General features: G+C 36.8%; 3 protein-coding genes across 10 annotated transcripts in view; all 3 read right to left on the bottom strand.

The window, feature by feature from the left end:
- Positions 1 to 2,855, bottom strand: part of LOC107797293 (cell number regulator 2-like) — a 3,302-nt gene extending 447 nt beyond the window's left edge. Inside the window, exons 1-4 of one of the 2 annotated variants that reach the window (XR_012704658.1) lie at positions 2,707 to 2,855; positions 1,863 to 1,934; positions 633 to 842; positions 442 to 517 (exon numbers count right to left, since the gene is read on the bottom strand). Coding sequence is in view for 1 of the 2 variants with exons in the window: in XM_016620163.2 (XP_016475649.1) it covers positions 633 to 842; positions 1,863 to 1,934; positions 2,707 to 2,782 (358 nt within the window). In the remaining variant the exon portion in view is untranslated. The remainder of the gene's footprint in view (positions 1 to 441; positions 518 to 632; positions 843 to 1,862; positions 1,935 to 2,706) is intronic. The other variant, XM_016620163.2, reaches the window with a different exon arrangement.
- Positions 2,856 to 17,159: 14,304 nt separating this feature from the next.
- LOC107797292 (quillaic acid 3-O-glycosyltransferase CSL1-like) lies at positions 17,160 to 26,046 on the bottom strand. Its single transcript, XM_075242467.1, has 8 exons — positions 25,399 to 26,046; positions 24,111 to 24,215; positions 23,621 to 23,740; positions 21,023 to 21,235; positions 20,374 to 20,473; positions 19,500 to 19,681; positions 18,397 to 18,747; positions 17,160 to 17,775 (listed from the first exon to the last, which is right to left on the bottom strand). Exons 1-8 carry the CDS (start codon positions 25,981 to 25,983, stop codon positions 17,230 to 17,232), a joined length of 2,202 nt encoding a protein of 733 aa, XP_075098568.1. The 5' UTR covers positions 25,984 to 26,046; the 3' UTR covers positions 17,160 to 17,229.
- Positions 26,047 to 30,820: 4,774 nt separating this feature from the next.
- Positions 30,821 to 43,739, bottom strand: LOC107760664 (uncharacterized). 7 transcript variants are annotated; one of them, XM_075241644.1, is made up of 8 exons: positions 43,310 to 43,739; positions 42,540 to 42,631; positions 39,135 to 39,235; positions 36,630 to 36,699; positions 35,975 to 36,228; positions 33,962 to 34,078; positions 33,379 to 33,430; positions 30,821 to 32,276 (listed from the first exon to the last, which is right to left on the bottom strand). In XM_075241644.1, the coding sequence occupies exons 3-8, from the start codon at positions 39,228 to 39,230 to the stop codon at positions 31,699 to 31,701; spliced, it is 1,167 nt and encodes a 388-aa protein (XP_075097745.1). In that variant the 5' UTR covers positions 39,231 to 39,235; positions 42,540 to 42,631; positions 43,310 to 43,739; the 3' UTR covers positions 30,821 to 31,698. The 7 variants fall into 7 exon arrangements, with proteins under 7 accessions (XP_075097745.1, XP_016434341.1, XP_075097747.1 ...); XM_016578855.2 differs by having other exon boundaries at positions 43,450 to 43,739; XM_075241646.1 differs by lacking the exon at positions 39,135 to 39,235.
- Positions 43,740 to 72,089: the final 28,350 nt, after the last annotated feature.

Here is a 72,089-nt window from a genome sequence, read left to right as displayed (position 1 = left end):
ATTATCGTCCTCAAATCCTACTTGTGAGGTTACACAAGGTTTGATATTATTGTTGTTCTTGTTCTTTCTATTATTGTTGTCTTAAAGATAACATACATACTTAAGATAAAATTATCGTCAATTTACACTTAAATGACATTATATTTAGAGAAAAGAGTTAAATTTACTCCTCTACCTATAAATATTGTCTATATTTATCCTCTATTATATTATTCGATCAAATTTATCTTTATCATTATATTATCCGGCCAAATTTACCCTTTCTTTCTTACCTTCTTTCTTTCTTTCTATTGTTGTTGTGTTAATACTTAACATAACACACAGAGAATGTTGACGGTTTAATCCTTATTTGGTTTCTTTTCTTCTTTTTTTTCATTATGTACTACGGCAGTCCGGTGCACTAAGCTTCCGCCATGTGCGAGGTCCGGGGAAGAGTCGTACCACAAGGGTCTATTGTACGCAGCGTTACCCTACATTTCTGCAAGAGACTGTTTCTACGGCTCGAACTCGTGACCTCCTGATCACATGGCAACAACTTTATCAGTTACGCCAAAGCTCACCTTCATTAAATTTTATGTACTGACGGTATAAAAATATTTACACAGTCAAGTCATTCGTAAGGTAATTATTACCAATGGCAGGATCAGCTCCATGGAGTTTGAGTTCTCTATGTTCTTGACAAAGTGCACAAAAACAGCAGCAGGTATGTACAATGTTATCTTTACATGTTTCCTTTGGCAAACCTAACAGTTTTCGTAGTCTCGATCTGTATAGAAATCCATAACCAGGTTGACACCCTATTGAGCACAGCAAATAGTAGATTGTGGTTGCTGCTATACAAGCTGAAAAAATAAAAGAAGAATTAATCAAAATAGACGATCATTCTATCGCTTAAACTAAAAATGCCGATGGATGTATAATAAATATATAATTTATGTACAATATGATATACTTAGATATAATAATGTATAATTTATATATATTAACTAGAAAATAAATTAAACAGTGAATCCAACCGATTCTTTACTGAAAGATCCCAAAAAGAATGACATAATAAAATAGGGAGAAATTCAAAAATAGTCAGATTTACAAGTGGTCATTCAACAATAGTCACAGTTTCAAAAGTTATCGAAATTTAGCCACCTTTCAGGTAAAGATAAATCTGAAAGAAAACATTGTTCAAAATCCGGAAAATACTCCAGCATAATACTGGAATTACAGCATAATATACTGAAGTTTGAAGTTCCATTATACTTTGTTGGAACTCCAGTATAATATACTGGAGCCAGCAAAGTATATCGGTCCAGCATAATATGTTGGAAGTTCATACACAGGTGCACCGAATTCCAGTATATTATGCTGGATCGGTCTCTGTTGCAGCAAAATAGTAGCTATTTTTTAATGACTTGGCAAACGCTGACTATTTTTGAATAACCAGTCCGAAAACTGGCCAGCCCGTACTGTTTTAACAATAAAATAAAGAGATTAACATGATTCCGAGAGGATAAAATAAAAGAGAAACACTTGCATGTCACGTTATGTTTACCCTATTTCTACTTCAAAATTTGAGGATATTTAAATTATGATCAGTGTAATCTTTTTTATACTATCATGTCTTCTTTTTATGTTGTTAATAACTTATTTTATTTTCAAACAAGTCTCACATTGTAAGAAGACTTACCTATATATATTTTTTGAATGACCTGATAATGTTTTTTATTTTATTTTACAGTGACGATGTATATATGCACCACAACATTGCTCTCAACTTTATGGTAAGTTTCCATGGATTAAAAACATCAAAATCACTAACAAAAAAAAAAAGTTTAACAAAGAAATTAAGGAAGATATTATAAGCTTACATGTTTGTCCTTTTGATATAATCTCAGCATTCTCCCCCATAGTGATGCAAGGGAAAAAACAAGTAGCCACACCTTCAAAGAATCAAGAAAATTATCAAGATTTTAGCAAATACTATTGTTTTATTAAAACGAAATTAAGGAATTAACCTAAATAACTGCTCATCCAATTACTTATAATAAATAAATACATAATCAGTAAATGTATAACAACAACAACAATAACAATAGCAAACTCAGTATAATCCCACAAAGTAGGGTCTGGAAGTCGGGTAAAGTATGCACAGACCTTATTCCTACCTTGTGAAGGTAGAGAGGTTATTTCCGATAGACCCCCGACTCAAGATAAACGTAAAAGAAGCAGACATAACGCGTAGTAACATCAATAAGATAAGGTGGTAGGGAGACATGACAACAACAACAACAACAACAACAACAACAACAACAACAACAACAACAACAACAACAACAACAACCCAGTATAATCCCACTTAGTGGGGTCTGGGGAGGGTAGTGTGTACGCAGATCTTACCCCTACCCTAGGGTAGAGAGACTGTTTCCAAATAGACCCCCGACATCCTTCCCTCCAAGAACTTCCCACCTTGCTCTTAGGAAGACTCGAACTCACAACCTCTCGGTTGGAAGTGGGGGTTGCTTACCATCAGAGCAACCCCTCTTGGTAGGGAGACATGATGATAGAATAATCAGAGCAAAAGCATCAACATGTGTATAATCGATATATAATCAATTATACCGATTAGAAAAAAAATAGTGAATTCAACTGGCTATTTGTGTAAAGATCGCTAATGAATTTGCAATAATGAAGCACAAAATGTAAAAACTATACAGTTGATGGGATCATCTAAGCAATCACAAAGTCCACTTGACCATTGATCCTCTGTTGAATTTGCTGTTGATGGCATTTTGTAGAACAAATAAAATGAAGGAATTGAAAGGATATTAAGAGGTTAATTTCAAATTATTATTTAGAAATGTTAGATTTTTTTGGTTGGTATATATCTTGTTTTTATATTAAGATAAAGAAAGTTTAGGTCAAGATTTAATGGCCTAGATCTATGCTACATTTCTTCCCATCTACTCGTATAGCTTAACCAAACCATGGACTCTACTAGTAACTAATTATTTAAATGAAATCAAAGCGTGTTAGACAATATACTTGTCTCTAGTAAGGACTTCAAATTTTTTTATATTCAGAAATAATTTAGTTTTAAATTTTTTTTCATTAATGAAATAATTTGGAATCACCAAATTATCTAAAATTTGTTTTAGACTATATATTTCAAAAATTATTCTTATTTTTAAACTTTGTACCAAATAAAACAACATCACATAAGTTGGATTGAAGGAAATACTTCGTTCTTAAGCATTAGTGTTTTAAAAGGCGTGAGCATAAGGTGAAATATTTTACATATGCCTCAGCGAGACGTAAGCCCCATGAGTATTTAATTTTTTTTAATATTTCATAAAATAATATAATTACAGAAAATATTTTTAAATAGGTAAAATTACAGAAAATGCTACTTCAGCCCCGTATGCTGAAGTTACGCAAAAAAGAAAGTATTCTTGCAATTTTTTTTTTGCAAAGCGGGCACAAGTTAAAATGTGATCCAAAAAGCGAGTATAGATGCAAATGCCCCTACAAAAACTCGTCTCAACGCTCGGGCGTACACTCCAAATTGCTAGGCGCACGCCTCTTGAGACTTCCCCACCACCACCACCATCGCTTCAGGGTATTTTTGGTGCGCATAACCTCAGGGCTCGCCCGAAAACACCTTTTAAAATACCGTTGAGCATTCACTTCTCCTCGACTTAAACACATCATTAAGTCCAATCAAATAATATCACATAAATTCGGACGAAAGAAAAGTACTCCATTCATTCAATGATGCCGCCAAGTAGGCATAGGTGCATTAGATGTTGCGATAGCTCTAGAGAAGTAAAGGGTGGGGAAAATTACTAGGGCTAGAAAAAGTAGGGTAGGGTTATACGTTTTGATAATTTTAACTTATTTGTAGGAAACACAACTAAAATTATTTTCAATCTACTCTTAATGAATGAAATGGGAATTATCTAGCTTACCTTATTGATGATTTGTCTTATTTTGGTTGAATAATATTCATTGATTAATTTATATACTTTTATTGTTAGTTTCAAATTAATTTCAAATTAAAAAATAGTCTTTGAATCACTACACTATGATATAGGTAGTCTAAACTTGTTTAAGCTACGAGTTAAGATGGAACTATCCCCTTCCTTCCCTCCAACTCTTAAAACATTTGCATCCTCCGAACAGAGGCGGAACTAAGATTTTAACTTTAATATTTATATATATTTAATAAATTTTTAATACAAAAATACTGTTTGAGCGCGCAAATCACTTCTTATGTTTTCATGTATCCATTTTCACTTCAAATCACTCACAAAAATTTAAAAACAGCTCCAAATTGTATTTATGTCTAACACAATTCTAATTATCAAATACCATTTTCATTTGAATTTTTTTTTATTTTTTATTTTTATTTTTTGAAATTTTACCGTTCTTATGTCCAAATGCCCACTAAAAAGTGACCTGTTGGAATTTAAAAATACCTGTGTTAGAGGTGGTAATCCTAACTCAGGTATTTGAGCAATCTAACTCTGAATTTTGAGCCATTGAGATATCTGGCTTGGCAAGAACATCAACCTTATATGTCCTATAGATATTATATTACTAATAATGTAAAACATTTTTTTCCACTATATTGTTTTTCTTTTGGTAACTAAATTTTTGTATAAATCACCTTTGAAACTGTACAAAGCCATAGCTAATCAAGCACAGTTAGCTATCTCAAATCTACTTATCAGTAAACTCTGATTTATACATGTCATCAGTACATAAATCATCTCGCGTTTTCGTACGTTAAAAGTTTCGTCTACAGTTAATTGACGCAGACTGAGGGGGTAAGATTATCTTGAGGTTAATGTATTTATGCTAATTATAACAAGCGAGAAATAAGTGTCATGAAGGAAAAAGGGTACACGAATTAAAGAAAACAAGTTTCGTTGAAAGTGGCCAATTTGGGATAAAATATGGGTCGAGAAATAATACCCGATAATTATGGACTAGTACCACACAAGGTACCATATGGCCATGATAATATGATGTATAAAGTATATTAAAAATGAATAGTATTTTTAGATAATTTGAGATAATTCTTAATTATACGGGTAATTAGTTAATTACCGGGTAACGTGACATTACCCAGTTAATTAATAAGTGGATAAAAATTAATAAATTGCATGCCTAAAACGTGAAAAAAAGCCACAAATCTAGAAATGACTAAGTAGTCACATAGTCCTAGGTGGCTATCTAGGAGTTATTGGAATTGAATAAAAACAATGGTCTTGTTCCATTCATTTGGACAAAAATAGAACAAAAAACGTGAAAATCCAAACCAAGAGATATACTCCTCCAGTTTTTCCTAGTCCAAAGTTTTCAAGGATAAGAAACTTAATTTGTTCCAAAAAGCTTCAAAGAAGCATAAGCTAATTTCGTTCAAAAATTTCAAAAAACAAAAGCTTAATCAGTTCAAGACTTCAAGAACAGAAACAAAATTCAACCAAATTTTTGGGGTTCTAAGTTCAATTCACGAAGGTTTCCAACGAAATATTATACGGAGTTTTCCCTACTCGAGGTATGTTAAGGTCATCCCTTCTTTCCTTTTTGGCATGGTCCAAGTTATACAGAAGAAACGAGCGAACGCACATTTTTTATAAATGACTCTATTCATAGAAATACTAGGGGTGTCTTTGTTCTTGATTCCCCATGTGACATATTGTTATATCTTTTGTTCATGGGTCTCAAAATAATACGCAGTTGATAAAGTTTATTCGAACAGAATATTGAGATATTTTAACATATTTTCATGCATGTACATTGACCCATGACCAGACGACGTTATATACGCGTATTTATATGTATATGAGATATGGAAAAAAGGTTACAGCGTTATATACACACCACCACCTGATCAGTTGGGTTGCACACAGTGGCCGAAACGATATGATGGGATGCCCTCAGTGGCTTGATAATATTATGTACACTCATATCTATGCATGGCACGATATTTATATGCACGTGCATAACATTATAAATGTTTCAGAATTCACAAAGTTATTCAAATTTACAAATGGATTTCCTTATTCCATGTTTCATCTATGTCTTCTACGTACTGATTTTCATACCTTACATACTCAGTACATTTTTTGTATTGACCCCCTATTTCACAGGGGCTGTGTTTCATGCCCGCAGGTGCAGGTAGGCAAGCTGACGGTTCCCCTTCTTAGGATCCTTGATCAGCGAGAGTTGGCATGCTCCACTTGATCCGGAGTTGCTTTTGATTTGGTACGATATGTTTGTGTATATATATATGGGTATGGCGTGGCTCAGTCCCGTCTTTGTACAATTATATTTCTATTAGAGGTTTGTAGACAGTATGTCTAGTTGGGTTGTATGTGTCGTTGTCGGCTTCCAGTTTGAGGTATATAGTTGTCTATAGTAGCCTTGTCGGCTCGCCCTACGTATGTTGCACGTATATGTATGTATGCATTTTTGGGCAGGTTTCCTTCATGTATATTATTATCGTAATTAATCAGATGTTATTCAGGTTTATATCTTAGACGCATGCTTGGGGTGTTTGACAGGTAGGACTCGGGCACCCGTCGTAGTCCATTGGTTTAGATCGTGACAAAAGTAGTATCAGAGCAGTTCTGTCCTAGGGTTGTCTACAGACCGTGTCTAGTAGAGTCTTGTTTATGGGTGTGTTGTACACCACACTTATAGACAGGAGGCTACATGACATATAGGATGTTATCCTCTCTTCTTATCTTAGATCGTGTAATATAAGGATTCATGTTCCTAACGACATGTTATATTTTCAGCGATGCCTCCAAAGACTACAGTCGCCCATAAGGGAAAGTCTGTGGCTGGTGAGACTACTAATCGAGCGCCACGAGTTAACAGGGCTCAGGGAGAGTCTCATAGTGAGGTTCCATCTCAGACTTCACATACCCCGCCCTTTCCAGAAGAGCTCCGAGGAGCACCAGCTCCAGCACCCGCCCCTATACATTCAGCACCTCAGCTTGATACACTGGGTCAGGAGATGAGAGATGATATTCAAATATTAACCCGATTAGTAGCCACGCAGGCTCGGCGTCAAGAAATAGGTATTGGTCATGCAGATAGGTCCGTCAGTGCGAGGGTTCGTGACTTCATTAATTTAGACCTCCAGTATTCACTGGGGCAGATCCAAACGAGGACCCACGGGTATTTATTGATAGAGTGTAGAGGACGTTACGGATAATGAAGGACACTACAACTGAGTCAGTTGAGCTAACTTCCTATAAACTCCGAGATGCTGCAGTTAATTGGTACAAGTCTTGGGAATTGTCCAAAGGTGAGGATGCCCCTCCAGCGGTATGGCAGGAGTTTATAGAGGCTTTTCTTTGTCATTATCTGCCACCAGAGCTTAGACAGGCCAGAGTTGATAGGTTCTTGACCCTTCGGCGGGGTAATATGAGTGTTTGGGAGTATAGCCTTCAGTTTGATTCGTTGGCTAGGTATGCTCCGACTATTGTATCTAAGACGGAGGATCGGGTGCACCGGTTCGTGATGGGATTAGAGCCTCACTTGCTTAATGATTGTATGTCGGTCTCACTTCAGCCAGAAACAGAGGGCCGATCATGATCATGATAGGGCCCAAAATAAGAGAGCGAGGTCTTCAGGTCCTTCTGGTGTGTTTTAAGGTGGTTAGAGGCAGCAGTACCCGAGGTATCCATCCCAGCCATCGGCTAGTGCGCCCCCTCAGTTTGGCGATAAGAGATTTGATCGTTCCACATATTCAGGGTCTGCTCAGAATTTCAGGGCCTCAGGTTCTTAGTATAGGGGTGAGTCAAATCAGATGAGACCGCCCTTGCCACGATGTGCTCAATGTGGTAAGTAGCATATCAGGCAATGCCGTATGGTATTAGGTATTTGTTATACTTGTGGTTATCCGGGCAACGTTATGAGGGATTGTCCAATGATAGGTGATGTAAGCATAGCTCAACCAGCGAGATCTGTAGTTGGTTCGTCATCATCAGTACACTCCCCTGGGCAAGGTCCACAAGCACCAACGAGTCATGGTAGAGGAAGAGGCAGAGCATCTACCTTGAGAAGTCCTCAGAACCGTATTTATGCGTTGGCAGGACGACAGGACCAGGAGTCATCGTCTGATATTATTACAGGTATATTATCAGTCTCCTCATATGATGTATATGCACTGATTGATCCAAGTTCCACCTTATCATACGTTACTCCGTTGGTTGCTTGTAAGTTTGAAATAAAACCTGAATTGATTAAACCTTTTGAGGTGTCTACACCTGTTGGGGACTCGGTGATAGCTAAGCAAGTATATAGGGGTTGTATAATAGTAGTTCATGGTCGATCTACCGTAGCAGACCTAATCGAGTTAGATATGGTAGAATTTGATGTTATAATGGGTATGGATTGGTTGACTTCTTGTCATGCCAACATTGATTGTAGATCAAAGATAGTCCGATTTTAATTTTCAATGGAGCCTATTTCAGAATGGAAAGGTAATATGGCATCACCGAGAGGAAGATTCATTTCCTATCTCAAGGCAAGGAAGATGATCAGAAAGGGAGGTATTTATCACTTAGTTCGGGTTCAGAATGTGGAAGTGGAGTCACCAACCATTCAGTCCATCCCTGTGGTTAATGAGTTTCCCGATGTTTTCCCGATAAAATTTCGGGCCTTCTGCCAGAGCGAGAAATTGAATTTGCTATTGACCTACTACTAGATACTCCCTCAATATCTATTCCTCCCTATAGAATGGCCCTCGCAGAGCTGAAAGAGTTGAAAGAGCAACTAAAGGACTTGCTTGAAAAAGGCTTTATCAGACCTAGTACATCCCCGTGGGGAGCCCCTGTATTATTTGTGAGGAAGAAAAATGGTTCCTTATGGATGTGTATTGATTATACACAGTTGAATAAGGTGACGATCAAGAATAGTACATGCTCCCAAGGATTGAAGATATATTTGATCAGTTGCAAGGTGCCAAGTATTTTTTAAAAATAGACTTGAGGTCCGGGTACCATCTAGTAAGGGTTAAGGATGAATATATTCTAAAAACAGCATTCAGGACCAGATATAGGCACTTTGAGTTTCGTGTTATGTCGTTCGGTTTGACCAATGCCCCAGCAGTGTTCATAGATTTGATGAACCGTGTGTTCAGGCCCTTTTTAGATCTGTTCGTAATTGTATTTATCGACGATATATTGGTGTATTCTCGTTCAAAGGCTGAGCATGCAGATCATCTGCGTACTATGCTCAGAGTTCTACAAAAAGGGAAGTTGTATGCAAAATTCTCTAAATGTGAATTCTGGTTGAATTATGTAGCTTTCCTTGGGCATATCATTTCGAGTGAAGGCATCCGGGTGGATACACAAAAGATTAAGGTAGTAAAGACTTGGCCTAGACCCACAACACCGACGGAGGTTCGTAGTTGTCTCAGTTTGGCAGGTTATTACAGGAGATTTGTAAAGGGATTTTCTTCCCTTTCAGCACCTTTGACAAAATTGACTCAGAACGGAGCAAAGTTTCAATGGACTGATGCTTGCGAATAGAGTTTCCAGGCATTAAAGGACAGATTAACTTCAGCACAGGTTCTAACACTCCCAAAAGGGACCAATGGTTATTTTATCTATTGTGACGCTTCAGGCGTTGGATTAGGTTGTGTGTTGATGCAGCATGGTAAGGTTGGTTGTGGCTTATGCTTCTATACAACTAAGAAAGCACGAGAAGAACTACCCAACCCACGATTTAGAGTTAGTCGCGATGATTCATGCACTAAAGATGTGGAGGCACTACTTGTATGGCATTCATGTTGATATCTATACAGATCATAAGAGCCTCCAGTACATCTTCAAGCAAAAGGAATTGAATCTACATCAAAGGAGATGGTTGGAGCTACTTAACGACTATGACATTGATATTTTATACCATCCGGGGAAGGCGAACGTAGTAGCCGACTCCCTCAGTCGTAGATCTGTGGGTAGCCTGTCGTATTACAGCCAGAAAAGAGGGGAATAGCCCATGAGGTTCATCAGCTAGCTAGTCTTAGAGTTCGGTTACTGGACTCAGGTGATATCGGAATTACTATTCAGGATACGACAACATCCTCTTTAGTAACTAAAGTAAAGGAATGCCAGTACGAGGATCATGTGTTAGTTCATTATAGGGATACCACCCTTCATAAGGAGAAGACACCATTTGAAATTGCAGAATATGGGGTCCTCATATATCGAGGGCGATTGTGTATGCCTAATGTTGCAGGGCTGCATCGGCAGGTTATGGGAGAAACTCACTATTCTCGTTATTCTATCCATCCAAGAGCAACAAAGATGTATCATGATATCAGGAAAGTATATTGGTGGGACGGAATAAAAAATGATATAGTAGAGTTTGTTGCTCAGTGTCCTAACTGTCAACAGGTTAAGATTGAGCATAAAAAACCCGGTGGATCATTGCAAGCTATGGATGTTCCGACTTGGAAATGGGAAGTAATCAATATGGATTCCATCGTAGGCTTACCTCGTACCTAGCGTAAGTTCGATTCGATATGGGTGATTATTGATAGGCTTACAAAGTCAACCTATTTTCTGCCCGTTAGAACAATATATTCCTTAGAGGATTATGCAAGGCTTTATATTAAGGAGATAGTACGACTGCATCGTGTCCCTATATCTATTATCTCGGATAGAGGAGCTCAATTTACAGCTAATTCTGGAGGTCCTTCCAAAAGGGATTGGGGACTCAAGTAAGTCTTAGTACATCATTTCATCCCCAGAAAGACGGACAGACTGAGCATACTATTCAGACACTGGAGGATATGTTACGAGCTTGTGTAATAGACTTCAAAGGTGGATGGGATGATCATCTGTCGCTTATTGAGTTCGCATATAATAATAGCTGTCATTCTAGTATTCAGATGGCTCCATACGAAGCTCTTTACGGGCAGAAGTGTAGGTCGCTTATAGGGTGGTTCGATGTTGAAAAATCTGGATTACATGGGCCAGACCTGGTTCAGCAAGCCATAGAAAAAGTAAAGCTGATTCGAGATCGACTATTGATAGCTCAGAGTCATCAGAAGTCATATTCGGACGTGCGGCGACGAGATTTAGAGTTCGGGGTTGATGACTGGGTATTCTTAAAGGTGTCACCTATGAAGGGTGTGATGAGGTTTGGCAAGAAAGGCAGACTTAACCCACGATATATTGGGCCTTATAGGATCATTCGGAGAGTGGGCCAAGTAGCTTATGAGTTAGAATTACCCTCGGAATTGGAGTTTGTCCATCCGATTTTTCACGTATCTATGTTACGGAAGTGCATTGGTGATCCTGCCCGACTGGTGCCCACGGATGATGTACAGATTACAAAGGACTTGTCATACGAGAAAATTTCGGTTGCCATCCTAGAACGACAAATTCGCAAGCTATGGAATAAGGAGGTAGCCTCCGTGAAAGTACTTTGGAGGAACAAAAATGTGGAAGAAATGACTTAAGAGGCCGAGGAAGACATGAAGTTTAGATATCCCTACTTATTTCCTCCTCCGGAGAAGGGTCCGACTGAGATGTCATAACCTCAAGGTACGTATACGAATTCTTGTGTTAGCTATTGTTATTGGTCGTGTGAGGCCATCGTCATTATTAATAATTGTGGTCCTGTATGGCATTGGATTATTAAACTTCTACATGGAGAGTTGGTAGTAGTATTGTTACAAAGGCGACTCTGCCAAGGTTATACAGATACCGGAGAGTTAAATATTCGAGGACGAATGTTTCTAAGGGGAGAAGGATGTTACATCTCGCGCTTTCGTACGCTAAAAGTTTCATCTTCAGTTAATTGATGCAGACTGGGGGTGAGATTATCTTGAGGTTAATGTATTTATGCTAATTATAACAAGCTAGAAATAAGTGTCATGAAGGATAAAGGGTACACGAATTAAAGAAATCAAGTTTCGTTGAAAGTGGCCAATTTGGGATAAAATACGGGTCGAGCAATAATACTCGATAATTATGGACTAGTACTATACAAGGTACCATATGGCCGTGATAATATGATGTCTAAAGTATATTAAAAATGAGTAGAATTTTTAGGTAATTTGAGATATTTTTAATTTACGGGTAATTGGTTAACTACCGGGTAACGGGACATTACCTAGTTAACTAATAAGTGGATAAAAATTAATAAATTATATACCTAAAACGTGGCAAGAAGCCACAAATCTAGAAATGACTAAGTAGTCATGTAGTCCTAGGTGGCTATCTAGGTTTTATTGGAATTGAATAAGAACAATGGTCTTGTTCCATTCATTTTGGACAAAAATAGAACCAAAAACGTGAAAATCCAAACCAAGAGACATACTACCCCATTTTTCCTAGTCCAATGTCTTCAAGGATAAGAAACTTAATTTGTTCCAAAAACCTTCAAAGAAGCAGAAGCTAATTTCGTTCAAAATTTCAAAAAGCATAAGCTAATTTTGTTCAAAAATTTAAAAAAGCAGAAGCTTAATCCGTTCAAGACTTCAAGAACCGAAATAAAATTCAATCCGATTTTTGGGGTTCTTAGTTCAATCCACGAAGGTTTCCAATGGAATATTATACGGAGTTTTCCCTACTCCAGGTATGTTAAGGTCATCCCTTCTTTCCTTTTGGCATGGTCCAAGTTATACAGAAGAAATGAGCAAACGCACAGTTTTTATAAACGACTCTATTCATAGAAATACCTGAGGTCTCTTTATTCTTGATTCCCCATGTGACATATTGTTATATCTTCTATTCATGGGTCTCAAAATAATATGCAGTTGATAAAGTTTATTCGAAAAGAATATTGAGATATTTTAACATATTTTCATGCATGCATGTACATTGACCCGTGACTAGACAGTGTTATATACGCATATTTATATGTATATATTTATGTATACGGAATATGGAAAAAAGGTTACGGTGTTATGTACGCATCACCACCTGATCAGTTGGTATATGTTGATGATGTTGCCTACAGTGGCCGAGACAATATGATGGAATTCCCTCAGTGGCTTGATGATATTTGTACACTCATACCTATGCATGGCACGATATTTATACGCACCTGCATGACATTATAAATGTTTCAGAATTCACAAAGTTATTCAGATTTACAGATGGATTTCTTTATTCTATATTTCATCTATGTCTTTTACGTACTGATTTTCATACCTTACATACTCAGTACATTTTTCGTACTAACTTCCTATTTCACGGGGGCTGCATTTCATACCCGCAGGTGCAGGTAGGCAAGTTGACGGTCCCTCTTCTTAGGATCCTTGATCAGCGAGAGTTGGCGTGCTCCACTGTTGCTTTTAATTTTGGTACGATATGTTTGTGTGTGTGTGTGTGTGTATGTATATATATATGGGTATGGCATGGCTCAGTCCCGTCTTTGTACAGTTATATTTCTATTAGAGGTCTGTAGACAATATGTCTAGTTGGGTTGTATGTGGCTTTGCCGGCTTCTAGTTTGAGGTATATAGTTGTCTATAGCAGTCTTGTCGGCTCGCCCTACATATGTTGCACGTATATGTATGTATGCCTTTTTGGGCAGATTTCCTTCATGTATATTATTCTCGTAATTTAGCAGATGTTATTCAGGTTTATATCTTAGACGCATGCTTAGGGGTGTTTGACAGGTAGGACTCGGGTATATGTTTGACAGGGGAAAATATGTAGACTCCTCCTGATGACGGATCCTGTAGACAATTTTTTTGAGGGAAGTTAGTCTAGAGAAAACACCAAAAAGATTTTTTTTTTTTTTTTCTTAGATAGTGTAGCAATTCCCCCTTGGTTTTTCTTTAGGCCATGGTTCTTTTCCAAGGGTTTAACTTGAACCGGGTATAGGTAGTTTTCTTTTTATTTTGTAGATTAGGTTAATGGGCTACGAGCTAGAGAATCAAAAGATAACCCATAGCGTTGACACGCCTGAACACAATAGACCCTAGAGTCTAACGCTTAGTCTTATTTTTTGAATCTCACTAAAGTGCCTTAATTTATATGTTTGTTGTTGAATTGAATGCTCATAATGGAGCGTCTTGATGAGCTAATCTGGAATGAGTCTTATGCCATGTGTGGTGAGGTTTTTGTGTAGTCCATGTATTGTACTTGTGTCTAGAACTTGCCCGGTATGTGAGTTGAAGCGGAATTTTAGGTGATGCTCAGTTTGAAAAATGATTTTAGGCTTTCTTTGATCTTTTTGAGCTTAATTGCTTGTCACAAATAAAATTTGTCCCTAGTTAACCCTTTTGAGCCTATGGACTTTTGTTTGGCACCCGCATTACGAGCATATACCCTTTTTGTTCTTAATTGACATTATTTTGATCATTTTACCTCTTAAAGCACTTTAATTGTGATATAAGCGTTAAAAGAAGTAAGAAGGAACTAAGTGTGGGGTGGCTTTTGAGTGGAACCAATAAAAGGAAGAAAAGTGCACTTGTTTTGTAAACTAATACACCACTAGCGAAAATTGAGAGAAAAGAAGAATAAACTGGAAAAAAAAAAGAGGAATACATTGTGTCTTGTTCCAGCTAATGGGTATGAATTAATATAGTGCTTAAAGAAGAAGGGAGTATTTGTAGGGTGATATTGTTTATGGAAGTTAAGTGGGTTGAAGAATTTGCGCTAAAGTTGCTCATGTGATGTGTTAAAGTGCTTAGGAGGGTTAGTCCATATTCCGAAATATATCCTACCCATCCCTTAGCCCACATTACAACCAGGAAAAAGTCCTAATTGATTTTGGGTCGAGCAGGCCTACATTAGTAGAGATTTATATTGAGGGCAAGCTTATGGTACCAATTGCATACATGTGACTTCTTTTGTGAAGGTGAGTGATTTCTTTGATATATGTGAGCATATGATGCGAATGTGTGGATTGAATTCAATTTTCGTTGATGTGATTGTGAGGGCATATGATTCGTGATGGAAAAGCAAGTCTTGACTTCTGTGTAGAGTACGTTGAGGAAGTATGAATATTGCATGGCACTTGAAGAGTCGACTTTTGAGGCTAGGATTGTTCACTGCTAGGCGTAATGTATGTAAATTGTTCTGGGTGTAGGGCATTAGGGGAAATGGTTGAGTGAAGGAACCTTAAGAATGTATTGTTTGATTTCTCGAGGACTAGCAATGAAGTAAGTGTGGGGTGTTGATAATAGGTTAAATCTAGGTAATTTGGCGATTGTTTATGCTCCCACTTGATTATATTCCAATATCATAATATGGTTAATTGATGAAAAATAGGCTCTAATTGTGAATTGTATATATTGCAGGATGAGGAGCCTAGGTGATGCATTAAACAGTTGTGATTGGAACCATTTTGGAGCAAGAAAGACCCCTCAGAGCTGAGTACGCTTGAAGACGAGGAACAGAAGTGATGAAACACATAACTGGACATGCGCGCCCAGGTGAGCGACCACGCTACTTTTAGCGCGTCCATGACAGAATCTCAGCCAATTAGCACGGCCAGATGCGCGTCCAGATGTGTGGTCGCACTAATCCAAAATCCGGGAAGAGTTATTTAGGGGCAGAATTGGAAATCTGGAGGAAAACTCACTTAACCTATATAAAGTCAAGCTCGCCCAAGGAAGAGGGAGGAGGTTTTTCATAGTCTAGTGCAAGAAATAGAGAGACAAGAGGCAAGGAGGAGATTTGACCATCAAGTTCTTCTTTTCTTCTCTTGGTTTTTGCTATTTGGGATGAAATTGAATCTATTTGTGATGAACACTAGCATGAGTAGCTAAAACCCATTGTTCTAGGGTCATAGGTGAAACATGAATGTTGTTGTTTGAAGTTCAATTTGACAAAGTTGGTTTATCATATTGGGTTGTTTATTTAATTCTGCTTTTAATTATTTTGCTGAGTAACTAACAGTGAAATACTATCTACGAATCTTTAGTTGAACTTGAAAGTGGGAACTTTGCATATAGAATTAAATAGCGCAAGTTCTTGAACCCGGGCCTCGGGGAACGGATTAGCAATTGGGATAGACATATACTCAATTGCCTTGCTTGGTTGAAATACAGGAATTGTAAATGTATTCTTGTTAATCTTAATTCCATAGACATATAGGCATTGAGTTAACTTGAATAGGCGAGTAAGAACTCGACATATTCTTATGAGTAATATTAACCCTGTCAATTAACAATCCAGGTAAATCGATTAGTCATTTTAACTAAGAACATAACACGATTGTTAACTAGCCTGTGACCCTGGAATATCCTCTCCTACTGTTTATTACTCGAAATTGTTATTTGTTTGGTTAATTGCTCTAGTTAGATTATTGCTTGGTAGTTTAGGTAGTAAAATAATTACATCTCTATTTTGTGAAAAACCTCTTGGATAGACAAATTAATTGAGTTTGAATTAGTCAATAGTTAATCATAAGTCTTCATGGGAACGATACTCTACTCACTACTCTATTACTTGACGATCACGTGCACTTGCGTAAGTGTTTTTGGTCGCAACAATGGTCCCTCTTCTTAGGATCCTTGATCAGCGAGAGTTGGCGTGCTCCACTTGATCCGGAGTTGCTTTTGATTTTGGTACGATATGTTTTTGTGTGTGTATATATATATATATGGGTATGGCGTGGCTCAGTCCCGTCTTTGTACAGTTATATTTCTATTAGAGGTCTGTAGACAGTATGTCTAGTTGGGTTGTATGTGGCCTTGCCGGCTTCCAGTTTTGAGGTATATAGTTGTCTATAGTAGCCTTGTCGGCTCGCCCTACGTATGTTGCACGTATATGTATGTATGCCTTTTTGGGCAGATTTCCTTCATGTATATCATTCTTGTAATTTAGCAGATATTATTCAGGTTTATATCTTAGACGCATGCTTAGGGGTGTTTGACAGGTAAGACTCGGGCATCCGTCGCAGCCCATCGGTTTGGGTCGTGACAGAGGGATAAGGAATAATTAATCCTAGGACTAAATTTAAGAAGAGTTTATCTCATATTTGGTTGGTAGAAAATTGCGGTATAATTAATCCTAAGACTAGTTATCCCGAAATTGTAATATTTTTTATCCCCATGTAAAACTGAAATAACTAATTCCGGAATAAATTCTTTCCAACCAAACGACCCCATAGTGTATAATCTAGTAAAAATAAGCAGTAATATTTCCAAGAACATAAGACAAAAAGGGAAAATGGAGATCAAAATAATCTTAGTCCCTATTTTAAGCTAAATATATCATGATACATCAGCTTCATCCTATTAAGTTACATTACAAAAATAGATCCAATAAACAAGAGTAAAATACAAAACAAAATAGACAATAAAGTCACTGAACATGGAATACTTCCTTTGTCTTTCCTAAATATCATCCCTTCAATTATAGGATAATTCACTACCAAAATGAAAAATGATAGGAAAACTTGGCCAAACAAATCACTCAATCTGCCTTCAAATATCACTTTTGCACTTCCCAAAACAAATGAGACCATATTCAATGTGACTAATGTAACCAAAGGGACAATTAACATTTTAGATGCTTGAAAATCATAAATTCCCTTTTGATATCTCTTCAATTGGTCATTATCAACAACTTTATTTGTTGGTAAGAAACTTGCTTTTCTAAAGCCAAATAGTTTCAAGATTGCATCTAAACTTCCATAGAAATAAGCTGTTATTGACTTTATCATCCATACCCTCCATTCATTCCACCATGTTCTCATTGTTCCTCCAGTTTGGACAACTTCCCATAAGTATTTTCCAAGTGTTGACAAGAAAAGAAAAGAATATACCATAAACCATGGACTTGAGACCTGTGAAAATTGATATAGTTTCAGTCAAAGTCTATCTTTAAGAGTTTAAGTCTTGAGCAATTAAAGTTTATATTTCCTTCGTTTCATTTGATATGGCGGTGTTTGACTGAAACTCTCGCTATGCGCGGGGTCCGGGAAAGGGCCGAACCATAAGGGTCTATTGTACGCTCGCAGCCTTACCCTGCATTTCTGCAAGAAGCTGTTTTCACGGCTCGAACCTGTAACCTCTTCGTCACATGACAGCGACTTTACCAGTTACACCAAGACTCCCCTTTATGTCACAACATTAATATGGGCTATAAAAGCATGGTAGCCAAAATGGAACGTTTACAGTTATAGAGTGCTCAATATAGAAAAATGTAATTCCTTTTAAACAACACTAACAAATGAAGAAGCATTAACTTAAATAGCCGATCACCCGACTGCTTAAACTAAAATAACCAAATGATATATAATATATGTATAATCCAGGTATAACATATATAATTGTGTAGAATTAATGTATAATCTATGTATATCGGCAAGAAAAAGCAAACATCGAATCCAACCGACTTTTTGCGTAATGATTCGAAAAATAAAGAATGCCATATAAAATGAAATAGTGGGAGCATTGTATTTTACCTTAGGGTAAATGGGAATGCCATTTAGGAGACAAAGCTGAGGAATGATAGCTAAAAACCAAGCTGGGAAGCAATAGAGAGGCTGAGATGCAAGGTAAGCATAACACATGCATTCAAGAAGAGGCATTCTTGAGATCAAGCCATAAATTAGGGGGCAAAATCTTGAGAATAAAACTTCAATTAGTCCAGAATTCCATCTTGTGCCTTGAATTAATGTGTCATTCAAATTTGTTGTTGCACTGCCTAAAAATGCTGGCCTTGTAGGGTTATAAAAGACAGACTTCCAGCCTTTGCAATGCAAAATAAAACCTGTGAAGTAGTCTTCCACCACTGAATGGTACAAGAATCCTATCTATATAATGAAGCCAATATTCAATGTTAGCACAAATATGATAGCTCAAAGAATTAGGTTATACTAGATGGGGCAAAGTTAAAATGAAGAATTAATCTAAATAGCCGGCTCACTCAACCGCTTAAACTAAAAGTAGGCGGCGAATATATAATCTATGTATAATCTATATATTGTATTTGCATAATCATTGTATAATCTATGTATATCGGCTTGAAAAGTAAACACTGAACCCGGACGGCTATTTATATAAAGATCCCAATGAAAATCAGTCTATTTTTTTTTTAAGTAATTCACTTAACCTGTCCAAGTTTAAACATATTGGATCATAACCAGTTTGTTGACTTGACCCAATGGGTTGAACTCAAAATGACACATCATATTATTAGGTCAAATGGGTCAAAATAGTGGAACCCAATATGTCAAAATGCAACTCAAACCCAAAATAAAAAGCAAACTTGGAAGATTGAATTATGAAGAACTTAAACTAATAATTTAAGAAAAATACATTAGCTTTCACATTCTTTTTTCAAGAAGAAAACAAAAAAGCAAGAGAGATTGGGTTAAATTGAACAGATTGGCTTATGACTCATTGTTTCAACCATTTTGACCCAAGCAAACTTTGAACGAGTTGAATCACAATTTATTTATCGACTTAATCAATTTTGACCCGCCCAAGTTGAACCAGTCTACATATTTGCCACTTCTAAATTGCATATAATTGGTTTTTAGCATTAATGTGATTATTAACTTGCCTGGTTTCCCCATTGTGAATCCTGCTCATAGGTGCAAGAGGCTAAAACTTTTGCTTCTTGAATTTTATTGTCAGCAAATTCTTTGATGCCACTGCCATTTTGCTTGTGATTAGTGCTTGTAAGATTATTTAGGAACTCATTTGAGGAACCAAAACACTTCTTCAGCCCACTAATATCCATGTCTGATAAAAAAGTTCAAGAAATGTGATTAGTGAATATCCATGTATATTGGAGAAATTCTTTTTAAGGGACAAATGGCCAAGAATTAGAGCCCGTTTGGATTAATTGATTGTAAATAGTGTCAAAATAGCACGGGCTAGCCAGTTTCAGACTGGTAATTGAAAATTATCCACTATTTTATGCGGAGATAAAATCTTGACAAAAATACCCTTAGCAAACACGAAAAAAATCTAGCATAATATGCTGAATTTTGAAAGTCTTGGATGTAAAGCTCTAGCACATTGTACCGGAGTTCAAACCTCAAAGATACCTTCTAAGCGAATTCCAACATATTATACTGGAGTTTAACTTGTAAAAGTTTAAAATCCTAACGTATTATGTTGTAATTCACATACAGGGTATTTTGAATTCCAACACATTATGTTGGAATTCCATATGTAAAAAGTCTGAATTCCAACATAATATGTTGGAATTTTTTTGGATTTTAACTTATGGTATTTTTGTCCAAATTTTATTATCGTATGAAAAGTGGCTAAATTTCGATTAATTTTAAAATAGTAGCTAATTTTCAATTAGTAGTTGTAAATCAGGCTAATTTTAAATTTCTTTAAGTACTAAAATTTATTTTTAATTAAGTGGTGAAACTGATTTTATAAATAAGCATTACAAACGTTTTAATAGTTGAGTAATATACCTTTGTGTATACCAGTCCCATATAGAGCCTTCCTCTTCATATAGAAGCATGTACCAGACAACATAGGTCCTATAAGCCCATCCATCCCTGGCCACTTGACCTAATAACATCAAAACCTTAGTTATAAACAAGTGTTTGCCGGTAAGAATTTACTCGTATCGAATATTTGTATCAATTCAATAAATACATGATATACGCTTTCACAAATATAATTATTAATAAATTGTAATTAATTAATACACATTCTCGCTTTAAAGGGAGTCTTGGCGTAACTGTTAAAATTGTTGTCATGTGACCAAGAAGTCAGGGGTTTGAGCCGTGAAAACAGCCTCTTGCAAAAATGCAGGATAAGGCTGCATACAATAGATCCCTGTGGTTCGGCCCTTCCCCGAACACCGCGCATATCAGGATCTTAGTGCATCGGGCTACCCTTTTTAATATACATTCTCGCCTTAATTGATCATTTAACTATAATAAATTTGTATGATTTGATACGAACACCCAATATGAGCAAGTATTTACCTGTTTTACCTGTCTATATAAGACATATGGAAACAGATATCTCGTTGAATTAGTCGAGTATGTATGAACCGGCTTGGACATCACGGTTATAAAAAAGAAAATAAACATATGGATATAAAAAGCTTACCACAAAAATTGCTCTCAAGGCAGAATCATAAATATCATTCTTGCTGACATTGTGAAATCTTTGAGGAAATTGAACAAATGCAAGTGAAGGAGAGATTTTGGGATCAAGGTGGAAACACATTGCTTGTCGAGCTGAAGATGGATCATTTGAGTGCATATCACAATCCAATATTAGTATGTAAGGAGAATTGCTTATAATTCCAGATACTCTAAGCTGCAAAAAAATATCACTAATTACTCTTAATCATATTTAACAAACTAAAAAATAATAATAATAAAACGAGTTAATACTTAGAGTACGCGAAGAAGAAGAAAAGATGCACTCTCTCTGTTTTATTTTATGTGTCTTAGTTTGAAAGAGCACAACGTTTAAGAATGTACTCCCCATTTTATTTTATGTGTCTTAGTTTGACAGAGCAGGACGTTTAAGAATGTACTTACTCCGTCCCAAATTCAGTTGTCATGTCTTGCTTCTCGAGAGTCAAACTATGTGAACTTTGACTAATATTTTAAAATTGTATTGACTCAAAAGGTCATCACTTGTGCTGCAAGCAAATTCAGTATTCTGAGGCCTAAAAAACCTCCTTTTTACCTCACCTCGATTTGTATGCGTGGTCCAGACCTATATCCGGAAAGCCTTTTATGTGAAAATATGAGAAATAGAAATTTTGTAGAGTTAAAATTTGATTATGGTTGACTTTGGTCAACATTTTGAGTAAACGGACCCGGATCCGTGTTTCGACGATCCCGGGAGAGTAAAATATGGGACTTGGACGTATGCCCGAAAATGAATTCCGGGGTCCCAAGCCTTAGAAATCAATTTTTAAAAGAAATTGTTTTACTGAATTATCTAAGAAATAAAGAAAAGAATTAATATTTGAAACCATTGGTATCGGGCCCGTATTTTGATTCCGGAGCCCGGTATAAAAAATTTATAGTATTTAAATGATAACTGTGAAATTTGGTGGAAAATGGAGCTTATTTGACGTGATTTGGACTTCCGGTTGAAGAGTTATGAACTTTAAGTGTTCTTGATGAAAATGATGAGTTTTGAGGTTTAATTCATGGTTTTACATGTTATTTTCATGATTTGATTGCACAAGCAAGTCCGTATGATATTTTTAGGTTGGTTTGCATGTGCTGGTTTGGAGCCTCGAGAGCTCGGGTGAGTTTCGGATAGGTTCCGGGATGTTTTTGACTTAGAGCATAGCTGTTGCAGGTTCAGAGAAGTTGCAGGTCTCTGAACCCAGCTGTGCGGTCCGCAGTGGTTTCTTGCGGCCGCGGTGGGGACTTCGCGACCGCGGTGGGGACTTCGCGACCGCGGAGGGAACTATGCGGTCCGCGGTGGGGCAAGGCTTCCTTGTGCGACCGCAGTCCTTGCGACCGCACAAGGAAGCCTTGCCCCACCGCGGACCGCATAGTTCCCTCCGCGGTCGCGAAGTCCCCACCGCGGTCGCGAAGTCCCCACCGCGGCCGCAAGAAACCACTGCGGACCGCACAGCTGGGTTCAGAGACCTGCAACTTCTCTGAACCTGCAACAGCTATGCTCTAAGTCAAAAACATCCCGGAACCTATCCGAAACTCATCCGAGCCCTCGGGGCTCCAAATCAAACATGTACACCAACCTAAAAACATCACATGGACTTGCTCGTGCAATCAAATCATGAAAATAACATGTAAAACCATAAATTAAACCTCAAAACTCATCATTTTCATCAAGAACACTTAAAGTTCATAACTCTTCAACCGGAAGTCCAAATCACGTCAAATAAACTCCATTTTCCACCAAGTTTCACAGTTATCATTTAAATACTATAACAAGTTTGTACCGGGCTCCGGAACCAAAATACGTGCCCGATACCAATAGTTTCAAACATTAATTCTTTTCTTTATTTCTTAGATAATTCAGCAAAACAATTTCTTTCAAAAATTGATTTCTAAGGCTTGGGATCTCAGAATTCATTTTCGGGCATACGCCTAAGTCCCATATTTTACTGCGGACCTCTCGGAATCGTCGGAACACGGATCCGGATCGTTTGCTCAAAATATTGACCAAAGTCAACCAAAATCAAATTTTAACTCTAGAAATTTCTATTTCTCATATTTTCACATATAAGGCTTTCCGGATATAGGTCCGGACCACGCATGTAAATCGAGGTGAGGTAAAAAGGAGGTTTTTTAGGCCTCGGAACACTGAATTTGCTTGCAACACAAGGTCATCACAAAAATATATTTTTTCATCATATTAATATGAAAACAACTACAATTTGTCGTACTTTCGAATAGTTTTTGAATTTTTAAATTTTAATATAAAATATTGAGTTGATCTAATCCAATTTAACTTCGAAGATTAGTCAAATTGACTCTCGAAAAACGAAATATAGCAACTAATTTGGGATGTTGTAAGGAGTAGAGAGGGTTCTTGAATCTTGTGATCTTGAACGTGTCATATCATTCTATAAACGAATATCATAAAGGGTAAAATAAAATAAAATAAAAAATATATATTCATAGATATAGAGAGAGACTAAAAATAAATGTAAGACGCATAAATTAAAATGGAGGGAGTAGCTATTTATGGAAAGGTAAAAGAGAGTACCAGAACATTGAGGGCTCCTGCTTTGAAATGGTGAGGATGAGCAGAATTTTTCTCCCTTGAAACATATACAAGCAAAGGTATTTTAATTTTTCTATTATTTTTACCTCTCTGGCCTATTATCTGCAAGAAATTAAAATAGGCAAATTTGTGTTAATAAAATATAAAAGAAAAAACGTGATATTAATTCCACATCCAACAATTTGATTTCGTATAATACAACCTTGTACTATATATTGGATTCTATATACAAATTTTCTTATAAAACAAAAAGAGAATAAAAACTTAAATTACATATGCAAAATGAGAAAATAGTATTACTAGTAATTGATGTATCATATCAAGTAAGTTTTATTCATTTTAAAGCTAGAGATTTGGTAAATAACATATCAATTGTACACCCTAAAAGTATATAACCTACATAATTATTATATTTTCAAGAAATTATTTTTGGTCGTTAATTTTCCGTTAATTTTCACTAAAAGAATTGTACCTCAATAACGGTATTATGGTTTGAACCAAAATGGAATATCGTATCCTCTGTCCCTCCATTTTCTTGAGCTTTCCTCAATCGCTCCTTGAAATCCTCGTACTCTTTCTGCGTATTTAGACCATAACATCAAATTATATAAATCTAACTTGCAGAACTTTTTCTTTATAATAATATATTTTAAAAAAACTAGCTCCTTCAAATTTTTAAGAAAATAATATCGCAAATAAAGAAGGAATAAAATGATATCGCGAATAAAGAAAATGCTACAAGTAATACAAAATAAATAAAGAGAATGGATAAAAAAAATTCTTGAATAAATCAATGAAACTAAAATTCATAGAGTAAAAAATGCACAGTTTAAAAATCAAATGAGAGGATATAAATGTCTATCTCCAAAAATCTGCTATTTTTTTCAACACTTTACTAAAGTTGATTGTAAAGTTTCCAATTTAGTAAACTCCAAATTAAAGGTCAAAATTTTACTACTTTACTTTCCTGAGAAACCTATTATTTCTAAAAGATTGTTCAAAATGTAACGATAACAACATGAGTAAATGAGACAAACCAAAGATAACAACAACCACTTAATAAAATGCCACATAAAATAGAATGGAACAAGGGTGCGGTGGAGTGGTAAGTACTCCTTCATCCTTAACCAGAAATATCAGGTTCGAACACTGGATATGGAATCCCCAATGTGAAACTTCTTGGCGCGAATCCGAATTCAGGTGGGCCCCAATGCGGGTACCAGACACCGGTGGCGGAGGCAGAATGGGTTTCAAAAATATGAAACCGTTAAAAAAATTGTAGCTAGTGGAAATAGAACCCTTGACCATTAAGCTATGTTTTTGGGTCGTGTTAAGAAAATTCAAAATATAATATATAGAGGTAAAAAATAGACTTTGTCTTACATATATAGTGTAATTTTTCGGCGAAGGGGGTTCGGGTGAACACCCTTCCGCCCCTAAATCCGCCCCTGCCAGACACCACGTAGATAACCACAAAAAAAAAAAAATGGAGGAATTGTACTACTCAAAAAGTTTACCTATATACTTAACAACAACAACATACTCAATGTAGTTTCATATATAAGTAGGGTTCAGCGAGGATAGTGTGTACGTTGACCTTATCATTACCTTGTAAACGTAGTGAGGTTGTTTCCGATAAGCGCCGTTGGTTCAAGGAAAGCATAACCACAACAATTTTGAAGGAAAAAAAATACAGCAATAGAGAAGCCAGGAAAATACTTAAAACTTAAACTCAAAATAATGGCGGATTAAGGTAATACCTGAATATTTTCTCTTTCTTTCAAGAACTCCTTGCTGCTATTAATCTCATCATCTCCTTGAAAATAAAACTCAGGGCAAGTCTTTTTTATTCCATATTTCCTACAAAAAGGAACCCAAAATTCTGCAAATTTCCATGTTTCATTAATAGCATAAAGTGTCAAATTAGAACCACCATCATCAGAAAGGTACACTGACAATTTTTCAATAGGATAATCAAGTGCTAAAACCGATAAAATAGTGTTCATAACACCTAACGGCGGTTCCTTTTTAGGATCCGCCGTGCAGACAAAAATGTCTATCGCCGGAAGTTCATCTTCCGGCGGAAGTCGTTCTGGAAAGACAGAACGACTAACTGGGGTCCATATATGGGCCGAGTTTAGGAGCCAAAGAAAAGAGAGAAGTAATTCAGAAATAAAAATTATGAGCCAATAAGGGAAAAATGATAGTGGAATTGTGTTGAGATTAATTATGAGTCTATAGTAGAACATGGATAGTATAAAGATTGAGTGAATTAAAGTGTGTATTCTGTGGATTATGGCTGAATATTTTTGGACTTTCCACTCTTGTAAAGGAAGAGTTTCCATTTTGGTTTAAAGTTTATTCTGGCTTTGTTGAAGGTGTTGAAAATGGAGAAGATGATTCAAAGCAGACTCCAATCAGTTTTTTATAGGAAAAGTTAAATATTTGATTTGTCGGCCAAAAATAATTACATTCATTAGCTAAATATACAATTTCTGTACAGATCCCTATAAAATATGTATATTATATATTAATATATAAAAATATACTCCCTCCGTTTCAATTTAGATGAGGTAGTTTGACTCAGTACGAAGTTTAACAGTCTCGTTTGTTTCGATATTTTTTGACTGTTGTAGTGAAGTACTATTATAGAGGACATATATTATACAGTCAGTGCTCTCTATAACAGCATCCCTATATAACAGTCATTTATTATAAAAAATAGTATATTATATAGTTTTTCGGTTATTATTTTTTAGAGCGACTATATACTGTCAAACCTCTCTATAACAACTTTGTTTGTTTCGATATTTTTTGGTTGGTATAGGTAGGTACTATTATAGAGAATATATATTATACAATCAGACCTCTTTATAACAGCATCCTTATATAACAGTCATTTATTATAAAAGGCAAGTTTATCTTCTGACCGATTTTCATGTTACGTTATAATATATATTCTTTACAACAACACTTCATTATAACAGTAAAAAAATATCAGAATAAATCGTACTGTTATAAAGAAGTTTGACTTTAACATAGTATAAAAATTGATTTCGAGAAAAACATGACTTTTATAGTGAATGGTTGCTATAAAAGGATGTTGTTATAGAAACGTTTGTCTATAGTATAGTTTTTCCTTTTCTTATATAGGCCCTCGTCTTACCCTCCACTTATAGACAGACACTCCAAACGTAATGCAATTAATTATGGTATTACTATGATATGTCCGCATGATGTTACAAATCATTATCTTTTTTATTGTCTTTGTTGATAAGGAAATGTTGAGTTAAGCTAGCCTAAAAATTACTTTTAAAATGTTATAATTTTTTCCATTTTAAATAAATTCGGACGATTTCTTCCAAAAAGCTTCACAATATTTTATATATAGAGAGATATTCTCGATCTATTCTGCTATCAATGTTAGAATTTAATCGGACGCATAACAATGTCTTCCTCAAACTAAGTTTCACATGCATCAACAAGCCCCTGCACAATTGGACCAGGCATCAACAAGCCCCTCGAACTAAGTTTCACGTGGCATATGACAACGATCCATGATTAACTTTCAAGATTCATTGTTTGTCACTTATATGCAGTGGCGAAGCTAGAAATTTTATCAATGGTGTTCTAATTTGAAAGAAGTGAAAAAAAAATTCAACAAAGGGTGTTCAATATATGTTATATACCTCTAAAATGTATTATTTAACCTATATACACAGTGTAATTTTTTGACGAAGGATGGTCAATTGACCACCCTTATGACCATGTAGCTTCGCCACTGCCTACATATGTATGGTCACCGAAGTGAATAATTTTTTCTTTGCCGAGTCCGTCGTCATCATTCTATCACTTTATACTCATCTCGTCGAACTATCGGCTCTAATATTAATTGTTGGGTTAAGCTAGCTCGAAAATATTTTTAATATCATATGATATTATTCACTTTAGCTAAGTCTGTGGCGATTTTTTCCCAAAATGTCATACCTTTAAAACTATCCTTATTCCAATCTTTTCAGCAGGAAATAACTGACATTAGGATTCATAAATATAAACACTCTGCAGTTCTAATAATATTATATGATGATTGGTTATTAATTGATTTGTTATTATTTTTATGATTTATGCTTACGTTACGATGAATTGTCTCCTTTTGTTTTATTTTCGTCTTATTGAGCTGAGGGTCTATCGGAAAAGTCTCTCTATCTTATCGGGACAGGGGTAAAATTTGCGTATACACTACCCTCTCCAAATCCCACGTTGTGAGATTTTACTGGATCGCAATTGTTATTGTTGGTTATTAATTGAAAAAGGATAAACGGAATTATCAATTTTTTCTAGACAGTCACGTGGGAACATGCAGTGGTTTTGAACCCAAGGTTCATTGACCATTCTCACCACCACTGTATAAAGGACAATTATAGAGATTTGGACGAAGATGAATGTTGCAATTACTTTAATATTTTAAAATAATTATCTCGTATCGATACGTATTGATTCGATTAATTCAAATATTACCTTGCTGTTAAGGTTTTTTTGGGGTTTCTCGCTCGGTGTCCGATATCCATATTGGAATTCGACTATATCCGAATTTACGTCGGATATAAAATCACATTCACAAGCAGTCTCATTCACTGCACCACATCCTTTGATGATACCTTATTGTTAAAGTTCATCAAAGGAGAGTGTGCGTTTCGAATACATTCTCAAAATTCGATACAAAATTTTCAATTAAGAATGGAGGAATTTTATGTGAAAATAAAACGGGCTAGTCAGTTTTCGGATCGGTAATTGAAAAATAGTCACTATTTGGTTGTAACACGAAAAGTTCCAGCATAATATACTGGAGATTGATGCACTTGTGTATGAACTTCCAGCATATGCTGGAACTCCAACACACGGAAAGTTCCAGCATAATATATTGGATATTGGGGCACCTGTGTATGAACTTCCAGCATATTATGCTGGACCAGTATATTATGTTGGAACTCCAATATATTATGCTGAAATATTTTCCGTGTTTTGAACAGTATTTTCGTTCAGATTTATCTTAAAAATTGCTAAATTTCGATTACTCTTAAAACTGTGACTATTTTTCAATTACCACCTGTAAATCTAGTTATTTTTTAATTTCACCTGGATTTTATTAATTACATCATTCTTCCCAGTAATAGTAATTACTTTAACTTAGTGATACATAATGTGGATAATATTTATATATTGATCAATAAGAGATTCTTCACCATATCTTTTCATTTAGTATCAACTTAACCTTTATAAAAGAGTGTTTGCTGCTTTTAATAGAGACTAGACGCTTTCATATAAAAAAAAATATAAAAAAAACTTTTTATATATGTTAATATTCCTCCTTTTTTAGAGAGGAAAAGTACCTTCCACTAATAAAGAAAGTAACGTTTACCGATATCTAGAGAATGACGTTATAAATTCATGCCAGAAACTACTCCCTTCGGTCCAAAATAAGTAATTTTTTGGTATTTTTTTGCAGTCCAAAATAAGTAATTTTTTCAGTTTTCAAGAATGAATTAATTATTTTTTTTCCTACATTATCCTTGGAGTAAATAATGTTGGAATATGTGTTATGAATGTTTATGTGAGATAGTAAAGGTTAACATGGTCAATTTCATTGCTAATTAATGCTAAAAAGTGAGTTTCTTAATCTGTGTGAAAACATTCAAAAAATTACTTATTTTGGACGGGAGAGAGTAGTACACTTGAGTGCCCTAAATGAAAGTGACAATTAGTTTGAATTTATTAATCATGTCTTAGGTCAACAAGGATAACAAGCGCGCAAGCATAAACGGATTCAGAATTTAAAGCTTATGAGACTTACAATAACTTCAAATTAATATTTAAATATTTATAAATATTACTAATGAATTTCTTAATATAAGAAGTTTGAGCAAGAATTATTGGCTTCACGTGAATCCATAAATTAGATGCTAAATTCACCTCTACCGATATTTCACATGCATTTGAACATTCAATATAACGCTCCGACATACGTGCCTTCCAAAATTAGAATATTTAAATCTGTTACATACTGAATTTTTCAAATAGCTCATGATATTCCTCTTCTCTACCATGATATTGAATTATTATTTTTCAGAAAGGTAAGGCAGATGCATAAAATATTCGCGTTTTACGCAGGGTTCACTATTAGAAATTCGCCAAAAACCGACAAAAAAAATCGATCAAAATTGGTCGGTTATGGCCAATTGCCGATCAAAACACGACCATTTACGTGTGAACGGTATTTTGACGGTCGGAAAAAAATACCGATCAAAGTTAGTCGGAAATTACCGACTAACGTTGGTCGGTCAATTAAATTAAAAAAATAACGACCAAAGTTAGTCGGTATTTTAATTATATAATTAAAAGATTCACCATCTAGGAATCGAACCGGGGTGTGTATTGTGGCAGGATACTATTCTACCACTAGGCCATTGGTGCATTTTATTTTAAGATTGTCTTTTTTTTAATTTATACTCTTTAATTGTATTTTCGCACGAAAATAACCGACCAAAGTTGGTCGATTTTATTAAAAAATAAAATTACCGACAAAAGTTGGTCGATTTTTTAAAATGACTGGCCGAATTTACCGACCAAAGTTTGGTTGGTTTTTTTAATATTAATTTTTTTTATTCTAATTGAAAAACCGACCAAAGTTGGTCAGTTTCTTAAAAAAAATAAATTTCACGGGACTCAAAAATAGTTTCCCTCATTTTTGCGCCAAAAAAAAACGATCAAAGTTGGTCGATTTCGTAAAAAAAAATTAAAAAATAAAATATTTTGAAAAACCGACCAACTTTGGTCAGTTTTTTGACCAGCCAAAGTTGGTCGGTTTTTCTTGATCGGTTTGTGCCGAATTTCTAATAGTGCTCCGAAATAAATCGCACCTGAGAGGTCTGTGCCACAAAGCAAAATATAAACATCAGTAGTTGATTCCACAGTTCAAACTCGTAACATATGGTCATATTCATATTCGACTAAAAATATGTTGACGTAACTCCAAATTCAAACTGAGCTTGCAGATTCGCTGTTCTCCGCGGGATATGCTACTTCGTGCTGGTGTTAAGATGAAATACCTTTAGATCTCACATTGGAACATATGTTTGTTTGGACAGAATAGATAATACGAGTATTGATCAGATGCAAATATGACTGAAAAAACGATTTTATTGAAAAGAACTGAGGTTTGGTGCAATATCAAGTTACAACAACAACAACGACCCAGAATAATCCCACAAGTGGGGTCTGGGGAAGGTAATATGTACGCAGACCTTACCCCTACCCCGAAGGGTAGAGAGGCTGTTTCCAGGAGACCCTCGGCTCAAAAAAATGACTCTACAACTATCAAGTTACAGAAGTAGAATCACCCAAATGACTCTTACAGACAATGTAAAAAATGTCAAAATTTGAAAACAACCTTTGACCTCAGGCCTTCAATGAGAGACTAATATACAACTATACAAGCTTGTTCTTCACTGGAACAAAGCATTGGTAAAAAAAATGTTGCAGAAAGCAGCTGGCCACAGCAGATACAAAGGCAGAGCAACAAACAATTGGCCACAAAATACCTGTGATCCAACTGAACTTGTATACTTATTAAGGCAGCAGAAATTACTCACTGGTGCATATCATCGACTCGTCGATGCAACAAAATTTCAAGCAAAGAAGATAACCAAGTGCTCTTCGGTGCATCTTTAAATCATATCTGAGGAAGCCAGAATATCAAGTTGAGCTATACTGGCTTGGCACTAGTCTCTGCATGCAGTGGTGGAGCTAGCATTAATGGTACAGGTTCGCCCGAATCCAGTCACTTTGGTCCAAACTCTATATTTGTCTTAAGAAATTCATTTAATATGCAGATCTTAATTGACTTGAAACCTTATTTTGCGACGAGTCAAATTTCAAATAAGCATGGCTTCTTGAACTATGAAACGTGTATAAAACCTGCAATAGATGATCCAAAGGCTGCATAGAGCTTTACACTTTATTTCTCGAGAGCCATAGGATGACACTTACATATTGTGAAACCATCATTTATTTCCGGAAGATGCATGATGTTCCACGAACTTCCATGAAGGCCTGCTAGCATTAGACACGGGTTTTCCGAACTCAAGCAGTCCTTTCAGCCATTTAATTTTGTTTGCAAGTTCCTCCAAATCCAAAATCGCTGCCTCCATTGAGTCAGAACCCATTGAATGTAACCGAACACCATCACTGGTTCTAAACTTCTTCAAAGGACAATTGGAAAGGTAAAAGTTTTCAGTTGTCTCAGCGGTTTTTGCTGGATCAATTGCAATACAGGACGTAGAACCATTATCTGACCAACTGGCTTCCTTTTCTAATTTATCTCCCAACTGAGAACCAGAATTAATATCTGACCGACTGACTTTCTTTGATGTGTTCGCAGCTTCCTTTGGAAGGTCAATGATCGAGGATTGTTCTACTAACCCTGTGGTTTTAAAATCCTTCGTTTCCTCTGAGCCTGGGAGCGAGTTTGCGTATAAATTAGTAGGTGAAGAAAGATGTGATGAAGACCCAGCTGTTGCTTGGCTGTCCTTTCTCCCTTCACTCATGGAATGCATTTCCAAAGCTGGAAAGCGACCAAGGGCTGCAATGATCATGACGAGCATTTCAAAAACTAAGATGAAGGATTTTCTTTATCGCAAACTAATTCTCGTTTTACAAAGAATACAGAGACACATAAGAATTAGTTGAAACAAAATTCTAAGTGCCATTATACAACCTAATGGCAAAAGAAGTAACAGTAATCAGCCCAAAATGACAAATGGAAACCATGATAAAAAAAATGCAATAAATTTTCAACCTTTTCTTACCCTTAATAAAATAATTTATAGCCATACAAATATCTATGGCTTGTTTTTTTACCACAAATTTAAGTCTTTCTTTCTTAAACTCCGTGTCTAGACAAGCAACATCACCTAAAATGGGACAGATGGAGTGGTTACTAATGCCTTATATAAAAAAAATCATTTCGCGGTAAACAGAGGACATCAAGAAAGTTCTACAATGGCTTCACAAATTTTACACTGCTAGGGGGCTAAAAGAAATTCATAAAGTTCCTTTAGCATTTCATTCCCTTGATTCACCGGAAAACAAGGCACTTCTTTACCCATAACGGTTGTGATTTGTCTTAGATTTTCCCTCCATTAGCCTTTCGGTCCATGAAAGCCCCCAACATTATCTCTCGTTTCAAATATGCCCCTCTGTATGACCGTTTTCCAACGTGGAAAAATTGGTCTGGTTTGGCTTACACAGTGAATGCCACATAGGATATATTTGGACCTTTTTAATTGTTCAGGGTTAAACCTATTCAATTGCTCAAGACCATGCTTCAAATTATGGGACAAAATCAATGGACCGAAAGGTAAATGGAGGGCAAATGTAAGACAAATCGAACACTTCAGGGTAAATCTGCCACAGCAATTGAAGCTACCAAATAATGCATAGAGGAGTTATATCCCAAATTTCCTAACTGTTTTTTTTTTTTTTTTGAGAAGGAAATTTCCTAACTGTTTTATGAACCAAACAGCTTCTCCACATAGACAAACATATTACCATCCTTAACGGAAACCTGTTCACGCACATACTCTATAAGCCTGATATATTGAACAAATTGTCTTCACGTCCATGACACAAAGCAAAGTTTTGTCAACAACCAAAGGAAGGAGTTAGTTTTACATTATAGTTACCTTGGTTGACAGGTTGAATTAGTTGAGCACATCGACGGACACTATCACCATCCTGCAATTATCAAGAAACAATTTTAGGCAGAAAGAAGCATTACACAAAGGAGTATACACCAGAGTACAAGTCAAATAGCATTATTTTCAATACTAGAATTGATGGATAAGATGCATTGATGCTACTCATAGGAAAACTCCTTGAGGAAAAAGATACAATACAAAGAACAGTGTTTTTGTCTCTTTTTCTTTTGTACTTCTTTTTGAGTTGGGGGATCTGCCAGAAGTAACAAGAAAGCCAGAGAAGACAGGGAAGGAGAAAGAGGAGATAGAAGGATGAAACAGATGATGAGGAAGAACTTAGAGGCTGTGTAGCGATTCAAAAGCGTGCAGAAATAATTCGTCATCTCGAGGAGAGAGGTGAAATCAGAACAGATACTGCAAATATTTTAGATGTTAAGCAGTTCCCATAATAGAAAATTTTACCCTTGTAGAAATTTTAAATTATGTAAACCACATTATATTAGTTTGTAGGGAAAGAGAAACATAAAAAAGCAACAACATAGGCAAAAAGAAGAGTAAAAGTAAGAACCTGGGATGCAAGAACAGTCCAACCAAAATTTGGGGACCAATCTAAGGATGGGCGTAAATCTTTGAAATGAATTTCATAAAGTGCACCTTCACCAATAGGAGGTGGTGTCAATGCCATCTGCGAAGACATAAACATAGAGCAGAATGTTATCATTGCAATTGTGGGAGAACATATGAAGCTATTACTTTTTCACACAGGACAGAGTTGGCAGAAGATTATTTTAAGCACTAGTCTTCTAGCTCAGCATAAACTTGCTGAATTTGATATATCACATCAACTTGAAGAAACAGATCTTGAGGAACAACATTTTAGTTTGTAACAAAAACAACAACAAAGCTAGTGTAGTCCCACAAGTGTAGAACAACGTTTTTAGGTTGACCCAAACACCAAATGTCAATATCTCAAGAAAATTGTTGTGTTATCAAAAATAAAGTTAGAGAAAAAAAGTTGCAGTTGTCACTTCTAAATTACAACATCTTCATGTTTGTCCATTTGACCATGTTGAAGGTACTTCAGCGAATTTCTATTACTACCCGGAGGCAGCAGTGGAAAATATTAAATTTTATTAACAAAAGAAATGAACATCTCTTTATTAAAAAAAGAGATCTCCTTGACACTGGAAGGGAATCTATAGAATATGCATCATGCTCAGGTCTTCTAGTCGGATATATGCAAGGACCTCTGCAAAAATCAAAAGCATGACCTGCCGCTTTTACGTGTCATGCAAAAATAAAGATCAGGACCTTATGCGCTTTTGGATCCTGCGATATGACATGCCTCCACTGGCTCAAGTTCCCAAGTGGTACTAAGTTGTTTAATCAATACAAGTGCATTCTAAGACAATGCTAAGCTCTAAGTAATCATAAAGGGTTCACTTCTTCCTCCATTAAATGGATTAGACCAAAATATGCCGGAGTAAACTTCTCACAAATGTAAAATCCATTATACCTTCTTAAGAAAACTCAATAATACAGAGCTCAAAACCATAATCAGCACCTCATGAGTGGATCCTGCGATATGACATGCCTCCACTGGCCCAAGTTCCCAAGTGGTACTAAGTCGTTTAATCAATACAAGTGCATTCTAAGACAATGCTAAGCTCTAAGTAATCATAACGGGTTTCACTTCTTCCTCCATTAAATGGATTAGACCAAAATATGCCGGAGTAAACTTCTCACAAATGTAAAATCCATTATACCTTCTTAAGAAAACTCAATAATACAGAGCTCAAAACCATAATCAGCACCTCATGAGCTAGCTTTTGGAATTGAGTTAGGCCCACTAACCATTTTCTTATCGTGGTACCAGAACTAGGTTCATCCCAATTCATTGTTTACGCGATATTGGCCCCCATCTTATATTGGCCATGCTCAAGATGTCCAGTCCTGGCATGCGGAGGGTGTTGAGTCCCACATCGACTCTTTAGAGATGGGATGGTCTCCCTATATTCCCTATATGGTCTTGGACAATCATCACCTCATGAGCTAGCTTCCGGTATTGAGTTAGGCTCAAGGTCCATCTTCTTATCATTGAGAGTCGAGGGAAAATCCCCCTCCCCCATCCAAAGCATAAAAAGAACACAAAAAAATGAGAAGAAAACCAAAAAATGTAATACCAGATTTAGATTAAACTTAAAGAGAATCCACCTTATCCCAAACTTCTTCATTACCAAATATGAAGACTAAAACCACATTTTCTTTAGCAATAAAGATAAGGGTAAATTCGATACCTAATATTAAGTATATTTGAGTGTCAATGGTGCCATCATATATCTGCGTTTAACATCAGACTCGGGTTTCAGTAACATCTTACTGCCAAGACCATTAAGACTTTGGACTAAACAAAGAATGTTGTCTAGATATTATGCCAAAAAGATATATGATATATGTATGATTACAAATTGTATCAAAGCTGAACTGATATTGAAGAGCTGGCCCTCAGGCCTCATCAAGTAACCCTTCTTTTATTATTAACAATAACCACCCAGTTAATATGGAATATAACAAAATTTACCTCAGCTTTACTGTTGCCAAGTAACTTTGTCAGTCGCCCAGACCAATAACAGCCATTAGCCCACCAATCAACCAAATCACCTGCCTGCCAATTACCATCTACAACTATCATAGCATCAGAAATTGAACTGAAACCTGAAACTTCATTTTTAAGCTTGACTGGAGGATACTGCGGCCGCAGCATTAGTTGCTTTTTGTCCTTCAACTTCCCAATGTTATATGGGGGCATTTGGAACAGCCTCATCCAAGTCAGTTCTGTAACGTCAGGGATTGAAACGATTAGCATGCATTTGTAGATGTAGCAACAGTCTTACCTGAAAACACCTAATATCTCTATTTACAAAACAAGTCTCTAACACTGTAAAAGATAAGAACATTTTGGGTAGCTATTCTCAGTTTAGCGTTTATCTGTCTATACCATTATTCCAAATCTAGGACAAGCTTAACACTTTATTTTCAGATGAATAAGAAATAACACTTCCATCATATCTTCTTCATTCAATGATTTTTAGATGTCCAGTACCTAGAAAGTAACCTCCAAATTAAGCAAATAGTGTGCTAATGAAGACTTTAGCATCTATACTGCAAGATATAAAGCCCTCAGCAATGAGTACTGATGAATTCAAATGCTGAAATCAACACATCAGAAAACATACTTTCATCTGGATAATCAAAATATTCCAATCGCGCATTCCAATGTCCTCTTTTGTTGTTAATCTCCTTTATCTGGTACAGTAGGAAAAAGAGAGTAAATGCATTGTACTCCACTTCTTTATCAGTAAATGACTTTATTCTCACCAAAACATATAAGTAAACTCAACAAGTAAGACCTGGAGAATTGACAATACATGGATTACAAACAACAATAACAGCTTTTGGTTCCAAATGTAGGTACAGCAACAGTGGCTCTCAATAAAGAGATAACTCCATAAAGGTTTAATGTAGAAGATAGTAACAGAAGTTTTACTGCCTAGAGAACTTAACTAAAGAGTTGTAAATAATAAGCCACAAAGATTAAACAAAAGATTGAGAATATGAAAGAGCGTACCCTTTATATCATGCAATTGTCTTATAAACGTGATTATTAGTCTAAAGAATTATAGGACACCATTCCTAATTAATGAACTGCATAATTTACTCATGTAGTTTCCTTGTGCAAATTAGAAATTTGTCTACTTATACAATTTCTTTGATTATGCAGATGTCTTACTCCTAATCATATGCAACAACAACAATCCAGTGGATTCCCACAAGTGGGGTCTGGGGAGGGTACCCTAGGAGGGTAGAGAGGTTGTTTCCAAAAGACCTTCAGCTACAGAAGTTTTAATCACATGCACCACACAAAATGATGTCCATACAGGATGCCCCCCCCCCCCAAACAAAGAACCCCAGCACGGTCTGAAATGTACAGAAAAAATATGCTCCAATTTTGCCACATTATATCTTATTATTAGACTTCAAAGTGCACTACTGAATTAATCCACCATTCGTTAGTCTAACAAACAAAGTGGTGAAGAGCATCAACAACTATGATTCAATGCCAAACAAGTTACGGTCGACTACATAAATCCTCATAACAAGGTGGTGAAGATGCATGCCGACTAAATCCTTTAGTTACGACCGAGCACGAAATTTAAGAAATAAAAGAAGACTTTTGACTTGTAAGCTAATACGCAAAGTGCCAAAATTATTCCTTTAAATGAGTGGTGGTGAGAGTTCTACAAGTTTTTAAAATTTCTATCTCCTTATAAAAGAAAAAATTAATATCAAGCAGACCACAAGTGATTTTATAGCAGGTTTGGTTGTGCTTATAAAATCAACTTATTTTGAAAAGTCCTTCTCTCAAAAGTGCTTTTCAAAAAAGTATTTTTGATGAGAAGTAGTTTGTGTTTGGCTAATTAATTTGAAAAGCACTTTTGAGCGGCAATTAGGTTTTGGCCAATCTTTTAAAAAGTGTTGCTAAGTGTATTTTTCTCAAAAGAGATTTTCAATAAAAGTGATTTTGGGGAGAAGCTACTTTTTTCTCCTTCTCAAAAATGGCTTCTGCTTCTACTCAAGAGCGCTTCATTTCCTTCTAAAAACTTGGCCAAACACTTTTAACTTTGGGAAAAAAACACTTTTGACCAAAAAAAAAGCACTGGAAACTAAGATCAAATAGTTTCTAAAAAGCGAATTGTGACGTTTTATGGTGCAGCTAAAAAGAAAAGTATGTCACATAAAATATGACCAATTAAAAGGTGGTTCATATTAAACTTAGCTAAAAGGGGCACATAAAATATGACCAATTAAAAGGTGGTTCATATTAAACTTAGCTAAAAGGGAATAAAGATAACACAAAAGCTAGAAGAAGGTAACCATGAACTTGTTCTACAAAAAATAGAGACTAATAAAATAAGTACTTTACAAATGACAAATTCATAATGTCCCTATCCAGCGTGCATACATTGAACTACGCAAAGTAATCAAAAGCGAAAGCGCAATAAAGCGCCAAACTTTGTTGAAGCTTTAAGCGCAAAGAATAATTAAAGCATGGGCTTTAGCGAGAGGGAAACAAATGAAAATGTAATACAAGAAAATGTGACCATAATTAGAAACAATAATTATTTGGACAAAAGAATGAAAAACTATAATTAAGAATTAATCGATGAAGATGCATCTTGTTTAGCACCTTGATGCCTACACTAATAGCTTGTTTGGCCAAGCTTCTAAAATCTGTTTATTCTGAGAAGTGTTTTTCAAAAAAGTACTTTTGGTGAGAATCGATTTGTGTTTGGCTAATTAATTTGAAAAGCACTTTTAAATAGTAATCAGTGTTTGGCCAAGCTTTTGAAACTGTTTCTAAGTGGATTTTTTTCAAAAGTGCTTTTGGAGAGAAGCTACATTTTTCTGCTTCTCAAAAACTACTTCTGTTTCTCATCAAAAACACTTTTTTTCCTACTAAAAGCTAGGCCAAACACCTTAATTTTTGGCCAAAAGCACTTTCGGCCCCAAAAAAGGCTTGGCCAAACAGGCTATATTGTCAATTAAGCGAAGCGAAGCGCACAAACTAGGTTTCACCAAGCTTTAGGGTTTAAGCGCGCTTTAAGCGAGCCTTTAACCTAGAGCTAACACAAATTTGCAAGCATCAAGCTCACAATAGAACCAAATTTTGCATTTCGTACCTTACACCGAAACCATGCACTACGAAATCCACTCTGGAAAGACCTCGCTTCCGCGGATTGCCCAACCTTGAAAGGCAATTGATACTCCTTCGCCATGATATCTGCACCAATAAAGAACCTAATCATACACTATCCCGCACAAATGTGCTTTTTCCATGTAGGAGGCACATGTTCATAAGATGACAGCATGAAACAATTTAATTAGTTTATTTTAATTATCAACCAAGAAATTATACCGCATAATGAGTTGATTTTTGAAAATCGATGCACGGCAAAAGTGTGCATCATTATATTAATTAGAACTTTTTATAATAATGGTGTTCGAACCAACTTGCATGCACCTCAACTAATTCCATGGGGTACTTTCTACCTGACTACCTCCCACCAACACAGGTACTAAATAACTCTATCTACTAAAGCTTGGACATATGGGGAAAAATCACTAGTATTTTTGGCACTCTGGGATTTGGACCCACTTCACTGAACCACTAGGTCATACCTTTGTGTGCTTATTATTTAGAAATTAAACCTTAATACTTATCGAAGTCTGTGACGCAATACATGTGAATGCACTTTGAGAAAAGTGCCTAACTAGTATGGATAACTACAAAATATTCACAGGAAAAAGCTAGTTAATGAGACTGGGTCAGTAAGAATCTAGAACTCCTTATACCAGACCGGAAACTGAAGGATTAGGGCTGACAACAAACACTCATATGCATGTTTAAAGGCTTAATCTGTTCTGGTTCCTACGCGTTAGGAATTGAGAGCAAGTGTATAACAACAACAACAAACCCAGTGTAATCCCACAAGTAGGGTCTGGGGAGGGTAGTGTATCTGCAGACCTTACACTACCTTCAAGAAGGCAGAGAGGTTGTTTCTGGTAGACCCTCAGCTTAGGAAAGGTAAAAGGAAAGGCAACAACCAGCACACCAATCAAAAAAACCGAAGCGAAAATAAAAATCTAACACTAGGTACTGCAATCAGAAAGCCGAAACGAATGTAACAACAACTAATAACAGAAGTCAAAGAATACAGAAATACACAAATGACACCAAGTCATGTACTAAAGCTATTGTTATAGACAAGGACAATGCTCGGCTCACTAGCCCTTTACCTTTATTCTCAACTTTCATATCTTCCTACTTATGGTCATGTCCTCAGTAAGCTGGAGCACCGTCATATTTTATCTAATCACATCTCTCCAATACTTCTTCGGCCTATCTCTACCTCTCATTAGTCCCTCCAGAGCCAGTCTCTCACACCTCCTCACCGATGCATCTGCGCCTCTCCTCTTCACATGCCCAAACCATCTAAGTCTCGCCTCCTACATCTTGTCCACCACAGGGGCAACGCCCACCTTATCCCGAATAACTTCATTTCTAGTTCTATCTAACGTGGTATGCCCGCAAATACATCTCAAAATCCTCATTTCAGCCACATTCATCTTTTAGACATAGGAGTTCTTGACTGCTAACACTTCGTCCTGTACAACATAGTCGGTCTGACCACCGCTCAATAGAACTTACCTTCGAGTTTTGGTGGCACATTCTTATCACACAAAACACCAAAAGCGAGCCTCCATTTCATCCACTCCGCCCCAATATGATGTGTAACATCCTCGTTAATCTCTCCAATCATTTATATAACTGACCCAAGGTACTTAAAACTCTCTGCTAGGGATAACTTGAGAATCAAGCCTCACGTCTTCGTCAACTACCTGAGTCGTACCACTGAACTTGTCCTACTCAACTTGAAACCTTTAGACTCCAGGGTCTGCCTCCAAACTTCTAGCCTCTCGCTAGCATCGCCTCGCGCCTCATCAATCAATACAATGTCATCTGCAAATAACATGCACCACAGCACCTCCCCTTGAATATGGCGCGTCAATGCGTCGATCGCTAGGGCGAATAGAAATGGGCTAAGGGTTGACCCCTTGTGCAACCCCATCTCAACTGTAAGTGTTCCCAGTCTACTCCCACTGTCCTCACTCATACATGTCCTTAATAGCCCTAATGCATGCAACAGGAACACCTCTAGCCTCCAAACATCTCCTCAGAACCTCCATTGGCACTTTATCATAAGCTTTCTCTAAGTCGATGAACTCTATATGCAAATCCCTCTTCTCCTCCTTATACTGCTCCATCAACCCCCTAACAAGATGATAACTTCCATATTCGAATGTGCCGGCATATATCCAAACTGGTTTTCAGAATTAGTCACAATCCTCCTCAACCTCAGCTCCACCACCCTCTCCCAATGGCTTAATAACTTGACACCCTGATAGTTGTTGTAACTTTGGATATCACTCTTGTTCTTATATAACGGGATCATCGTACTCCATCTCCACTCTTCGGACATCTTCATCCTAAAAATGACATTAAACAACCCAGTGAGTCACTCCAAGCCTGCCCACCCACACTCTTCAAAAATTCCACCGGTCGCTCTCCCCTACTAATCTTACGCATAGCCCACTCAACCTCGTCGACTCTTATACGCCTACAATACCCAAGTCCCGATGACTCTCGGAGTGTTCTAAGTCACCTAGATCAATATTTCTATCCCCTTTTTAGTTCAAGAGTTTTTGAAAGTAAGTCTGATATCTTCGTCCAATAAATGCATCAACAAAACTCTACCATCCTCGTCCTTGATGCACTTCATTTGGTCCAGGTCACGGGCCTTCCTTTCTCGCACCTTGGCTAGCCAGTACAACTTCTTATCCCCTCCTTTGCCTCCAAGTTCTTCATATAAGCGTTCAAATGCAGCAGTCTTAACCGTTGTAACAGCTAACTTCGCTTCCTTCATAGCAATCTTATACCGATCCCTATTCGACCATTTCTCCTCCTCGTCCATGCTCTTTAGAAGCTTGGCTTTCACTTTGCCTTGGACCTAAGTACTCCACCACCAATCCCCTTTGCGGCCACCAGATGACCCTTTTGAGAACCCTCAATACCTCTCTGAATGAAATACAAAGACTTTGGTCCCATGAAGAATGAGAATTTACATACAAATCATTCTTAGGGACTTTGAGACGTAGAGATTAGATGTTGAAGTTGATACCAAGAAACACTTAGAAATAAAAAAGGAATGAGAAATAACTAATTGGTGAATTTTCTCAAGCAAATCTAAGCATCACTAAAGCAAATGAATTCCCAAAAATATAATTTGTTCTTTTGTAAACATAAAGTAGCACTCAATAAATGAGAAATCTATAACGTCATCCCCCTAAATACCCTTGTTTTTTGTTAATAAAATGAACTTTGATTAAATCGGCCTTAGAGTAAGCAAAGAAAGTATCCAAATTGTGTATACCTGAACACCAACAATGATTAAAAAAGAAGAAAATGACGAAGAAATATCAAATTGTGTACCAAAAAGATAAATGGTTGAGTATAAGAGTACAACCTCGAGGTTCAAAGTTGAAATCCCTTCCAAACTACAATATTCCCTCTGCTTCAACTTTTGCGGATAGATTTATCCTTCAATGTGTTTATAGGCTATAACAAATTGTCATGTATACAGTATAAGCCATGGGCACGAAATTTAAGAAAGTATGAAGACTTCTAAATCCTGTGGTCTTAAACTAATATAATGTACCAAAATATCCTAAAATCTTGTGATCTTAAATATACCATGTGCAAGTTGCAGTTAAGGAATTACCAAGTATAAAAAGAAATATTCCTTTTAAACATGCTAAAAGAAAAGTAAAACACATAAATTAAAAAGAGTTTGATATTCTTTATTTTAAAATAAAATCTAATTATAATAAATTAAACAAGCATTTTTCCTAAATAAATCTTAATGTGACAAATATATGTGTATCTAAGAAATTTAAAAAAAAGAGAAGAAGAAAATTAAAAATTCATATGATAATTACACAATCTAATTACCATGGGTAATTATTTACTCCCCTTGAGAATTAAATAGTATAATTGTTTTCATCCAATTAGACTCTATTACATGTTGGTTAAGTAATTACTTGGTCAGACAAACAAATTAAATTGTATAACTATATTCACTTATATCCAAATCCAATTACAAGGTAGCCTTCCAAAAATGCATTAAATTGTTAAATGATATATATGGCCAATCACATGTGATTGGTGACCAAGTATCAACCAAAGATTAAGAAAAATTAAGAGAAAAAAAAAAAAAAAAGATGAAGAAGAAGAAACCTCAAATAGTATGCCTCCAGATCTGCTGTTAATTTGACTTCAATATATGAGGAATGAAGTATCTTCTAGAAATTGGGATCTATATAGAGGATTCTAAAGAAAATTGTGGCTAGAAGAAGAAGGAGGCGATAAGAACAAACCTAATACAATGTGTTATTCCCAATTCTACCCTTATATAGAGATGGTGAACCCGAAACCGACACGATACCGCTGCCACGTGCAATGAAACGCGTCATTATTTATCAACTCAGTGAAACGACGACGTTTGAGGAAAGGTCTGAAATTTCCAACAGAAATTCAGTGAGATCTTCATTGCAGAATTAAAGGTAGGAGCTGTGAACTGAAAAAGGATAAAGGTTACTATAAGTCTACAATGGCAGCTCTTTGAGAGCAAACTGTGAATACCAAAAGCATTTCGCAAAATCGAAATAAGTTAGAAATTGCAGGCAGCAAAAGGTATCTTGGACTTGGTACGTGCAAATCTTCGATTGTCACGTTATCTCTACAGGGCAGAAGCGGATTCAGGAATTAAACTTTATGGGTTTAACTTTTAAAAATTTTAATATTGATCTCATTATATTTTTAAAGTTATGAGTTCAAATCTGTTAATTTTTGCAATTTTAATGAATTTTTACACATAAATTTCTATTTTGCGTCGAAAGTTATGGGTTCAATTGAACTCGTAGCTACTACATTGCATCTGCCTCTATAAGGGGGAAATTCTTGGTGGCACTTCCGTAAATTATTATTTTTTTGGTCCATAATAATTGATTTTTTGGTTATCAATAAGGAATTAATTTCTTTTTTCTAAAGTTATTTTTTTGAGTAAGGAGCCTAGGAATATTTGTTGTATTTTCAATGAACAAATTAAGGTTATATTGTCAATTTCATTGTTAATTGATCCTAAAAGCTGAATTACTTAATATACTATATTAAAAGCACGAAAACCCTTAGCGAAATATCGTTCGCCTTTTTTAAATTACTAAAATTTTACTTATTAATTCTTTCCTTATTTAACTATGTTAGAAGTTTTGAATTAAATATTTTCCTTATATAAACTCCTTTAAATATTCCTATTCATTCACTTACTATTCTCTTTAACTGTGGACAAAAATATACACGAACTCCTTCAATTTTTGGAATGGTAATTTTGGTAAGTAAAATTATTTTAAACCCCTTGTAATATGACTTAACTAGTAATACACATATCGTATGTTAAAATCAAATATTTATACAAATATATTAAATAAATATAAAAGTGTTATTTTTATTTTTCAAAATCAAACATATTTAAACCCTAGGAATTATTTCACAACTAGCTTATTCTAAAATGCAAGAAAGAAGCACGAAAGTCCTTAGCGAATTTTTATCCTTTTTAAAATAAAGTTCACACTAGACAAAATAGTTATTTGATTATTCTCCTAGCTAATATTTTGATGTTTGAATGAAATCAAATTTATTATTTTTAAATTTTTCCTTATTTAAATTAAGCAAGAATTCTTTACATTTAGGACTTTAGAAAATTTTAACTAGAATACATATAAGAAAATACTAATTAAAATACTTTGTTTCCAAGGCAATACATTAATTTAAGGTAATGCTTATTTCCGTCAAACTAGATGAAAAGGAATTTTTTTATTTTGTTAAAAAAAATTATTACAGAATTTGACTTTAAGAAAAATACTCTTTTCGTTCCAATTTATGTGAACATATTTGACTGGGCACGAAGTTTAAGAAAAAATGAAGATTTTTGGAATTTGTGGTTCTAAACAAGTCAAGAAGGGGCCCAGAGTATTTGTTTGGTTATAAAAGCTTCTCGTTAAGGGTAGAATTATAAGTTTAAGTTAAATTGTTACCAAATTTAGAAAGGGGTCATTCTTTTTGGAACACACCAAAAAAGAAATAGGTGTCACGACCCAAAATCCCAACCCGGTCGTGATGGCGCCTCTCGTGAGGACAAGGCCAGTCAATCAACAAAACAGTACATCTCTTTATAATTACTTAGCAAGAATAAGTCTAAATCATGGGCAATATAATCTTAAATGCGAAATAAACGTGATAGAACAAGGAAAACCATCCCAACTCAGCCCGAAATCGGGGTGTCACAAGTCATGAGCTACTACAGAGTTTACTAATATTTTACAAAGTTTGGAATTATCATAAATAACAAAGATAAAGGAGAAAACGGGGCTGTGAACGTCATGCAGCTACCTCGATAACTCCGATGAAAACTAAACAGTAGAAAACTCGCTCTATGCCTCAGGAATACCTGTACCTGCACACATGGTGCAGGGAGTAATGTGAGTACTCCAACTCAGTGAGTAATAAAAATAAATAACTACTGAAAGCATGAAAATCTCATAAAGGCACAATATAATGCTATCTCAAGCAGTAAAATCAATTATACAATAAAACCGTGGAATATCAGATAATTCTCTTTTAAAACAGTAAAGAAAAATAAATTTCAACAAGTAAGGAATAATCAGAAACTTGCCCCTCGGGCTCAATATCAAATTCTCAATACAGTATCAGCCCCGCGGGCTCACTCCCAACTCACCAGAACACAAACATCGGCCTCTCGGGCCCGCTCCCAACTCACTTGGGTACCCTGCGCTCACTGGGGGTGTGTACAGACTCCGGAGGGGCTCCTACAGCCCAAGTGCAATATCAATAGGCCTGAAAGCCTTCACACATCACACACGAGGCCTGAAAGCCTCCTCATATAACACTCGAGTCCTGAAAGCCTCCTCACATCACTCAACATATCCTCACGTATGGCCCTCGGCCTCAATCAATCCAGAAAATAATCATAAGCCTCTTGGGCATCAGTAAAACAATAGTGCTCAGCTCAACAGCATTATAAATATCATTAGATCTCAAGTTGAGTATAAATGTAGCTGAGTTCACAAAATAATATAATTCAATTGGACTGAGTTCAAATAATATTTCAATTCGTGAGGAAAATAGTGATGTAAATTCACAAAAGATTTCAGATAATTGATACGAAACCCAAATATGGAAATAAGCCCCAATCATAGTGAAAAACAATAAATCTTTATCAATTACGCGGTAAAAATATCAACTGGGATGGACCAAGTCACAATCCCCAATAGTAAATGACCTCGCGCTCGTCATACAACGCGTGTCTCATCTCAACATAGCAGTATGTTGTGCAATCCGGGGTTTCAAACCCTCAGTGCATCATTTAAAATCATTACTCACCTCTAGCTCGATATGCCCTTGCCTCTCTAATTGGCCTCCTCGTGTGACGAATCTGCCAAAAATCAAACTAACATCGATGAAGTTTGATTTCTAAAAGACGGAGTTTTAACCATACATATCTGAAATCCGCCCCTTAATGATACTATAATGCTCCCATACAGTTATGTAACTTCAATCTACAATACAACACTCAATAGGGCCAATATTAGTACTAGATCCCATAAATTATGTCATTTAGGCATATTATCAAACATCTTGTAGGCATAAATATTTACACCTCTTAACTATAGCATTGGTTCCTCCAACTATCACCATTAACCAACAATTCATCCCACCATGTTCATGTATTTAAATTGGGAATTTATGGCTTCCAACCACCATACAATAAGTTGTAATACTTGATTCATACTCATATTTCCATAATATATCCATATATGTGAGTCTAATGTGTAGGATTTACCTTTTGGAAGAAATCTTGCAAAACCCTTCTTTGAGTTCTTGAAGGAATATCCATGTTAATATAAGTGTTTGGGAGTAGTAATCAACACAAAATACTCCAAAAATCTTACCTTAGGAGTGCAATTGGGTGCCTTGGTCGAATTGGGGGTGTTGGGGAAGCCCTAGGCTTGAGAAATGACTCAAAGTCCGTCATTTTCCGTCCTTAGGTGTATTTAGAGGCCTGACACTAGCGCGCCCGCGCTAATCCCACGCTAATCCCGCGCTAGTGAGGCAGAAGAAAACTCAATTAGCGTTGGCTACGCGCTCCCGCGATAAAGCCGCGCTACTAACACATGCCCAGTAAAATGATCATAACATTCTGTATACAACTCCAAACTATAAACGGTTTGTTGAGTTGGAAACTAGACTCAAAGGGCTTTAATTTTATAGGTAGATCCTCACACAACACCTTATATAACTGGAGATATGGTCCTTTAAAGTGAGGTCTTGTGCACACTCATTTACAATTTCGTCTATTATGAAATTTCCCAACTTCAAAAGTTCCCATTAGCCATCCGAAATCACCCCGAGGTCCTCGGGACCTCAACCAAAAATACCAATACATCTTATAATATTATTCAAACTTGTTCCAATTATCAAAACACCTCGACTAACACTAAAATTATCGAATTACATCGAATTCAAGTCTAAATTCCTTTAAAACTTCCAAAACGAGCATTCGATCAAAAACTCGACCAAAATATATCCGAATGACTTGAAATTTTGCACACATATCCAAAATGGCATAATGAAGCTACAAAAATTCTCGGAATTCCATTCCGACCGTCGAATCAAAATTTCACCTATCAACCGGAAATCGCCAAAATACTAACTTCGCCAAAATGAGCTAATTTCTTCACCGGACCTCCAAAATTAATTCCGATTGCGCTCCTAGGCCTTAAATCATCCCCCGAAACTAACCGAATCATCGAAATTCAATTCGGAGCCCTCTAACTCACAAGTCAACGTCTGGTTGACTTTTCCAAACTAATTCTTCCTTATAGAGACTAATTGTCCCCTTTCATACCAAACTCGATCCGAATTGACTCAAGTTCACCAAGTACACATATTGAAACATGAATAAGCATTTAACGGGTAATACGAGATGAAAATACAGGAAACAACGGTTCGGGTCGTTACATTCTCCCCAACTAAAACAAACGCTTGTCCTCGAGCGAGTTAAGAAACATACCTGGAGTTTCAAATAGGTGCGGGTATCTGCTCCGCATCTCCTACTCGGTCTCCCAAGTAGCCTCCTCCACGGGCCAACCTCTCCACTGTACCTTCACTGATGCTATATCTTTTGATCTCAATTTTTGAACCTGTCGACTCAAAATAGCCACTGCTCCACATTATAAGTCAAATTTTCATCTAAATGTACTGTATTGAAATATGAGACGGGTCCCCAATGTACTTCCGGAGCATGGACACATGGAATACCGGATGAACACCCGACAATCTAGGCGGCAAAGTAAGCTCGTAAGCCACCTCTCCAATCCTCCTAAGCATCTCAAATGGTCGAATAAACCGCGGACTCAACTTCCCTTTCTTTCCGAACCTCATAACACCCTTCATCGGCGAAACCTTCAGCAATACCTTCTCGCCCTCCATAAATGACATATCTCGGACCTTCCGGTCCGCATAACTCTTCTGACGCGACTGAACTGTGCGAAGTCTTTCCTGAATTACCTTCACCTTTTCTAAGGCATCCTGGACCAAATCTGTCCCCAGCAACCTAGCCTCACCGGGATCAAACCAACCCACTGGAGTTCTACACCGCCTCCCATATAAGGCCTCATACGGTGCCATCTGAATACTGGACTGATAGTTGTTGTTGTAGGCAAACTCTGCAAGTAGTAAAATTCAACCCAAGAACCTCTAAAATCAATCACGTTGGCACGCAACATATCCTCCAATATCTGAATAGTACGCTCGGACTGTCCGTCCGTCTGAGGATGAAATGCTGAACTCAACTCCACCTGAGTGCCCAACTCGTGCTGAAAAGTCCTCCAAAACTGAGAAGTGAACTGAGTACCTCTATCCAAAATAATAGTAACTGGAACACCATGCAACCGCACAATCTCCTGAATAAAGATCCTAGCCAGCCGCTCCGCAGAATATGTGGTACACACCAGAATGAAATGCGTTGACTTGGTCAGCCTATCCACAACGACCCAAATCGAATCAAAATTCTTCAAAGTCCGAGGAAGGCCACTCACGAAATCCATAGTAACTCTCTCTCATTTCCACTCAGGAATAATCATCTGCTGAAGCAAACTGCCCGGTCTCTGATGCTCATATTTCACCTGCTAATAGTTGAGACACCAAGCCACATATCCCACAATGTCTTTCCTCATTCTCCTCCACTAGTAATGTTGTCTCAAGTCCCTGATACATCTTTGCAGCACCCAGATGGATGGAATACCGCGAACTGTGGGCCTCCTCAAGAATCAAATCTCTAAGCCCATCAACATCGGGCACACAAATACGGCCCTGCATCCTCAATACGCCATCATCACCTATAGTCACATCTTTGGCATTATCATGCTGAACTCTGTCCTTAAGGACAAGCAAATGCGGATCATCATACTGGTGCTCTCTGATGCGATCATATAAGGAAGATCGAGAAACCACACTAGCCAATACCCGGCTAGGCTCAGAAATATCTAACCGCACCAACTGATTGGCCAAGGTCTGAACATCAACTGCAAGAGGCCTCTCCCCAACTGGGATGTAAGCCAAACTCCCTATACTGACTGCATTTCGGCTCAACGCATCGGCCACTACATTGGCCTTTCCCGGATGATATAGAATAGTAATATTATAGTCTTTAAGTAACTCAAGCCATCTTCGATGCCTCAAATTAAGATCTTTTTGTTTAAATAAATGCTGAAGACTGCGATGATCAATGAATACCTCACAAGATACGCCATATAAATAGTGCCTCCAAATTTTTAAGGCATGAACTATAGCAGCCAACTCCAAATCATGAACAGGGTAGTTCTTCTCATGGGGCTTCAACTGACGAGAAGCATAAGCAATAACTCTACCCTCCAGCATTAGCACACAACCAATCCCAACTCTGGAAGCATCACAATATACCGTGTATGAACCTGTAGCTGATGGTAACACCAACACTGGAGTCGTGGTCAAAAGTGCTTTGAGCTTTTGAAAGCTCTCCTCACACTCGCCGGACCATACAAATGGGGCACCTTTCTGAGTCAACTTGGTCAAAGGCGATGCAATAGAAGAAAACCCCTGAACAAATCGGCGATAATAGCCTGCTAGCCCAAGAAAACTCCGAATCTCTATGAATGAGGACGGTCTAGACCAACTCTGCATTGTTTCTATCTTCCTTGGATCAACCTGTATACCCTCGCTGGACACTATGTGTCCCAAAAATGCCACAGAACTTAGCCAAAATTCACATTTGGAAAATTTTGCATAAAGCTTCTCCTCTCTCAATCTCTGCAACACCACACGCAAATGCTGGGCATGCTCCTCCTGGCTACGCGAATACATTAGGATATCATCAATGAATACAATAACAAATGCATCAAGATAAGGTTGAAATACACTGTTAATCAAATGCATGAACGGTGTTGGGGCATTGGTCAGCCCGAAAGACATAACCAAAAATTCATAGTGACCATATCTAGTCCTGAAAGCAGTCTTGGGAATATCCGACTCCCTGATTTTCAACTGGTGATAGCCCGAATGGAGATCAATCTTAGAAAATACCCTCGCTCCCTGAAGCTGATCAAATAAGTCATCAATGCGAGGCAAAGGATACTTGTTCTTCACTGTTACCTTATTCAACTGCCTATAATCAATGCACATTCTCATTGTGCCATCTTTCTTCTTCACAAATAAAACAGGTGCACCCCACGGGGACACGCTAGGCCGAATGAACCCCTTATCTAGGAGTTCCTGAAGTTGCTCCTTCAATTCTTTCAGCTCTACTGGTGCCATACGATATGGCGGAATAGAAATGGGCTGAGTGCCCAGCGCTAAGTCAATGCCAAAATCAATATCCCTGTCCGGCGGCATGCCCGGTAGGTCTGCAGGAAATACATCAGGAAAGTCCCTCACAACTGGGACAAAATCAATACTAGGAGTCTCAGCTCCAACATCCCGCACAAAAGCCAGATATGATAGATAACCCTTCCCAACCATACGTTGGGCTTTCAAGAAAGAAATTACTCTGCTAGAGACATAATCAGTCATACCACGCCACTCGATCCTCGGAACACCCGGAATAGCCAAAGTAATTGTCTTAGCATGACAGTCTAGAATAGCATGATATGGAGATAACCAATCCATGCCCAGAATAGTATCAAAATCTACCATGCTCAACAGCAGTAGATCAACTCGGGTCTCCAAACCCCCAATAATCACAACACATGACTGATACACACGGTCCACAACAATAGTATCGCCCACCGGGGTAGACACATGAACAGGTAAAGTAAGAGACTCCCGGGGCATACTCAAATGACGGGCAAAATATGAAGACACATAAGAATAGGTGGATCCCAGATCAAATAAGACAGAGGCATTTATGTGGCAGACTGAGATAATACCTGTGATAACAGCATATGACACAAGAGCATCTACCCGATCTGGAATAGCATAAAACCGAGCCGGACCATCGCCCGCTCGACCTCCCTCTCTGGGGCGGCCTCTAGTTACCTGACGCTCACCCCTAGCTGATTGGGTGGGTGTTGAAGTAGTTGGTGCAGAAGATGAGGATCGACCCCTCTGCTGTGATGAACTGGCGGTACGACGAGGACACTGCTTCCACACATGTCCTAACTCTCCGCACTCATAACAACCCCTAGATGCTGGAGGATGGGATTGAAAAGAACCCCTTGCACCAGAGTGACTAGCTGGTGCACTCGGTGCAGAAGAACCCTGAACTGACGGGGCACGTGAAAAACTCTGAGCTGGAAGGGCACTGAGTGATGACTGGCCCTACTGAAATCCCTGATGACCACGGCCTGAAGATGGCCCGCGGTACTCTGGACGAGCTGACTGATGAGGCCTTTAAGAACGACCTCTACTCTGCTGAAACTGGCCCCTAGACGGAGCGCCACTGTGACTAGCTGATCCACGAGGCCTCTTAGCCTCCCGCTCCTCTCTCTCTAGACGACGATCCGTCTCAATGTCGCGAGCAACATCTACTGCATCCTCAAAAGTATGGCTCAGAATCCTTTCTCGAGCCATCAGAATAAGAATGGGATAATTAAGCCCATCCACGAACCTCCTAATCCTTTCCCTATCAGTCGGGACCATCCATGGAGCATAACGAGCCAGCTCCGAGAACCTCACCTAATACTGAGATACGGTTATATCTCCCTGACGAAGATACTCAAACTGCCTGCGCATCTCCTCTCTCTGAGATCGCGGTACCCACTTCTCCAGAAAGAGAGTGGAGAACTCCTACCAGGACAAGGGCACTGAACCTACCGGCCTACGCCGCTCATATGCCTCCCACCAAGTAAAAGTTGCACCTGAGAACTGAAAAGTAGTAAAGGATACACCGCTAGCCTCCAAGATCCCTGCTGTCCTCAGCATACGTCTACACTTATCAAGAAAACCTTGGGCATCCTCGCCCTGAGCACCACTGAAAGTAGGAGGTGCAAGTCTACTGAATCTCTCAAGACGACGCTGCTCATCGCCTGGCATAACTGGGACCATATTATCCTGAACCGGTGCAACCGGCTGAACTGGGGCAACCTGCTGTACTGGTGGTGCGTGCGAGCAGTGGGGGTCTGATTGCCTCCCCCTGCCTGTGAAGTAGTTGTTGCAGTGGTGGCTGAAACTGCTTGAACCAGGCCAGTGCAAACTGTCAGAATCTGAGCTAGGGCCTCCTGAAGACCCGGAATAACAATAGGCACAGCTGGTGCCTGAGCAAGTGCTGCTGGAGTCTCTGCAGTTGGAGCCTGATCCTGAGCCGGGGCAACTGGTGGGTCTACAGATGCTGCCCTTGCGGCTTTACCTCGACCACGACCTCTGGTGGCCTTAGTAGGTGGCAATGGTGGTCGTCCGTCCGGTCCATTAGCACGTGTTCTCGCCATCTCGAAAGAATAGAACAACAGAATTTATTTTCGGACCAACAAAATCGCACGACAAGAATTTCCAAGAATATGAAATTTTCCTAAAGGTTCTGCAGCCTGTCGAGGATAAATACAGACGTCTCTGTACCGATCTGCGAGACTCCACTAAACCTTCTCATGATTCAGGAGACCTAGTAACCTAGGCTCTGATACCAACTTGTCACGACCCAAAATCTCAACCCGGTCGTGATGGCGCCTCTCGTGAGAACAAGGCCAGCCAACCAACAAAACAGTACATCTCTTTATAATTACTTAGCAAGAATAAGTCTAAATCATGGGCAATATAATCTTAAATGCGAAATAAACGTGATAGAACAAGGAAAACCATCCCAACTCAGCCCGAAATCGGGGTGTCTCAAGTCATGAGCTACTACAGAGTTTACTAATATTTTACAAAGTCTGGAATTATCATAAATAACAAAGATAAGGGAGAAAACGGGGCTGCGAACGCCATGCAGCTACCTCGATAACTCCGATGAAAACTGAACAATAGAAAACTCGCTCTATGCCTCAGGAATACCTGTACCTGCGCACATGGTACATGGAGTAATGTGAGTACTCCAACTCAGTGAGTAATAAAAATAAATAACTACTGAAAACATGAAATCTCATAAAGGCATAATATAATGCTATCTCAAACAGTAAAATCAATTATACAATAAAACTGTGGAATATCAGATAATTCTCTTTTAAAACAGTGAAGATAATTAAATTTCAACAAGTAAGGAATAATCAGAAACTTGCCCCTCGGGATCAATATCAAATTCTCAATACAGTATCAGCCCCGCGGGCTCACTCCCAACTCACCAACACACAATATCAGCCCTTCGGGCTCACTCCCAACTCACCAGAACACAAACATCGGCCTCTCGGGCCCACTCCTAACTCACCTGGGTACCCTGCGCTCACTGGGGGTATGTACAGACTCCAGAGGGGCTCCTACAGCCCAAGCGCAATATCAATAGGCCTGAAAGCCTTCACACATCACACACGAGGCCTGAAAGCCTCCTCATATAACACTCAAGGCCTGAAAGCCTCCTCATATAACACTCGAGGCCTGAAAGCCTCCTCATATAACACTCGAGGCCTGAAAGCCTCCTCACATCACTCAACATATCCTCACGTATGGCCCTCGGCCTCAATCAGTCTAGAAAATAATTATAAGCCTCTTGGGCATCAGTAAAACAATAGTGCTCAGCTCAACAACATTATAAATATCATTAGATCTCAAGTTGAGTATAAATGTAGCTGAGTTCACAAAATAATATAATTCAATTGGACTGAGTTCAAATAATATTTCAATTCATGAGGAAAATAGTGATGTAAATTCACAAAAGATTTCAGATAATTGACACGAAGCCCAAATATGGCAATAAGCCCTAATCATAGTGAAAAATAATAAATCTTTATCAATTACGCAGTAAAAATATCAACTGGGATGGACCAAGTCACAATCCCCAATAGTAAATGACCCCGCGCTCGTCATACAACGCGTGTCTCACCTCAACATAGCAGTATGTTGTGAAATCCGGGGTTTCAAAACCCTTAGTGCATCATTTAAAATCATTACTCGCCTCTAGCTCGCTATGCCCTTGTCTCTCTAATTGGCCTCCTCATGTGACGAATCTGCCAAAAATCACACAAACATCGATGAAGTTCGATTTCTAAAAGACGGGGTTTTAACCATACATATCTGAAATTCGCCCCTTAATGATATTATAATGATCTCATACAGTTATGTAACTTCAATCTACAATACAACACTCAATAGGGCCAATATTAGTACTAGATCCCATAAATTATGCCATTTAGGCATATTATCAAACATCTTGTAGGCATAAATATTTACACCTCTTAACTATAGCATTGGTTCCTCCAACTATCACCATTAACCAACAATTCATCCCACTATTATTCTTTAACAATTTATACTCCTAACATCACATGTGTGATCAACCATTCACACCCAAACCAACCAAAATTCCATCAAATAAACACCTTTAAATCCCTACCATGTTCATGTATTTAAATTGGGAATTTATGGCTTCCAACCACCATACAATAAGTTGTAATACTTGATTCATACTCATATTTCCATAATATATCCATATATGTGAGTCTAAGGTGTAGGATTTACCTTTTGGAAGAAATCTTGCAAAACCCTTATTTGAGTTCTTGAATTTCAAGATCAATCCATGTTAATATAAGTGTTTGGGAGTAGTAATCAACTCAAAATACTCCAAAAATCTTACCTTATGAGTGCAATTGGGTGTCTTGGTCGAATTGGGGGTGTTGGGGAAGCCCTAGGCTTGAGAAATGACTCAAAGTCCGTCATTTCCCGTCCTTAGGTGTATTTAGAGGCCTGACACTAGCGCGCCCGCGCTAATCCCTCGCTAGTGAGGCAGAAGAAAACTCAATTAGCGCTGGCTACGCGCTCCCGCGCTAAGGCCGCGCTACTGACACATGCCCAGTACAATGATCATAACATTCTGTATACAACTCCAAATTACGAACGGTTTATTGTGTTGGAAACTAGACTCAAAGGGCTTTAATTTGATAGGTAGATCCTCATACAAACTTTATATAACTGGAGATATGGTCGTTTAAAGTGAGGTCTTGTGCACACTCATTTACAATTTCGTCCATTATGAAATTTCCCAACTTCAAAAGTTCCCATTAGCCATCCGAAATCACCCCGAGGTCCTCGGGACCTCAACTCAAAATACCAATACATCTTATAATATTATTTAAACTTGTTCCAATTTTCAAAACACCTCGACTAACAACAAAATTATCGAATTACATCGAATTCAAGTCTAAGTTCCTTTAAAACTTCCAAAATGAGCATTCGATCAAAAACTCGACCAAAATATGTCCGAATGACTTGAAATTTTGCACACATATCCAAAATGGCATAACGAAGCTACAGAAATTCGGATCAAAATTTCACCTATCAACCGGAAATCACCAAAATACTAACTTCGCCAAAATGAGCTAATTTCTTCACCGAACCTCCAAAATTAATTCCGATTGCGCTCCTAGGCCTTAAATCATCCCCCGAAACTAACCGAATCATCGGAATTCAATTCTGAGCCTTCTAACTCACAAGTCAACGTCCGATTGACTTTTCCAAACTAATTCTTCCTTAAAGAGACTAATTGTCCCCTTTCATACCAAACTCGATCCGAATTGACTCAAATTCACCAAGTACACATATTGAAACATGAATAAGCATTTAACGGGGAATACGAGACAAAAATACAGGAAATAACGGTTCGGGTCGTTACAATAGGTTCACATAAACTAGAACTGAGGGAGTAGGAATTAACTTAGAAATTCCTCTCATAGCTAATAGGGTATTTTTTGATAATCTATCACTAACCCATAGCTAAATTCTACTCAACAATGAATATTTGCCTTTTAGCTACATAATTTTTTTTATTTTCTTTAGTTGCCTTGTCTAGAATACATATTACCTAGACAATTATTTCCATCCGAAGTTAAAACAAAAATGATAAATAATAGATCATTAAGCTATAGAAATTATTTTTGTTGACCAAATAGGACAAATATTCGTTATTTTTAAGAGCTTATATTTTCTAAATTCTATTTTATAACTCAAACACATTATTTAATAATATTTATATAATTTTAAAATTTTATACACATTGATTTAAGGTACACGCGCAAAGCGTCAACCCTGAGACTAGTTACTTAATATGTGTGAAAACAACCAAAACAACTAATTAAAGTGAACCAGAGGGAGTATGTTTTAACAAATTTAATTGATACTTTGTCACTCTATGTAGTTATTTATTACTCTATTCGTTTCAATTTAAATAATTCTGTTTGACTTCATACAAATTTTAAGAAAAATGAAGAAGATTGTTGAAATAAGTAGTTAACTTAAGGGGTAAAAGGTTTGTGGGGTCAGAATATTTGTTTAGATATAAAAGTTTCTCATCAAGGATAAAGTAGATAAAATAACCACCAAAGGATGTGGTGCAGTGGATGGGACTGCTCCTCCCTTAACCAGAGGTCTCGGGTTCGAGCTATGGGTATGAAAAAATTCTTGGTAGGAAGCGCTTCCCCCTTAATGGGGCCCTACGCGGCGCGAATCCGGATATAGTCGGGCTCCAATGTGGGTACCGGACACCGGGTGGGAAACCAAAAAAAAAGTATATAAAATAAAAGTTTAAAGTTAAATTATTTTCTAAATATAAAAATGTGTCATTCTTTTTGAAATAGACTAATAAGAAAAGCGTGTCATTTAAAATTGAAACAAAGGGAGTACTATTTTAGTATTTTTAAATCCTCACTCATATATAATATGCAAGTATAATTATGATCCCTAAACTGAGGCACACCCTTCCAAATGAGAATAACCTGGAGTTGAACGGTGACTAATAGCTTGTTTGATCAAGCTTATTAAATCTAACTTATTTTGAAAAGTGTTTCTTTTCATAAGTGTTTTACTTGTGGTAAAAATAGTTTGTGTTTGGCTATTTAATTTGAAAAACAATTTTGAGCAGCAATAAATGTTTGATCAAGCTTTTACAAAAGTGTTTCTTAAGGTGTTTTTATCAAAAGTGTTTTTGGATAGAAACTATTTTTTCTGCTTCTCAAAAAATGTTTCTTCTTCTACTCAAAAACATTTTTTCCCTTCTTAAAGCTTGGAAAATACCTTAACTATGGAACAAAGCACTTTTGACACCAAAAAAAATTGGCCCAAGAGAAGTTTGGTCAAACAGGCTATAAGACTGAAACAAATGGGTGCACGCTCTTGTCTTGCAACTATAACATGAAGAAGGGGAACTCTTCATACGTAAACAACTTGTTTTTAAATTTGAGAATAAATACAATAATTGTTTAACCAAAAAGTTGATCTATCAAAGCTTTAATTTAGAAGAACTCGGGTTACTGATAATCAGAAATGAATAAGGGAAATTGATTTTGCTAATAACAAGATAGACAAAAGAAAATAAAGTAAACCAGTATATTAAGATGATTTCCCGTGTCCTTACAAATGATCAGTTTTCTCCTTTTTATAGCTATCTCCAAGATATACGTTTTGCCTTTGTCATAATCAGGTCATTATATTAAAATGTTACGTTATATAATCATTGTAATTTAATACAGATTCTCTAACGTTTTTAGTATTTTATGCTTATTAAATATTGTCTGTACTCTCTTGTGCTGTCAGATTCATTCTCCTTAATTTGCGGATCTAAATAGGTATGAGCGTCGAGTCTTTTGAGTAATTGCTCGCGCCTCTACTTGTATCTGTTGCAACTCGTGTCTCTTTGCAAATCATCATTCTTTGACCAGCCTTCGTGTCATGACGTGTCATTTTTCAGTCACTTCAATATATATAAACTCAATTTTTCCCTATACAGATAGTCCCCCCACTTGCCATTTATTGAATATTTGGGAAGTGGATTTTAAAGCGGAAATATTTGCCGCCATTAATGTTATTATGGAATTGACGCTTCAATTGTCACTTCCATTTAATGCTTATTACACGTGGCATCTTTTTATTGGTTCTGCAACTTTGCAGCTCTTTCTAAGGCTCTTTCATAGCTTCACCAATTACGAAGCGGCAGTTCTCATTATGATATTTCCATCATTGCATATTTTCCTTTGACGGTTGCTTCTTAGTATAAATATAGTTTTCAACTTTGTCTTTCTCACATATTTCTCTGAATATTCAATTCTCGTTTACTTCTTCCTCGTACTATCATGTCTTCATCAAATCCTAACCCTAGGAGCAGAAGGGGAGGTAGACTTCGTAATTTAGGGTCTTCATTCATACGTGGTTCTCCTCTTCCTTCATCTAGTTCCAGTCCTTCTTTTAGAACCAGAGGTTCTTTTTCTCAAAGATCTTCTTCTAGAGGTAAGGAACCCTCTGAACCTCTTCGTGAACCTTCAGTAGAGGAAATAGTTCTTGCAGAACTATCTTTCTACAATGATAGAGAATCCCTTAGAAACCAAGTGTCCTCTTTGGATCGTGCTGATATCTATCCAACTCAGATCACTGCGGGTTTGATTTCTTTAGTTCGTAAAGACTGCCATTGGAGTCATGACTTCCCTATCATAATTTTCAATGTGAATCAAAGAATCACCTCTTATTTAATTGGGTTTTCTTTTGTTTATACATACCCTTTTACATTAGGTTTCAAACCTGCTATTGACCTTGTTATCCTTGAATTCTGTCGTTTTTTCGACATCTGTTTAGGTCAAATTGGTCCTATAGTGTTGAGAGTTGTTACCTGTTTGAGACATTTGACTAACATGGCCGGTGTGCCTTTCACTTTTGCCCATTTAATTTACCTTTACTCTCCCAGACTCTTTCGCCAAGGTATTTTTACTTTAGTAGCAAGGAGAAAAAGAGTTCTGGTCAGTCCAGAAGATGACAGAGTCCGTGGCTGGTATGCCAGGTTTGTTGCAGCCCCCACTGTTGGTTTAGTAGGTGATGAAAATGTTCCCTTCCCTGAGAAGTGGAATTTTGCACGTGAGTTTTCTTTTTAATAACTTTCTCATACCTTTTTCTTCAATTTTGATGATCATTATTCTCATTTTCCTTTTCTTTTCCAGCAACCATGGGAATTGTTGAGGAAATTCCCAATTTCCGTGGTTAGGTAGGAAAGTTATTGAATACAACCCCAATGGAGGGTAGATCTTGGAAGCATCTTTCCCAACGATTTGGTTGGAAAGTGAAAACTCATGGTAAGAGTTTATTTTTTATTTTTTATTTAACTATTTATTGTTTTTCCCAGAACTTATTTTAATCCTTCTTTTTATCAGGATTTGCTGTTCGAGGGATTAGTGTCGAGGCGGTCGTGGCTTCCCGTATTTCTTTGGAAAGAGCCCAAGAGATAATCTTGGGTTCTTCATCGAAAAGGAAAGCTGCTAGTGACCAAGACTCTGAAGAAGAGGAAGATGGGGGTTCCTTGGTAAAAAGGCCACGAGCTCGTAGGCAAATCATTTCTGATGATGAAGCATCCCCCCTCGTTCTGTTCCTCTTACCGAGTCTATTGAAGCCCCAGTGACGATCCCTGATGATGAAGTTCCCGTTGCTGCTCATGATTCAGTTGAGCAACTTTTTAACTGCGGGTTTGGTGGTGAAAATTTAGGTCCGATTTTTTATGAAGCGCCTCTTGCTTCTTTTTCTACTCATGTTCCTGTGATTCCTCCTTTGCCGGTAGTGGCTGTGACTGCTTCCACAATTCCTCCCTCGATTATTCCTCCTTTAACTGCTCCTTACACAGAAGTTGGTTCTTCAAGTAGGAGTGGTGCTATGAGGCGAGTTACCATTGAAGTCCCTGCTGAAGGTAACCTTTTAAAGAAATCAGGTCAAGCTGATGTGTGGCTAAAGCCTTTGATTGGTCTAGTTGAGAAAGCTAAGCTTGACGATAGCCATAGTTCTGTGACCTTGATGAATGATATAGTGCACGCTTCTTTAAAGGTATTCCTTTTTCAAACTTTACTTTGTCACTTTTCTATCTTAAGGATTCTCATTTTCCCCCTCTTTTTTTAGGTCAATCTAATTGGCACGGAGATGATGAAAAGGGTTACCCTCTTAGGGCAATTAGTGTGTGACTACCAAGTGGAGACGGATAATTGGAAAGAACAGTGTGAAAGTCTTCAGATCGACGTGGAAACTTTAGAAGAAAGTAAAAGTACCTTAGAGCAGCAGGTACGGGCTTTGACTTCAGAGTTGGCAGTTGAAAAATCTTATTCAAATCAAGCAGGTAAGGAAAAGGCTCATTTGGAAACCTCTTTTTCCGAGCAATTGTCCAAGACAAGTGAAGAAATTAGAGAGTTGAGGGCTCTCTTGGGTGAAAAAGAAGCATATGCTGGTGAACTCGTGCAGAATTTGACTCAAACTCAAGAAGACCTCCGGGTATCTTCTGATAAGGTTTGTTCTTTAGAAAATTCACACGTTTCTCTTCAAGCTTCTTATGAATCTGCCTTGGCTAAAAATGAAAAGTTAAGAAATGAAATTGCTGACTGGGAAAGATATTACGAGATCCTTGAAGATAAAACTGCCATTCAAGTGAGTTGGGCGTTTTTAAATTCTCACCATGATACCCTCGTTGAAGTTAGCTAGGAGAATTTTAACTTGGAATCTGAGTTAGCCAAGATCAAAGAGACTATTGATGAGACTCAGCAGAACCAAGATTTTTCTTCTCCCGTGGCTGAAGTTTCTAAAAATGTTGAAGATGATGCGGGTATCCCCACTCCTTCAAGTCAAGTTGAGCCTGCTGTTGTTGATGTCCCTGCTTCAGTTCCTTCATCTTCTCAGTGAAAAGTTTATGTTGTTTGAATTCCTTTGTGTTTTTTTCTTTTGGTGGTATGTGATTGTGACCCTTGGTCTTTTTAAGGGTTTGTTGAAAACGTTAAGTCCCCAGACCTTTTATGGGGTACTTTGTATAAACAACTTTTGGTTTATGATTAAGTTCATACTTAGTCTAAACTTTTTAATATTAAGAAGTTTTCGTTGTTGTTTGAACTTTTGTTTTATTTATTCTTGCTTTTATTTTTAAGGACTTACTGAATAACTTGCATTTTTATTCTTCAAAAATGCTTCTGTTAACTTCATGAATACTTGAATTAATCATGAATTTTATAAAAGAGGGCCCTTTTATATTCGACACTTAATGAAGAAGACGTCTCAACTTCATAATAGTGTTAATGTACGGCAAAAGAAATAGGAATACACATGTTTCTTGAAATAACTTTGACGAGTTTTTATTTGAACTTTTGTCAAGTTTTAAATAACACTTTACATGTATTTGAATTGCTTCTATAACTTTCTCGCAACTGTTTTCCTTATAACAGATTTCCAAAAAGAAAATAAAAACAAGGTTTTTACTTATAATCTGTTTCAGTACATTGCCTTTACCAAAACTATGATAAGGTTTTTCTTTAGCCTTAGCTCGTGACTTTGCTTTGTACTTGACTCATTAATGAGTGAACTTCTCAAGCTTGATCTTTGATTATTTCCCAATCTTCTTTGCCTTCTTTATACACATGTCTATGTATATTATATAGTCCCCCAAGTGTTTGAGCTTTGAAGTATGAAGTCTCGAGCACTTGATTGTTCCTCTCATTTGGTCCTTTCCCTGAAAAGAAAAAACACACGGGACGTGGAGGTGAGATTATAGATGAAGACTACTTAACCCGTCTGAATATATATCAGAATAGTTGTAACCCTAGACCGGAATTTTAATTTATTCCACGTGCCTTACAGGTCGTGATTCATTATTTAGTACGGGATAACTTTTTGCCTATCATCTAAAATCGTTAGTAAAATTTTAACAATTCAAAAATAAAATTTTAAAATATGGATATCTGACCATGGGTATTTCTTAGAAATAGTATCTCTTCAGGTGAATGGCATTCCAGTGTGAAGGTAGTATCTTGCTATCCATCGTTTCCAGCTCGTATGCTCTTTTTCCTGCGATACCATGAATCATTGGGTCCTTCCCAGGTTGGACTCAATTTTCCCGCATTAGCCGCCTTCGTAAATTGAAAATTTTTTTTGAGCACGAAGTCCCCAATCTTTAAGTATCTTAGACGCATTTTTTGATTGTAGTATCGTTCCATGACCGGCTTTTGTGCCGCCATTCTTATTAATGCAGCTTCCCTTTTTCCTTCAAGTAGATCAAGGTTTATGCGCATTTCTTCATCATTGTATTCTTCTGACGCTTATGTAAACCTCGTGCTTGGCTCTCCTATCTCAACTGGAATTAAGGCTTCAGCTCCATAAACCAATGAGAATGGTGTTTCTCCCGTACTTGTTTTTGTTGTTGTGCGGTATGCCCATAAAACACCAGGTAATAATTCTGGTTAATTACCTTTAGATTCCTCCAAACGCTTCTTTAAATTGTTGATAATGACTTTGTTTGTTGACTCAGCTTGTCCATTACCCACCGGGTGATAAGGTGTGGATGTAATCCTTTTGATCTGCCAACTTTGAAAAAACTCTCTGATTTGTGCGCCTATAAATTTAGGGCCATTATCACACACGATTTCCTTTGGCACATCGAATCGACATATGATATTTCACCAAATGAAATCTCTAACTTCTTTTTCTTGCACTTGTTTGAATGCTCCTGCTTCCACCCATTTAGTAAAATAGTCAGTGAGTACAAGCAAAAATTTTACCTGTCCTTTTGCTTGTAGTAGTGGTCCCACGATATACATGCCCCATTTCATAAATGGCCACGGTGCAATAATCGGATGTAACAACTCCGCAGGTCTATGCATGTTATTACTGTATCTTTGACATTTATCATATTTAGCCACAAAATTTTCCGTTTTTTCTTCCATTTTAGGCCAATAATAACCTGCCCTAATCATGGTTCTTATCAATGATCTTCCTCCGACGTGATTCCCCAATGGCCCTCGTGTATTTCTCTCATTACATATTCCATTTGTGAAGGCCCTAGGCACCTTGCTAAGGGACCACCGAACATTTTTCGATAAAGATTGTCTTGCTTTAAACAATATCGAGCAACCTTTTTTTCGAAGCGTGTGAGCTTTTTTCTTGTCTTCAGGGACGGTTCCATACTGCAAAAAAGCAACAATCTCATTCCTCCAATCCCAGGTTAAGTTATTAAAATTTACATCATTTTTGTCTGGATCAAGTAATGAATGAAACAAATGAATTACAGAAGCATTTTCATTGCTTGTCACGTCTGTTGTAGATGCGAGATTGGCTAGGGCGTCCGCCTCGACATTTTCATCTGTTGGTATTTGCATAACTTTCTAGATTTGGAATTGCCTAATAAGATCACATACCTTCTCTAAGTACTGATGCATCCGTGTTTTCCTGGCCGTATAAGTCCCCAACATTTGATTAACTACGAGTTGTGAATCACTTTTGATTACAATCTGATTAATGCCGAGTTCTCGTGCTAGTTCTAAACCTACAATCACAGCTTTATACTCTGCCTCATTGTTAGTTATAGAATGACATTTAATGGCTTGTCGAATGGTTTCACTCGTAGGTGGTACCAAAATAATTCCTAAGCTTGCACCCTTCACATTAGATGAACCATCAGTAAATAAAGTCCAAATTCCCACATTAGATCCGTTGAACACCTGTAATTCTTTTTCTACTTCCAATTGCACTCTTTGGCTAAAATCAGCCACAAAATCTGCTAACACTTGAGATTTTATCGCGGTTCTAGGCTGGTATGTGATGTCATATTCACTTAATTCTATAGCCCATTTGGCTAACCTACCTGACAACTCATGTTTGTGTAATATATTGCGTAATGGATAAGCAGTTACTACAGCAATAGGGAGACATTGAAAATAAGGCCTTAATTTTCTAGATGTCATGATTAATGCAAGTGCAAGCTTTTCTAATTGAGGATACTGTGTCTCCGCATCTAATAAAGTTTTGCTGACATAATAAATCGGAGATGGTTTATCGTGATCTTCACGAACAAACACAACACTTACCGCTACTTCGGAGATAGCAAGGTAGATGAGCAATCTTTCCCCAACTTTTGGTTTTGCGAGCAATGGCTGATTTGATAAGTATGTCTTCAAATTTTTGAGTGCCTGTTGACATTCCTCAGTCCATTCGAACTGATCTTGCTTTTTAAGAGCTGAAAAGAATTTAAAGCATTTTTCTGATGATTTGGAAATGAATCTCCCCAAGGCTGCAATTCTTCATGTCAACCTCTGCACTTCTTTTTTACTTGTAAACATGTCAGGGATCTCTTCAATGACTTTAATCTATGCGGGATTCACTTTAATACCACGGTTAGAAACAAGAAAACCCAAAAACTTACCTGATGCAACACCGAATGCACATTTCTCAGGATTTAATTTCATATTGAATTTTTGCAAGATCTTAATCGTATCAGACAACTGTGATATATGATCCCCTGAATGTTGAGTTTTAACAGTAAGTCTCCTTATTTGTTATATATGATGTTTTTCTTCATCTATAGGATCCATTTTGATCTGGTTGTATCCTGAATACGCATCTAAAAATCTTAACATTTCAAGTCCTACAGTAGCATCAATTAGTTGATCTATATGTAGTAATGGAAAAGAATCTTTAGGAAAAGCTTTTTTAAGGTCTGTGTAATCTACCCAAACTCGCCGTTTATCATTCTTTTTCGGCACCACAACAGTATTGGCTAACCAATTAGGATACTTTGCCTCGCGGATAGACCCAATTTTTAGTAATTTTTGGGCCTCATCTTGAATCACCTGATTTTTGAAAGTTCCTTGCTTTCTCTTCTTTTGTTTGACAGTCGGATATGATGGGTCTTCATTTAATTTGTGAGTCATTACCTCCGGTGGTATCCCTGTCATATCAGAATGGGACCAAGCAAAACAATCCACGTTAGTTTTCAAAAATTTAATCAACTTGTCCTGGCTTAGATTGGCCCCTACGTAGACTTTCCTTTCAGGCCATTGCGTGGATAACAGTACAACCTCCAGTTCTTCAATTGTTGTTTTAATATTTTCGTTTTCCTCTGGTTCTTGAATGGCATCAGGCCTTGAGTCCACATCTGTTCGCCCTTGTTCAGTTGAGGTTTGTGTTGTGGTACCCTCAACTGGATTCTGTAACTACTATTTTTCTTCGTTTCTCGTACTTGAATCTTCTACAAAGTTTATGCTCCTGGATGTCTGTTGATCCTCACGGATTTGACATATTCCCCATGATGATGGAAATTTAATTACTTGGTGTAAGGTCGACGAAACGACATCCATCTCATAGATCCATGGTTTCCCGAGAATCATATTGTAAGCCATCTCCATATCTACCACCTGAAATGTTGCATCTTTAACAACTCCTTTTGCGAATGTAGTAAGTATTACCTCCCCTTTCGTCACCACGCTGGAATTGTCAAATCCAAACAAAGTATGCTCTTTTGGTATTAATTTATCTTCAGCTTGCATCTCGTGTAGTACTCTTAGCAGAATAATATTCACGGAACTACCTGGATCAATCAAAACTCGTTTCATATTAGTATCATGTATAAGTAGAGATATTACCAGTGCATCGTTATGTGGAGATAATACGCCATCCACATCAAACATAATACTTTCTTCCTCTAAGACATGTCGCACCCGCTTCCCGTGGGTAATTGTGACTTTGGAAACTTTATTAGCTGCTGTGTACGTCACACCATTGATGTCTTCACCTCCGCTTATAACATTAATGATCCTTTTGGGAGAAGGTGGTTTAGGGGGATCCTAACTATTCTTCATGTATGCTTGCTTACCTTTCTCACTGAATAATTCGATGAGATACCCTTGTTTTAATAGGTGATCAACTTCGCCTTGTAGCAACCTACAGTCTGTCGTTTTACGACCATGATCGTTGTGGAATTGGCACCAGTGATCAGGATTGCACCTGTCTGGATTCGATCTCATTTATTTTGGCCACTGCACCTTGTCACCCATGCTTCTTAAAACAGCTACGAGCTCGGAAGTGCTCACATTAAAATTACAACTGCCGAATCTTTCCTTCAATTTTCTATCATCATCCCGCGGCTCTTGCGTGTTTCGATCATTCCTAGATCTTGATGATGAGCCTGACTCTCTATTCCTTGATCTATGATCGTACCTTGAATTTTCCTATTTTTATCGTGAATCCTTTCCCGTTGGGCCCATATATGGTTCGTACCTGTTTTTACCGGACCTTTTTCAGTTTCTGCCCATCTCGAACTTACCTTTTCCTCTTTTTGAGACCGTGAGATAATATCCTCTTCTATCCTTAGCTTCGTGCTATACCTGTTGTAAACATCATTCCACGTTGTTGCTGGGAATTCACGAAAACTTTCCTTGAGTCGCCTCGTGGCTTCTGAGCTTTTTTCATTCAAATTACTAATGAAGGCTATAGCTGCCCAATTGTTAGGTACACGCGGTAACGTCATTCTTTCACGCTGGAACCTATCCACGAACTCTCTATGCAACTCTGAGTCCCCTTGCTTGATTTTAAAAATATCTCCCATTCTTTTTTGACTTTTTGAGCTCCCGAATGTGCTTTAATAAATGAATCTGCAAGCTCAGCAAAAGAATTTATGGAATTTTCGGGTAAAAGAGAATACCATATTAATGCTCCCTTAGTGAGTATTTCACCGAATATTTTGACCAATACTGATTCAATTTCTTGTTTGGTTTTGCCTTTTACGCCTGTTGTGAATGCAGTCACGTGGTCTCGTAGATCTGTTGTTCCATCGTATTTTGGAATATCGAGCATTTTGAATTTCTTTGGAATTGAGAGGGGAGCAACACTTGGCTTCTAAGGTTGTTGTGAATATTTATCCATATCTATCCCTTTGATTACGGGTGGTACTCCAGGTATTTGCTCTATGCGGTTACTTTGCTCCTTGAGCTGTTTCTGCGATGTTAGTACTAAATTTTGTAAATCAGAATTGACTAAGTTACCTGGTTCTCCTTCTCATGACTCGCTGGGGATTCCACCACTACCTGAATTAGCAAGCCCGGAACGAGGGTTCTCCAAAGTGTTGTTATTTGGAGTTGGTGGTGCAATAGGTAATTGGTTGACAAAGGCCTCAAGAGATTTATTGACTTGTTGAGCGATTAGCTTTTGCAAAGCTTCATTGATAGCTTCATCATTTTCAAATTGAGCATTTCCATTTGCATGAGATCCATCAGGAGTGCCTTCTCAAGACCGCCGAGGGGAGCTTTGGGGAGAAGGGCCGGGGTGTGATCATCCTGTGGATTCCCCTAGAGTTAATGGTTTCCTTGAGTGTTATCATTAATGTTTGACATGGTTGATGCAACAAAAAAGGTTAGGCTAAGAAAGAATAGATTATCAGATTCTCGGTAACGGAACCAATTTGTTTAACCAAAAAGTTGAACTTCGGTCACAGCTTTAATTTAGAAGAACTCGGGTTACTGATAATCAGAAATGAATAAGGAAAATTGATTTTGCTAACAACAAGATAGACAGAAGAAAATAAAGTAAACCAGTATATTAAGATGATTTCCCGTGTCCTTACAAATGACCAGTTTTCTCCTTTTTATAGCTATCTCCAAGATATACGTTTTGCCTTTGTCATAATGAGGCCATTATATTAAATGTTACGTTACATAATCATTGTAATTTAATACAGATTTTTTAACGTTTTTAGTATTTAATGCTTATTAAATACTGTATCTGTACTCTCTTGTGTTGTCAGATTCATTCTCCTTAATTTGTGGATCTAAATAGGTATGAGCGTCGAGTCTTTTGAGTAACTGCCCGTGCCTCTACTTGTGTCTATGCTCGTATTTGTTGCAACTCGTGCCTCTTTGCTAATCATCATTCTTTGACCAGCCTTCGTTTCATGACATGTCATCTTTCAATCACTTAAATATATATGAACTCAATATTTCCCTATACAATAGTGTTCTGGGCATAAGCCACCACATGTTTAAAAGTGAAATAGTTACCACTTATGCTTGTTAGCGCAAAACAATAATAAAAGAAAAAAATGATATTTCACCAAATGCAGTCCCCTCAATTAGATAATGAATGCAATTTGATGTAGCAGACATTGAAGAAGAATGTGAGTACGAAGTATGCGCCTACATTACCCAAGTATACCCAAGTACCATTTCATTTTCTTCTTCCTCCCAAGGCTAGAACACAAGTTAAAAAGGATATTTTCGCCCATGAATCACAAACAAACCATTATTGCAAGTCAAATATGGAGTATTTAGATTATTTAATGATATTTAATAAGAACTTTAACCCCTAAATTATATATGACTTGTTCTAGAATGCAAATTCCAAGCTCTCCAAATTCCAAGATTAAAGAAATTCGAATATTAGTCCTTTGAGGTAAGCTTTTTACTTGTCCCGTCAGATAATAGTGATAATAGATTACGGGTAAGTTGATTTTGGTTGGATTAACTCATTTGGTATACGTTTGAACCATGGATCACATCAAGGTGAGTGAATAGGATTTTGAGTGGCTTAGGGTTAATCCCTAATTGTTTTATTAATATGATAGATGATCATAGATGCCTTAAATTGAGTCATGAGATTTTATGAATTGAACAAGTGAATCAAGTTTCTTTCTATGATTTCATGTACTCCCTCCGTTTCAATTTATGTGAACATGTTTGACCGGACACGGAGTTTAAGAAAAAAATGAAGACTTTTGGAATTTGTGGTTCTAAACAAGTCCAAATGGGGCCCAGAGTATTTATGTGGTTATAAAAGCTTCTCATTAAGGGTAGAGTTGTAACTTTAAGCTAAATTATTACCAAATTTAGAAATGGTTCATTCTTTTTGGAACGGACCAAAAAGGAAATAAGTTAACATAAACTGGAACAGAGGGAGTATTTGAGTAGGCCTAAGGTCAATCTCCAATTGAAGAAATGATCTTGTAAAGTTCAAAATAACACATGTAGCCTACTTCATACGAAGATTGATCGTGTGAACACGTGTGAACACGTATGACATGTTCAGCTAGAAGCCATGGCTTGTGAGGGAATAAAAAACAAATGTTGCCTAAGATTCTAAGCAGATATTCACTTCCCAAAAAAGAGATAGAAAATGATTTATCTATATTTTATACTAATTAAATGAGAGAAATAATTTGAGCCCAAATTATATTAATTATCCATGGAATTATTAATGCATGAATACAGAGTACCCTTGAATTATTAATAAAAAAATTGTTATTGGTAATATTAATTTTTAGCATTTTGAAGATATATTTTTTCTTATTGTTTAATTTAATTATCAATTATACATTTTTCTTTAGACAACTTTAACTTTAAATATGTTATTGGTTGCTCTTAAATGGGCTCCTTTTTTATGCATAATACAAAGCGAAACATTATATTTAAAAAATGTTGGTTCCTTTCCTTTTTTTATTTTATTGCATCATTTATTTATTCTCCAAAAAACTTTTTATCGTGGAAAAAGCCTTCTTTTCGCACTATTACGGATATGAAAATAATGGTCAAAATCGGATTCAATTATGAAGAATGTCTTTACTTTTATTAAAGGATATTCTCAAAAATAGGTTGAGTAATAATATATTTGCATGAAAAGTAGCTATTATCCGGAAATAACTTCTCTACTCTTTTAGGGTAGGGGTAAAATTTACGTACACACTATCCTTCCCAGACCCCGCTAGTGGGATTTTACTGGGTTGTTGTTGTTATTGTTGTTTAAAAGTAGCTATTATCTGAGCCACATAAGATACTTTTTTGTCCAATAGCTATATAAACATGTATTATATTTTGACCTTATTGATTAAGAATCTTATCACTAGTTACTGTTGTTTTATGGAATTTTTACCTTCCTATGCCACATAGGAAACCTTATTACCTTCAATGTTTAAGGTTTGATTTAATTACACTTAGTATACCAAATTACCAATCTTATACCATTCTTAATTAAGGGTCTAATTAAGGGCAGTTTTTACTCCTTAATTAAAGGTGTCAATATATCCCACGTTTCTCTATCTCCCTAATTCCTAAGACCTACGCAGTTTTTCCCCTCCCCTTTCTTTCTCTTCTCCATTCCTTCTTCTTCTCAAAAAATACAGAGATGGAAATTGCAATTTTGTTACGTACGGAATAGTAGGGCCCACGCTTTCCTATTTCTTTTCGGATTCAAAATCATATTCTTATGGTTTTACGACATAGAGCTACTGCCTTTTTGGTTCTTTACAGAACAAAAGCTACCCACGTTCTTCATTATTCTCCATTTAAATTCACCCAATATTGAAGATAAATCTTCAAAATTCATACACACATTTACCTTCAGCTTCAAATTTTCTCAATGAAGAAGAACAAACCTTCAAAGAGATAAAAGAGAAACAATTCCACCATTGACAGCCATTAAAAAGCTTTGAATCTTTGAATTCAAATTTGGGTTTTCAAAAATCATTATTTGTTTTGATTGGGTGTTGTTGTAAATAATTGGGAATATATTTTGGAGTTTATATCTCAATTTTGAGGGATTTTGGTGAAGATTTAGACTTCGTTTTGGCTGAACTGTAGATTGAAACTCGAAGAAGAAGAAGAAGACATATTGCAGAAATTGTAGATAAATTGTAGATAAATTGTAGTTACAGTTGGATTGATCAGAATTTGAACTAAATACATCTTCGCACATGTTGACTACAAAATTTTTCTCTTCATCTACAAAAATTCTACAAATATACTACAAATCAATTTTAAGTATGTATAAAGCAGTATTATTTGTAAGGGTATCTACATAATTACTACATTTATACTACAATTAAACTACAATCTATGTTGAAAATCTACAAATTATCTACAAAATATCTACAAACTGGGTACATTGAATTTTAATATCCCAATTCTCATTCAATTGTAGCATAATTGGGATTTTTGACATAATTGCGTTTTTCAGAAGATTTGTAGAAGTTTTAGTCGTTTTTGATGTGTGAAAACAAAAAACAAAGCACCTACAATTAGAATACAAATAATCTATAATTTATCTACAAAATATCTACAAATTGGGTACATTAAATTTTTATATCCCAATTCTCATCCAATTGTAGCATAATTGTGATTTTTGACATAATTGCGTTTTTTCAGAAGATTTGTAGAAGTTTTAGCAGTTTTTTATTTATGAAAACAGAAAATAAAGCATCTACAATCAGAATACAAATAATCTACAATTTAACTACAATTTATTTACAATATTTCTTCTTCTTCTTCTTCTTCTTCTTCTTCTTCTTCTTCTTCTTCTTCTTCTTCTTCTTCTTCTTCTTCTTCTTCTTCTTCTTCTTCTTCTTCTTCTTCTTCTTCGAGTTTCAATCTGAAATTCAGTCAAAACCAAGTCTAATCTTCACCAAAAACCCTCAAAATTGAGATATAAACTCCAATCCATATTCCCGATTATTTTCAACAACACCCAATTCAAACAAATAATGGTTTTTGAAAACTCAAATTTGAATTCAAAG

This window comes from Nicotiana tabacum, chromosome 21, assembly GCF_000715075.1.
Source record: "Nicotiana tabacum cultivar K326 chromosome 21, ASM71507v2, whole genome shotgun sequence".
In the NCBI taxonomy this organism is placed as follows: Eukaryota; Viridiplantae; Streptophyta; class Magnoliopsida; order Solanales; family Solanaceae; genus Nicotiana; species Nicotiana tabacum.
Note: the sequence above shows the minus strand (reverse complement) of the source record. Positions and strands in the feature narration are given on the sequence as shown.

Coding starts and splice junctions, on each gene's coding strand:
- LOC107760664 (XM_075241644.1), bottom strand. CDS start 39,230: ATGGCGAAGGAGTATCAATTGCCTTTCAAGGTTGGGCAATCCGCGGAA. Junction 36,229..36,629: donor TTTTGATTATCCAGATGAAA/GTATGTTTTCTG, acceptor CTGACGTTACAG/AACTGACTTGGATGAGGCTG. Junction 33,431..33,961: donor GGACTGTTCTTGCATCCCAG/GTTCTTACTTTT, acceptor TGATAATTGCAG/GATGGTGATAGTGTCCGTCG.
- LOC107797292 (XM_075242467.1), bottom strand. CDS start 25,983: ATGGAAACTCTTCCTTTACAAGAGTGGAAAGTCCAAAAATATTCAGCC. Junction 21,236..23,620: donor CAGGAGCCCTCAATGTTCTG/GTACTCTCTTTT, acceptor ATTTTTTTGCAG/CTTAGAGTATCTGGAATTAT. Junction 20,474..21,022: donor CCTTGAGAGCAATTTTTGTG/GTAAGCTTTTTA, acceptor TGATGTTATTAG/GTCAAGTGGCCAGGGATGGA.